The following is a 70,727-nucleotide window of genomic DNA, read 5'->3' as shown; positions in this document are numbered from 1 at the left end:
ATTTAAGAATAAAATACTTTAGTATACTATCAGTATAAATATTATTAATGTGACACGTGTCTCCTGTCTTCCGAAGGAAGATTTCCGCAGGCGTCGGCAATATCGAGCTTACCAAAATCGTCTTATTACCAAGTAAACAAGTCCATCCCTACAGGTCCTCTACCAGAAGCGAGAGCTTTAAGACTCCATAAGACAGAACCTCCGAAAGAAGATTATTTCCTCCATAAACTATCAAACTTTCAACGCCACTATTTCTCCTCCAAATATACTTCAGCAAACTTCATCCTTCTCTTTCCATTAAAGCAACTCGGAGGATCAAAATTTCTCATAGATTGCTTTCTATTCGAGAACTGCGATAGTTTCGAGATGGTTAAAGAAACGATACTTCGCGATAACGTCGCGCACTTGGTAAATGAAAAATTCGTAAACGAGACGCCTCATTGAATATTGCATCGCGAATTCTGGTCACTAAACAGGATAACATAAAGGGAAGGCGAGGGGGAGAAAAGGGGAAGTCTCAAGGGGGGCTTTCCTGAATTATTCTCAGCGTGTCCTGGTGGAAAGCGTCGTCGCCGTCGGCGGTGGTGGCATCGTCGTGGTTCCAATCTCATGGGCGAGGCGAGACGCGACACCGCGTTTTACCTCGCGAAGGTTTCATGGGTATCGCTTCTTCCGACGTTATTCGCCGATAGGACGCTTCTAGGTGCGGCCTATGCACTGCACGTTTCGGAACTATGCACCCTGTGGATTTTTAATGAACCCTACGCTACCTTTTTTCCGGACAGATACCGGGAAACAGCCAGGAAAAATAGCCGAACCCTGAGGTCCGAGCTGATTTACGAGACGGGGAGGATATGGAGACTGAACGTTGCACGTTTTCGTTGCACATGAAATGCGCTTTTTCTGGTCTGTTTTGCCTGCTCGTTCTATGATAAAACACGGGCCACTTCTGTTTGCTGAGTTTTAGGTACTGTTTCCTTTTTTAATACGTAGGATTATAGTAGTTGCTGTCAAGTGGCCTGTTTTCTTTCGTGTGATCGTTTATTCAGAGATAATTTTTATCTGAGTTTCGGTTTAAATGTTTGGTAAGAATAAATTCCCGAAAATTCGCTCGACAGATCTAGGACAGTGATATATAAATTGATGTTATATCTGGAAAGTAAAATTAGAATTAATCTTAAAAAGTAGGGTGAACTGTACTATATTTGCAGAAATTCAATCAAAAATCTAAGTCGATGAATATCTCATATAGAATTTACGAGTATCCGTTGAGAGTTTTACAGACGAGTAATTCGTTGCTTCTATTAAGAAAATTTTAACGTATAATCAAGAATACGATAGAACGATAGACTTAAGGAGCTAAAAAAAAAACCACTTATCCTAAAGAAGCGCTCTTTCGCGCAAGCTTCGCTCTTTACCTGACCGTGCGATCGAAAATTGGTCCAGGAGGAATGCTCGCCGCTGAAGACATCCAATTAAAACGAATTAAATCCCACCTAACCGCTCTTCAGCCACGCGATTTACGGGACGCCCCGCGGCCTGCTATTAAGTCGTGCCGGCCGAATCCTCGAGATTCTTTCGTAATCGGTCGACAGCGGTGGAACGCGGGGATTTCGGGGCCCCAGGGGGCCGATCGCAGCGACGGGAGACTGGAATGAGCGGTGAGCCACGAACTCTAGAGAAAGGTAGAGATATGACGATGCTGAAGAGCAAGAAAAAGAAGATATAAATTTTCCTTCTCTTTTCCTCTTTCTTTCTTTTTCTCTAGGCACGGTCATTAAGACTAATTTGCGTCAAATCGCATAGAAACTCGTCGACAAGTTTTTCGAGAGGGTCGAGACGCGTCGTGCCAGGGGCGGCGCCTGTAACGCGTGGCGCCCCGCGCACATGTGTGCTCTCGACATACGTGACGAGGGCAAATTATACCAATTTCTGTGGCATGCGCTCGATCGGTTTTTCGCATGGTAAACGCACACGTCTTCACGACGATTCGACGCCTCGGGTGCGAACGACGGTCGCGTCGATTCGCCGAAGAAAGTTTGATTGGTGCAAGGGCGAGGATTTTGAAGAAAAAAAACGAGTTCCAGGGGACTTTATTCTTACAAAAGTGAGTGGTTTATGTTTAACGTTATAGAGAATTCCATTTCGCCACTGCATTGTTTAGTTTATTAAAGAATTAGATTATGTGTCAGCTATATCACTGACCAGTTATATTTTTAAAACGTTCATTATTCTTAATGCTACAGTAACAGCGTAGAATAACAAGTATATTAAAAAATTCAATTTACGCGTTTCATTTAATTTCAACATCGATCATCTTCGTGCTATCGTCAACAAATAATACTGCTAGTCATAATAACCACCAACTTTACAGTTTCTTACCGTAAACCTGCTCCATATCTTCTTTATTCCATTACTTCTTTCAATTCGAAATCACAGTCATCTTATAATTACCGTGATGAAGAGGAAGTTTCACACCAGCTCTAACTACCTCTGCAATTTTTTAGTCACCATTTTTCACCTACGATAATATCAAACCTCAGATCAGATAAGTATAACGTATTTAGCCGTTAACGATTCATAAATCAATCGAGCGGAACTTGTTGGCACACTTTGGAAGCATCCTACACAAACAGTCTTAACATAGAACATAATAAGAATATACTCGCATTCTCGCTAATTCCACTACCACAAATGGCGTCAGCCGTTCAAAAAATCAATCCAATGATTCATCCAACGAATATACGTTCTTTTTCCATTAATCCCCGTTGATAATTTTCGGCGATGTTACACACGAAACGAATTTTAATTAACGGAGAAGTGGGGGGTTGACCGGGTTGCTGAGTCGGCAACGGATTTAATACCCGTGCGAATCGAGGAAATGCACACGGGCAAATGGAACGCAGACATTAGCGCGGGTATCACCATTAATTCTGTTCAATCGCGATAAGCCGAAGTCAACGTGTGCCGACAGTCCCGTGAGGCATTAGGGTCGCTTACGTATGAACTCGCCGCGGCGATATATCGCCGCGCATTCGAAACCGCTAAAGTCTCGACGTTAATCTACCGAATAAGGATATGTTGGCGCGTTAAGGTGTCCCTCGGTTATCCAACGTCGATTTATCATAAACCGACCAGCCAAATATTTTGTGTTTCGTGATTAATTGCCTCGAAACTCGTGCACGCCAGATCGCGCGATGCTTGACGCGTGCAGCGTGTTACGGATAATCTCTTCTTGTATTTTTAACGAATAGAATCGGTAAGAGGTTTCAGATCTGTACCATCTTCTTTGTGTTGACAATTTATCGAAGTTAAGCTAATCAACTTTATCCTTTTACACTAGGGATTTACAACGAGAAAGTCTGACAAAGAATTCTCTCATACTTTTCTCGGATACTGTGTCTTAGAATTTTTTCAGAATTTTCTCGCGACGAGTACATATTTACATAATATTTTCAGATTTAATACTTCCTTTGCTCTAAACCGAAGAATTATTTTTAAAACTTTCTTTAAACACCACCCAAAGGAAAAAAAAGAAAATAAAAACACAATCCCTACAAGATTCTAATACAAAATGTATATGAACAATATCATATCAGTGGATCCAAGCCAATATCTACAATGTTCAATCTCGCCAAATGTTCCAGCAACAGGTGTCTCAAAGGCGGCTCAAAAATCCACGCGAAACTGCAGCTGTATTTGGTCGAAAAGCAAGGAACAAGGACCATTCGAGGAGCAACTGGAATCCAGAGCAGCCCGAGGTTGCGTAAATTAATGAAGCAGCCGTGAAGCCTACAAACGACTCGGTAGCCCCGGCTGCAATTACGCTAATTCTTCGCGAGGAGGGGAGAGAATCGCGGAACGAAGTCGCACCACGTACACGGGCTGTTATTCGTTTACCCCAATTAAGTTAATCGTCGGTCGCCTCGGAAGCCTGTCCAAGGCGTCGTAACACAGGAAGCCAAGCGTATTGAAATTACGGTCGTTAATGGCGCGATCGGTGATTTTTCACCGTTATATGGCCAGGTAGCCGCGCTATGATTACCAATCTTCCCTTCTTCCTCTTTTATATTCTTTCTCCTTTGCTCTTTCATGATACGCGAAGCGAAGAGTGGTGTACATGTACGTAGAGAGGGATCGGGGAAATTGATATGCCGCGTGGACGGGGCTGGTAGTTATTGTCATCTATGGTCGTTATCTGTACGTGAGCTGGAAGCGGAGGCCGGCTCCGTGAAATGTCTTCATGGTCTGTCATCAGTATCTCGTGTAAATTGCCGATGGACCTCATAAAAATTCCCGTTGCACGTACGCGTTGCACGCCGGGACGCGCGTGGACGTCTCGTGATCCGCCGCCGCCGGTCTATCGTTTGACGGAAACACCATGAGATTTTATTATTGGACACGAATCTCTCTCGACAACCAAGACGGCACTTTGACGCGTGATCGAGGGTGCCGCGTTTCATGTGTAAGCCACTTCGGTTGCTTTGATGGAATGTTAGGAATTTATGCGAAGGATGTCGTAATCCTTTCTATTTCGAGTCTCTCAAAAAATTCGTCGTATTTCTTCCTGCCCTATTTTTGAATAATTTCACACAGATATTTAGGTTGTAGATTTCATGTACTAGGAACTTCAGTTTGTTCGAAGAAATCTGTGAAATTTATGCGAGGGATGTGGTAATCTTTTCTTTTTGAAGGCTTTAAACAAGTTTGTCGTAATACCTTTTTCTTTGGTTCTTTTCGAAGAAGTTTTGGATTGTTTCGCGAAGATATTTGGGTTATGGATGTTTACAGAGGAGAATTCCAGTTATACATTAATGAAACAAAAATTTTATTCCTTATCTTTTTCATAAATTTCATCGTTGAATTCTCTTTCAATAGGCCACTGTGCATCTAGATTCCACCTGGATCCTATAATTCTATAAATTTTGAGAATACATTATATCATCGTATTATAGCTGATTTTCATAAGCTACTATCTTAATACGTTTCTTCTACCTTGACAAAAGAGTAAGCGAGTTACTCTATCCATGTTTCTCAATAATATTACATTTACGCAATTTTTACGTATTATTTCATTAGTGGATTTTTAATGGCTTAATAGAATGTTAAATGGAAATAGTCAATTAAGGTGAACGTAGATTAATGATCGTGGAACACGGAAAAAATGTTGTTTAGAGACCAGTCGACAAGTGTTCCGGCGTTTAGTTTTCATTTATAACTGGCACAAATATCCTACCCAGTCGCATAGTTTCGTAGTATTTCACGTGGAGATCGTAAAATTATTGCGGCGTAGACATACTATCTGGCGACGGTTCGAGTAATTTCAAATTATTGGCTTCGCTGGTCATTAATGACGAGGTAGCCGCGTAATAGAGTCTGTCATTTGGCCGTTTCGAAAGCAAGAACACGGCTTAGTTTCGCGTATAGCTCGAAACCAAATCACGGGTTGCGAGTAATTTGAAATTATGCATCGTCTAAATCGGTTATTTTCAAAACCGAGAATTCACGTGCTGTTCGTAAACCGGTGACGCGCGCGGGGGACTATCTCGTCTCGAAATGTTGGGGACGTGCACGTATAAATTCCCGCCGTAATTGCGACGCGACAACCGTTCGTAAATAGAAAGACCAGAACGTGGACCTAGAAAATGGGCGTGGTGATTTTTTATTAAAAGCACGAAACGACCAGCAACGCACCGCGATATTTATTCGCTCGTTTAGCTTAACGAGCGGAACCCTATCCTGCTGACCGTTTGTACACAATTTGTACCGACGATATTCGACCAATCAATGAAAATCACGGCACACAATCATGCAGGATAAACATTTAACATTTCAAACCCGATTTGAAACCGAATTATTTCATATAGAATTTTTAACTTATACAAATGTGTAGAACAATCAAACTTCAGTTTGTTAATACTACACAGAACTATTAACTCTTTATATTAATCTATTTGAATGAACGTTATTGTACGAATTATTGATCTGTAACGTGTATATAGATATACAGAAATGTATGATTATAATTATAGCGATATCACGAAAAGAATTGGTATGCGTGTAATCGTATTTTTGCTTTAATAAAAATGCAATATTAATATTGGCAAAAAATTGTGTGGATTCTTAATCATTGTAAAACTAATAATATGCAATCGTTTCGATGGTTTTAGTATTCTGTATTTTACAATTTCGGTTTCTTCATTCATGTGAACTTTGAAGACTTTGAGCAATGTATTTCTTTCTCCCTAAAGTTATATATATATAATTACAAGTAATCGTATATCATTGAATAAATAACCAACGTTTCTACACAAATGGTATATTAAAAACATCCAACGTTAGTAATCACATTTGCAATTATATCTGTAGCGTATCCTTTGTTGGTAGTTTTATCAGTAACTTGAAATTAACAATATAAATGTCAATAATTATTTTTCATATTTCGATAAATCTTTCACTGAAGACTTTTCTAAAATAACCCAATTCTAGGCTAACTCTTATTTTATAGAAGACCAAATTTAAATTTTGATAAAAAATTTTTAATATTTAAACAACGTTTCTTTCGATCGACATATTTCACCTTAATTGGTTCTTCTCCGCTTCTCCGCTTCACGAAGACTCAAGAACCTGTCTCTACCTATTCCTAATCTCTGAACGCAATTAAGACCGCGACCAAGCGTGAGCAGCAAGCAACAAGACGACAAAGACAAAGTAATATCCGGCTGATTAGACGTTCCTCGAGGGTAGAAACAGGTGGTGTGACCGGCTATATGAAAGGCTTCCATCGGGCAAGACAGGAAGCGAGCAACGAAGCGTGGCGGATTTCACAATCAGCAGCGTCTGCTTTCTTATCGTCCGCTCGACGATCCATCCTTCCGTGGAATCCGTGATTACACTACGAGTTTTGCGCTGCCGATTACCGAGCGCGGCAATTTCCAAGGCTGGCCATTCGTGTGTATTAGCGACAACGCGATTCGTGATAATTTGCTAGCCCGTTTTACCAAGGGAAGAGGAAAGACGAGACAAATGAATAGAAGAAGAAAAAGAGAAAAGAAGAAGAGGTACGTAGGAACTTGGTAACGAAACCTCTTTCTATATGGATGCGTTGTTTGGTGATTAAAATCCAGACCCTAATTGCCTGTTCGATAATTAAACCGCGTAAACCAGACGCGAAAGAGAATAGTCTATTAAAGGATTAGCTCGAGAAGCGATTTCTTGCGGCGATGGCCTGGAAGGTTGGGTTCGACATGGAAAACATCGATTATCGAGGAAACTGTAACATGGTTTAGCTACTTTAAAAAAGTATTTTAAGAAAGGAAAATAGGATTTAATTATTTCTTGTAGCTACCTCAGATTTCTATCCCTATTTTCAAAATTATCATATTATTATTTTCTTAATTTTAAAGTTTAATGGGTTAATTAAATATTTGTGTCGCTGTGATGGCTAATCTTAATAAAAAAAAGAAGGAAAAAGAAATGGCCATTCGTTCCACGGGATATGAAATAGAGTGAACGGTAATGGAAAGATTGGAGAATATAATAAAATTTGTCACCCCAAAGATCGCTTTCAAAGAATGATAGCTGCATTTGTGATAAGTAATGGAATATTTCTTTTCTTATTCGTTAAATCAACTAAGATTCTAAATAAAGAACAGTAAATTCAAATTTGATATCATTTAAATAAAAACCATACAAAGCAAGTTTGCCAAAGAGTGCTTCAAAATTTATCACCAAATTATACAGATTATCTAAAATCACTTTCCACGCCATCCAAGCGAAACGAGAAAAAGAGACGAACACCACCAACCCTGGGAATTACAGAGAGTTTTACACGGAGACACGCAGGATTCACGGATGTTACATTGAAATAATTTCAGCGAAATTTACGACTCGGGAAAAATACAAACGACTCGGCTAATTTCATTCTATCCTCCGCCTGTAAATTATCCCCGGACACAATAACCGGCGACCGAACGCTTGCGTACCACTTCGCGTTCCAACGAACCTCCTCTCCTCTCTCGCAAAAATAATATATTATATCGCCACTCGGCGAAAGTAATATTCTAATGCGACGGGCTCGTGGTAGGGCTACGAGACGCGCCATTCAACCCTGCTGCGTCCTTCACATCATTTTCCAACGTTAGAGGATCCATTAAGTTTGAGAAAAACGACACAATTGTTATTGATATCCCTGATTTATTTTTACGATTTTATGTAGAGGCGTATGAGTTTTCTTCATCGAAACCACGTTGATATACCATATCATAAGGATATTTCAAATAATATTTTAATATCTTTGGTATTTTTAAGATTACGTATAGGGTAGGCAAGTACCTGCTTAACTTGAAAATCAAATAAAAAAACAATTTTGATATTATACGATTAATTGATAATTGGCGGAATTTATTGGAAAATCTGATTTATTGAGCTTTTCTTCTGTATTCTTGATATTAAAATAAAATTCGTATGGGGTAAAATTTTAGCCACAACAGTCTCTAAGGACTTACAATGTTTTCGTGTATTGAAATAATTGAACGAGGTTGAAACACAAGAATTTAAAGAGCAGGCTTAAATCGTCGTGATTTACGTGATTCTCTCGCGAGAAACTAGAAACGTATCGTCATGGTGACGAGATAGGAGATGAGCAAAAGAGGTGGTGCGTGTCCTCGACGGGGCTATTCCATTTCTTCTCGGCAATTTCCAATAAATCTTTTGTCCGCGAGACACGCGTTCGCTCGTATCTGGGGGATCGGTTGGAGGAAGAGAGAAGTGAAATCTGGGGAAGAGATTGCGTCTCCGACTACCCGCTGAGAAGGGAGATTTAAGGTCCCCTAACCCCGAAAATTCGCGACGGCCTACGCGACCAGCACGGCATTATATTTTCATTTGCGCGAGACTCGAGAACGGCTACGGACAATCGCCGCTTAATTTGCTAACGATTGCAGTTGCCTTGCTGTGTAGGTTAAGGCGCTGTGCTGCTGCAACTTCTAACTTCTGGGTTGGGTAGACTTGGAAATTAGAGTTACAGAATGATTAGGCGATAATAGGGGATGATCTTGGTGTGAAGAATGGATGCACGTTGAATTGAAACGTTGGTAGATTGAAACTTCAAGATTGCGAGACTGAGAAGTAAAACTAAAAGATCTACGTTGGAAAAGATAATGCTGGAAAAATAGGATTGAAGGTATAAAATTGTAAAAAGTATCGTTAAAAAGATAGAAATAAAAGATTTGATCAAAATGAGACCGAAAGAATGATATTATTATTTTGCCATATTCCCATTTCATGATCGATAATTTTAACGGACTGAAAAAACGATACCCAACTACTGATCTTCATAAAGTTGTTGTCAATAGGTTCTTCTACTTGAAAATTATTGCAATGGAATCATTTTGATACATTGTGTTAATTTTCAGCGCCACTCAATTACAATCCAGCGGTTTTTCCGCGCGCCTGTAACGCAATAGAATTGAGAATAACGCGGAAACCGAGCTGGTAGATTGATGAAATTGCCTCAGAAAGTGATTTTATTTCGATAATTCGCTATAAATACGTTTCAACGGGTACAGCGTGGCTCGACGCGACGGCTCGAAATTGAATTTAAGTTTCATTTAGGGGCCAAAAACTGTCGCCACGCGATTACTCGTTTCACTCTATCCATCGTTGGTCAACCCAGTTCCGTTTCACCTTTTAATCCGTCCAACCTGCGCTCATTTATATTCAAATGTATGTATAATTTATAACATGTCACTCCTATAAATTCCTTTCTTTCTATCGTTTCATTCCCATTAAATGGAATTCTCGATATATGCCTGTTTCAATTAATTAACGATAAATGAAACTTATGCATAGTGTATCTCTTCGTTCTTTTTCCTCAATTTTTAGGTTGACATAGTGTAATATAAATACTTATCTGGCATTCGTGATTTTTCTGATATCGTTAATAGAAGAGCACTCGCGAAAACATGATACGTTACCACATTTTTCGTGTTTTATGATAGACTATTTTTAAAAGTCCATACGCCGTCAATCAGTTCTGTCAATATTATCAGATCTCCCTTTTAACCTAGTTTCTACAGCTTGTTTTCTCCTTCATATTACAATATTCTCTGTTAAACACCAAACAGTATTAAAATCAGAAAATCAATAGGAGTGCATTTACTATGTTTATGCGTGGTCTACAACTATAATAATTACACTGTTCATCAATTTTCATAAATTTAAGGAATAGATGAATAAAACGACCCGATGTTTCCGCTCTCCACATATTATCACAAAGATGTTCCAACGTTCGGAAACCATCCAAAGACACACGATTCGAAAAGAAGCCCGAAGTCTTCAGGGAAATAAATACTAAACACGGTTTCCTCCTTGCTACACCCCTATTTCTCTTCATGCCACACCCTATAGTATCCTGAATATCCAATCGAGAAGAATTTCCCGTGCCAAGGACATCTATCTTCCCAGCTTCGTTTCACACACGCGGAAACGATAAAACGATAAAGACGTCCGCGAAGAAAATTCCTGTGGTCAGTCTGAGATTGTCCATTGAATCGTTTCACTCTCAGACGCAAGTTTCTTAGCTGCAATTTTCGCGTAAAGTCCAAGCAGGAAGCGAGCTAAGAGAGACGAGGAGATGAGAGAAAGGGACAGATAATCTGGGGGAAATGGGTTTATTATGCTCCGGGACATAAAGTCGTGGCCGCCTCGTCGAGGAGGACCGAGCGAACGAAGTTTGAACGTTAAGAAACTCATAATCAGAGTGGAAGCGACGGAAGCCGCGAGTGGTAGCGGCAAGACAAACACGGCCACGAATGAGATTTCGATTAAATTTAAGAGGGCCACCTTATATTGCGCGCCGCTGCGAATCGCCAACTTTCTTAATGCCGGACCGAGGATATATCGCGGCTACCGACGTTCATTTTGTATACAATGACTTTTGAAATTGCTCTGAGCCGCGTCTTCGACTGGTAGATACATTCAAAGCAACGATAAAGGGATCGAAACGAGACCGCGACGCTTTTAATTGAAACCTGGACAAAGTTTCTTGAAACGACCAGGTTCTTGTCCATGATTATTGAAATGCACTAAAGTTGAAAGGTATCCGTACACTCATTCTTATCAAGCTGTACGTCAACTATGATATAAGATTATAGAAAAGTCAAATTCCAATGATTTTATTCTTTAAAATCACTCCATAACCGCTTACGATAGTAAGCATATTACAGGCCTATTACATTGATTTTTTAAAATAGTTTTTAACTATTATTATTTACTATTATCATTTATTACTATTTCTTTAATTATTAATTTCTGACTATTTAAAAGTAATTATTTATTTATGTAATAATAAAAGCGATATTTTTAATTAGCACTATCGTTATAGAACCATTTTTTCACTTGACAAGCCTTTAGTACCACACAGAATTTTTCATCATTAATTATGAAAAAGATTATGAAGGGTCTCTTAAGACTTATGTATAGACTTGTCACTATTGTTATAGAACTATTTTATCATTTGACAAGCCTTTAGTACCATACAGAATTTTTCATCATTAATTATGAAAAAGATTATGAAGGGTCTCTTAAACTTATGTATAAACTTCTCGTGTAACTTTATTTTTAGAAAAACATCTTCTTAAAAATAAGCAAGTGTGCAGGTATATTTGAGCGATAGCATACTACACACAATAGCAGAAGTGGCTGTTCAAGGGGCGACGTTGTTAAACACAACAAGGGTGTAATGTTTCCGATATGAGAATTCTGGTTGGATACGCATGGGGAGAACACGAGGTTGATTGTTGCGTGAAACGCTTGCGATTTCGAGGTTCCCATTGACCCGCTCGTTTAGACACGATTATGAGGTTTCGAGTAATTATAGTTTAGACTATTGTGAGTATGTTTGTTAAAATAATTGAGGTTTGAATATACTTGTTGTAAAAAGGGATTGGCAATGCATGGTATAAAAAGTATTCCTACGTGAGCTTAAATGGAGCAGAAGTTCAAAACGTGTTTTCAAGTCTCGATAGTTTTCTATTGTGTTTAATTGCTATGTGAATTAAAGTGTACAGAACTGGATGAAACTTTACTGCCGGAAAAAACAATCCCGTTGGCCCGTATTAAACTTCCAATCAATCCACAAGCTGAATACACCGACATAACCAACTCACCCTCTTTCAACCAAATCGCCAAACGAACCGAATTCACGTGCAATTCGCGCGTGGTTTACATCCGTTCGAATCAGAGTTGATATTCGAGAAACGTGTGATAATTCTGTATAACTATCGTTCATCCTGGCGTATGAGGGACGTTGTAAAATCGGCTATGAATTAAAATTTCAAGGGTCGAAGTAGATAAAATATAGTAATATTTATTTGTTATACGCATTTATGCAATTTTGTATTTTTAGAAATAAAACAAAAAATTAAGTGCTAGGTAGAGATTTGCTTTACTTTATTAAAACTATTATTGTTGTGATAATTTTAATAAACGGATATATATTTGTTCACTATAGAGCAAAAATTCTTTATAACAATACTTGAACGAAAATTAAAATTAAAGATAATACAATAACGGAATGAAAACAGGAAAATTGTCCAACAAATAACGAGAGAGACGCATCTTAAAAGCCAGAGGCAACGACAGATTTCTTGAACATATTGACAAGACCCGAGGAAAAGTGAACGTTATCGGCAATATCATTAGCGCGATTACATGTTCTAGTAATGGAGTTGCAAAACTTCGGAACGTTTCTGAAGAAGTCAACACGAAAGCTCGGACGACTATATACAAAACGAGAACACGCGTTAAGATTAACTAGCTGCAGCAGGGGAAGATCATCAGTAACATTATTCAAAATTCTGAAAAGAAGAAGAAGATCTGCAACTCTTCTCCTATGTTCTTTCTCCTATTTTTATTTTAAGAAGAACGTGATTGTAATTGTGACGTAGCGTATGCGTTAGACATCCATACGAGATATTGATTGATACAGGGATTGCATATAACACTCGGATGTTTCAAATGTGGCAGTACCAATGCGTTGAAAATAGTGTTGAGAGCAAGCGGACTGTCATAAAGAACAGTTTGTAGTAGTAGATAATCCTCAAGTCACATACGCTATCTATTGTTTCACATAATAACTATTACCGTAAGAAGTATTATTATATGAAATATTATTATAAGAAGTATTATTATACTTCTGCCTAGCTTTTAGCTCTTTATTGTATTCATAGAAATGCAAATTTGCATAAATACGTTATGCATGAAAACCACGAGATTGAAACGTTTCTCTGGAGCCATTGGCACGACAGCGATCCTCGAGAAGTCAGCCATGCGGACGTTGTTCGTCACGTCGCTCGTAATTGCGACGATAATCGTTGTCGAAGGCTGTCGAGTCGTGGAAACTTCCTCTAATGGTTCGCTGCAATGGTTGACCGACAATGGGGGCCCGTTAAAACCGCCCTGGAGGGGCACACGTCTATCCTTGTCGCGAAGTGCACATCCTCGAGAGGTGGAAGGAGAAACAGCCACCAAGAACGGGTTGGAGGGAGAACGATTCGGAAACGCGATCGTAGCAGAAGCTTTTACCGACTGAAGAAGACACGAAAGGTGGGAGGAACCGGTCTTTCGTACGTAGCGGCATTATTCTTTCAAGGGGCTTGCAAACCGACGCGCTCCCATCGTCGAGCTTTTACAGGCCGGCACTCGACGAGTCGAATAGAAATACCACGCGTCTCGATTGCGCAAGATGAAAAGCGTACTCTGGTCTCTTCAGAAACGAATTGCTGTTGATGATCGCGAGGATCGAAGGTCTAACAGAAAGTGGGGTGATTTGAGATTCGAGGAGAAACGTGTCGAACAGCTTCACAAATTATATCGTGAGGTGGAGGTTTGAATTCTTGTTCTTTATTCGATATGTTAGGCAGTTCGGTATATCAGGCGGATGATTATAGCGTTTATGAGTCTGTTTACTCGTAAAGAACTGGTACGGTTATGTGTGTACAGCTTCGCTCATAAATATTCGGACACCTGGTGGTCTCGTATAAAACGTAATAAGTTGAGACAAATTATTAGAGAGATGACTAAAAATTGATTACAAGCTTGTATACATACGAGACAGTAATTTAAAACGTCTAATAAAAATTTGGAAAAGTAATTTTTTAAAAATCGTAGGCATACGATAAATTAATGGATTATAGGATTCCTCGAGAAGTTGTTTCCGAATGTTAATATAAAAATGAAAACCCATAAATTAATATTTCTCCGCATCCTAACCAGTAACCACGTAAACTCCATCTACATTAAAAAAAGAAATACCAAAACGAATGACCATAATTTCCCTCCTAACATCTGACATTTTACCTACATCGGTATCTTTTATTTAAAACAACGCTAACATCTCCCAACTCTTTCATCAATCAGTTGCCCATTTAACTTTCTATTCACGTACAGAAGACCATGAAAACATTCATTCTCACCCCGTGTAACGAGCTAGGTAATAGCTGTTATATGCTAATAGAATGGAAACGATAATAGATATTCTATTACGAGGATATCCAGCGCGCGTGACAAATAGCGTGTCCAAGGAGCGCAGCTCGTGCAATTACCGCGTCGGCGTTCTCTTTCGTTTCCCTGTCCAGCGAACTCGGGAGCCAGAGGTGTCCGTGGGAGGACACGCCGTGGGTCCAGGGGAAAAGCGACGGTTTTATTGAATGAGAAAGAACACTTTCTGCCGCTAAATCACGCCGCGGGTAGTCCCGGTTGTCCCGACCGGAAGGGGCCTCATAACTTCACGCAGCTAGCCACCCTTTCTCCGGCACCCCTTTTTACCTCGAAACCTGCGGCCTTGCCCTTCCCATTTTCTCAGCGCCGCCGGAACCGTCGAGCACATGAAATATTAACCTCCGTCGCTATTCCGGATGTCGAGCAACGAGAGAGAAAGAGAAAGGGGAGGAGGAAAAAAAATGGAGGTGGAGAAAGGTGGAGGTGAAAGAATGGCTGGTACTCGCTGGAATCAACAATTTTCATCGTCACCCAGCTGCAAATTGAAGCGTGGTTAATGGTGCATTTGCAGGCTGCGCTGGATCTAATGCAAAATTCAGAACCAATTCGCAGATCCATCGATAGAAACGCATTAACTATGGAAGGTTTTAGAATCGTTATTCTTGAATTTTATTAAAATTGAATATATGTATGATCGTAAAGGTTCTTGGAAATGGGGCTTTCAGGAAGGCTTTTAAATAGAAGTAGATATTTTATCCGTTTTCCTTGTAACTACATGTCATTTCTTTTCTTTATCTATTCTACTGAATATTACAGTAGTAAGTACGTTAACTAGGTAAATATGGGGTCCTTGTCTGACCACTTATCAAAGTGTTATATTTCTAGTAACATATGGATATCTGATATATTTGCTTATTTTCCAATTAAGGCTAAGTATTGATTAACACAGACGTTATTGTACTTGTATAAAATGTGTATCAATCAAAGTTTACTGCAATACTACAACTACCAGAGCGATCAAAATAACCAACCCGTGATGTTTTTACAGGAGTGTGTACAATGATTTATATAGATTCATAACGAGGCGGTTCTCATAATTTGCATGAATTTCTATGAAACATATGTATAAATACAAAGATGCTGCTTGATTTTCAATCTCTAATTCTAATTTCTTAATTATATAATGTTAATATCAGTTTCTCTTACTAATGTAAACCTTAATACGGACATTATTTGATTTATTTTTACAACAAGTGTGGTACTCTATTCATCGTTTATATTCGACAACTATCGTCAAGGTACTAAACCAACCTAAGCACACTGCACACAAAGTTCGAACCACTGCATAACTCTCTCAACATTGATACTCAAAACTTTCTTATTTCCGCAGCAATGGCCAGTCGAAACCTTTCGATTCGACCGGAGGCGTTTCGAAAGAGAGTAACGTCCAAGTTTCGAGCGGCAACGATAAAATTTCCGCGCGAGAAACCCACCCCTCCCTTGGTTGGACGGTTACTCGTGGTCCAGGGAGCTTCGATGCTCCCCGAAGTTGGCCGTAATGCGGCCATTCCGACGGCGAAATATGACGTCCGCCGGGGGACCTCGACTCGGCCTGAACGAACAGGGTTACACCAGCCGCGACCCCGCTGGGTAGTTCGCTCAAATTGCATTTAAATTTGCAAGCCTCGGCCCGGCGAGCGCAGAAGTCATTAGTTCCCTTTAGTAGCGACGAATATCGTTATCGTTCTGTTATTAGCCCCCGGATCGGAGCAAAACTCGATGCCTGAATTACTTTCGATATGCCTATCGCGATATTTCGCTGGTTTTAGGAAGGTCAGGCCGGCTGAAGATTTATTAGCGACACCGACATATGGTCGTTTTTATGGAGATATATTGTATTTTATAATAGATTTATAATGGTAATTAAAGGGAACGCCATTCGTTTCCTCTGCAAAATGAATGTCAAGTTGACAGCGTCAAGATATATTTGTGGTCGAAATCTGGCGTCTCTCAATTATTTGGAGAGAAGATTGACGAAATTAATTGGGCAACGGGTGATGGAAAATAGATCGTGACGTTTCAGACGCATTCATGGTGAGAGATGGTAAACTGTGTTATATTACAGCGAGAGGGGATGATCTATTCATTGGGAATAATTGTTATATTTTTGTAATTGACAGTCTATTTCGCCTAGTTACGAATGTGCATATCAAATACAATGTAATAGACTCCGGCTCTTAATTCCTTTGTTACTAAGAAGACACGTACGAAGTTTACGACTTTTCGAAAACTATATTACGAAATAATTAACTTCACTTTATCTTAATTTTTTAACTGCATTATTAGTGTTTAACTTCCTCCCTTCCCCCTAAAAAGCATGATTTACCTGAATAACAAAATGCCATAGAATAACTACAAATTCCAAGGAAATTTTTAAGATTTTACATATTTATAACATCGTTAGCATTCTCTATATACTTTCCAATATGGTTTCTAAACGATCCATTAATTTCACGAACAGAGCTTAAAACTTGAAAATAGAAAAACTTTGCTCCCATGATATGCGTAGATCATGAGAGTAACTCTAAATTTAATTACTTCTCACAGATGAGAGTTACACAAATGTTTTCCAACAATCAACAGCTCCTACCGTCCCAAACTCATCCTCACACTACGTTCACCATTATATCTTAGAAAAACTCATTTATTTCTATGGAAATTCTGTTCCTTCGTTTCGAATACCTGCATCCCATGGAAGCATCCGCGCATCTCCGAATTTCCTGACGGAAGTGGGTTCGTCTCGGAACGGAACACAGTTCGGTCTTTCATTTTCAAGCCGAAGGAAGCGACAACCAGCGAGAGAGTGAGAGAACGAGAGAGAAGCGAAGGGCACGGTTGGGTGGCTCGGTCAAGTTGCAATTAAATCGGCGGGCTTCCCTTCCGCGTGACGTGGGCGTTGGGGTGGGCGCGCAGCCAGGTAGCACCCTCGGGGCTTGCAAATAAGGTTAGTTAGCGGCAACGCGTGTATAATTGGGACGCCAACGCCGTCAAAACAACGAGGCCTCTCGCACGTCCTACGGCCAAGTTATAATGAACAGGGTGCGAACCGCGCGAGCTCGTCGTCTTGTCTCCCGCGCGCGGCTTTCGAGCCCCGAAGGAAACGACGAACGACGACCACGACGACGACGCGCACGCGTCCGTCGAGGAGATACGGAAACGGTGCGACGCGTGCAACGCGCTTAATCGACCAACTTTATCAAACTTCGCAGGCAAGTTCCGTTTCTACGAGCTAGCGACTATAATAGGCGCGGGAAGAAGCTGGGGCTGGGAAAAAGGAAAAAAGGATTCTGCGTACGCTCTATCGAATACTTCTCGAATAACTGACAAGACAGTTTTTCGTAGTTATAATGGAGATTTTATCAACAAGCAACATGATTGTAAGGTATGAACTAATTCCCATAGAGTCTCTTCCTATGGTCTCACGGAGATGATCAATTTGCATGCTTCTCGTGTCGTAAATTTGTATTATTTTTTCAGATTAGCAATCTTCCAAATGTAAACTTTCGTGGCTGATTGTACTATAGGTTTGTCTTCTAGGTTCACTCAACTCTAAGTTTACATAATTATGCATTCAGGGATGACACAGTATACAATCGTACATTTAAAATTCAAATTTATTATCGAAACTCTTCTTCTCTGAATTGCTATTCACACTATATTAATCCATGAACAATTATGGTTCGACAAGGAAGTATTTCCTTACTCACACGATTACTCCTCTGACAAAGTGTTGCCGCTTACTTCGGTAACAGCCTGTACACGTTTGCAGGAAGGAGAGAAGGTAGCGCCAGCAATTACGCAATAAAGCGGCGCGTATTGTAGACAGCGTCGAGTACGCGCGTGACCCGTGACTCGAATGACAATTCCAGCTACACGGCCTCCGCGCAATCCCGCGTTAAACGGCGGACTTCCGATTAGGTCGATTTTTATGCCGGTAAGACGTCGAGTACGTCCGGTGCCATTTGCACGAATCAACCACGGTTGACGACCGCTTCGAGTAATTTTCTTCTGGCCGATCATTGACATGAGAAAGAATGTTAATTAATTCAGCTTCGGTATTCTTATATACGGTGATACGAAAGTAAAGAAACTTTGAAAATAAACCGTGAAATTTCTCTCCAAAATTTCTTTTTTTCGAATTTTCATTTTTACTGAAGAAAGTTTAAAATATTTAATGTAACGAATGGTTGTACAATGTAGTAGAGACATCATTAAATATTCCAGGATTTTTTCCACCTTTTCGATTTTTTGGAAGCCGACAATTGTGGAAAAATAGGCTCGAATATAAACCACCTATTGTGCCTATGAGGTGTGAAAATATGTGTTTGCTTATGAATAATTAAAAACGAAATAAAAATTATAAAGAAGATCTCACACGTGAGTTGTATGAACTGCAATCAAGTAGTATTATTAATTATAGAATAATAAAATAATAGAACTACTTGCATTATACAATACCGTGTAACACAAACTCAAACTACGACAAATTGCTACAACTTGCATAGGCATATATACCCACTGAAGCTACCAATTTCCTTCCACCCTGTCAACCGCCTAATTCCACGCAACACAATCTACCTCTACTTAAAACTTCCTCCAAATTTCCGCTTCCATCAGGTACGAACCCTACGAAGTCGTCTGCTTCACGGTTCACCGTAGCACGAGAACATCAATTCCGCTCGCGATAAGCACGAATTAAGACGCCACCCGTAGTACTTTATTCGCCGATACAAAGTTCCAGGTCGGCTAAAGAACAAGAGAGCGAAAGGGGGAGGGGGTGAACATTGGAGACGTAGCCGTAGAGTTTTCGCTTTATTTCACGGCCGTCTTCTCGATCGCGACAGGGTGGAAGAGGGTGGTTCACCCCTTCGAGACTGGATTGACACTTTAATGAACGAGGGAGAAAGAGAGAGAGAAAAAGAGAGAAAGAGAGAGAAACACTATCAAGTCTGTATCGACTGTTGCGAAAGCGAAAGCAGCGAAGAATGTAGGGTGGCGTTTCGAAGAAGGGTGGACAAGGAGGTGGAGAAGCTGGGCAGGAAATCGAGCGACCCCCGAGAGGCGATAATGTCGAGTGCCATGCCGCGTAATTGCCTTCGTTTCGAGTCGACCTCCGTGAGCGCCACGGAAGAGCAAAGACCTGGGCTAAATGGAAGCCGGGATAACCTCGGGGAAACTAACTTATTACGTCGAGAAAGAAACGAATCGGCTCGACTCTAAGGTCTTCTCTTCTCGATCCTCTTGTTCGACGTCCGTGTGGGACCGAACCAGGAATACTCGAGATAACGAACCGTAGAACCGTTTCCCGCTGCTTGTTGGACGAATTCTAATTTAATCATTCGATGATAAATCGACGTCGCTGATTTGGATAGCTCGCGGAGTTTCTACTTTCGATTCATTAAAACTGTTCTTTAAATATCTTTTAACGACAGAAAAGATATTCAATTATGCAATTAGATTGCATGTTCCTTGCATATTCCAAATCTCACCGGTCTGATTATAAAAAATCCGAAAATTCTTGCCTAAGATAAAAATGCTAAAATACTTACGATGCAGGAGAGATCAAAAATTTTTAGATTTTATGAAAGCCCAGAATTTTCAAGAAATCGGTCTTGAATATAAATCGCCGAAAAACGAAAGAAATATTGCAAAAGAAGGTTCACGGGTTGCGTGAACTGTGATTGAGTTACTTCTACTATATCTTCTCTGTGTCGTGCCAGATCAAAATCCCTAAATTCTCGTCCAAACTGACGATCCCAAAATTCAATGCATCGACGCATCCTCATTTCCCGATACCAGGCTCGTATCCACGAAACTTCCGTTTCACTAGTAGAAACACAGACAATCCAAGCGAAACTACAAATCGCATCAGCGTTACTCGACTTCACGGGGTAGCTCCTCCGAATCCAACGCCACGTATATATACTGTTCACCAACCAGATCTGTCATACACGCGGCGTTGGTCGATTGTTTGTTTGGCTTACGGCTCAGCTCTTAAGCTTCCTTACGCGCGTGGTATTAAGAGCGTCGCGTGTTCGTCCGTGATCCTTTTTCGTAGATGCGTACTGGTGAAGCTCGACCGTCTCTCGAGAGGATTGCGGCTCTCCTGTTCCTGCTTCCTTCTCCTTTGTGTCTGTTGGCTCCTCTATCGCCACCTAGCGCTTCCTCACGTTCCACTCGAAACTCTCTAGACGATGCTGTCCGACCGAAAAATAGAGGAAAAGAAAAGAAACGGCCAAAAGAAACACAGGAGATCGCTTTGCCGACGAGTCACATGCATTCATCCCGTGTAGCCCGCGTGTTTACCAGCCTAGCAGCATCCTGGAAATCGTGTATCTTCCGATTCCAACTCTCTGTTCCTGTATTTCTCTGTGTTTCTATGTTGCTGGAGACTTGTCTGATGTACGATGTGTTTCCGTTAGCTCTTGGCTCGATAAGTATCTCGATCCGTGGCCGCGCGTATGCCTTCAAGAACGGTCAATAGCGAGAGCTGGTTACTTTGGTATTCAACGTAACCTCGCCGCGAGTAGAAACTACGCGTCGAAAAGCTGCAATGAAAAGAAGCCGCGGATGGGCGAACGGTGAATGGAAGACGCACGCCGGATCACGTAACCGAGAATTACGTACTGTGTTACTTATCTCGATTCCCCGGCACTCAGCGTACCGCGAACACGAACACCCGCCTCCTTGCTGCGCCTTTCAATGGGGATCTTTTTCTTTTCCCTGAACGAAGGCTGCGAAACACTACCCGCAGCTAGGCGTCTTGCACGAATAGCGCCCCCGTGTCTGCTAAAGGCAACGCCGACTGTTACAGAGATTGTAATCGAGATGAGTGGACCCTCGGATGATTCGGTGTCTGGAGGGACTTTCTATAAGAGGCGAGTGTTTTGAAATATTGAACTAATTTAATTTTTTGACGCAGAATGTGTGTATGTGTATATGCGCATGCAATACTGTTCTGTATGCAATACCGAGAGCTGGTATAGAATTTTTCAATTTAATATAAGAAGAACTATAATACGTACGTTTTATTTCATTTAATTTTCGTGCTTATAAATTCCAATACGAAATGAAGATCAAGCGAAAGCTGCTTTAATGCTTCCAGATTGGAAGTATCAAAATTGTGTGATTTTCATATCAGAGTTCTCTACAGACCTACAAAAATGAAAAAGAAAAATTGCAATCTCTGAAATACCAATGTTCACAATATGGCAAAGTATACATGAAAAATTTAACAAACACCATCGCGTTTGAGGTAAATCGATCCTCGAGTCCGCGACCCCTAAGACCTGCTTCTGACCGATTCAATATACCGATTTCCCGAGGCCCGGTGCTCCACAACAAAATCGAGGAGAGTACAAACAGCTGAAAGCGGAGGACAATGAGGCCGACGCCGCGAGGATCAATCGAAAAGAATCGAGGGCGCGCGGGAGGGTCGTCAAAGGAGGTCGTCGAAATAAGCCTAGCGAAGCAGTCGGGGGATCATTATATGCACAAAAGAGGCTGTGTTCGAGGCCGGAATTTTCCAAGAGTCGATTCGCAAAGAAGAAACGCTACGGTTGCAGAAAACCTCCCCTGTTTCCACTACTCTTACAGAAGAAGAATCTTCGGTTTCTCTTGGGTGGTGTAGGCTTCCGGGAAGAAATCAGAAGGACTATGACGAATCGATCGAGGGAAAGAGAGACGGAACCGGCACTCGTCCGTCCACCAGCTCTCGCGGATTTCAATCGGCTCCGCGAGCGGACCAGGAGACGTCGTCGAAACGATTTGTAAGCTGATTTTAATGTCGCGTTTACAGACCCCCGTAGGGAGTTTTCTCCACCTTCCACCCCCTTCGCCGCCCTCTAACAGTCGTCGTGCTAGTCGGCAGATTTTCGAGGGGCTGCAAATCCCCCGTTTCCTCCTCGAAACTTCGCGTCGTCACGTCTCGAAAAATTCTGTCGTTCCACCCCCATGTTTTTCGCCCCGTCACCCAACTTGCTGTTTCGCTTCTTTTTCTTCCTCTTTCACTTTTTTCTTTATAATAATAAATCACGTTTCAGGCTATTCTTGCTACACCTTCGTATAGCGTGCGGTCATTAAGGGAAGAGAAAGGGTCATTAAGCGAGGGGTAATGAATGCAGAACAGAAGGATTGATTCCTGGTGGCGGAAGGGCGACTAACGCGCCTTGGTCAGAAATTGTCCTCTCACTTCCGCCGCCACGGCTAGTTTGCTCGCGCCACGGGAAGGATCCACGTTAAGCCCGCGCCAGCTGGACGGTAATGACGACGACATTAGGGGATCACCGGGTTTATTAGACGCCGTGCCACAAGCCTGTACGAGTAAATTGAATAATTTTTGCCCCCGAGCTCTCTGCACGTGCGGATCTACGCTCTATGCCTTTAGAATTTTGATAAAGTGAATGGATACTATGTTTAATGAAATTATTTAAAATATTCCCTTCTGTTATTTATTATATAAACATTTCTTTTTTCAATTTGATTCTCAATTTGATGTTAATTTCATTCAAAATTTTTAATGACGAAATATTCAACGTTACTTTACTCAAAAATTAACATTAAATTTTTGTCGCGTTTCGCAGACCTTCGTTCCTTATACAAGATCGTTAATGAATAGTCCAACAATTTTCACATAAATTGTCGATACACCAGAACAAATTTCTATCAGGTTTTCATTACTTTAACTCTATTTATGAAAGTATGAGTTTGCATAAATATGCTGCAGTTTACTTGTCTGATCAAATCAAATATATTTACAATAAATGATGATATTACTTCTTCCTCTATTGTTATTGTATATTGAATTTCCACTCATAGGAAGAGAATTAATTGCCGATGTAATAACTATTTTCAATATATACATTCCCTTTTTGATATCAAATAGGTACAAAGTGTGGAACTCGAAATTAAATAGATGTGACAGGTTTCGTTCTTCAATATTCTTATTAAAACACTGTCGCGGCGCCATAAACGAATATCAAATTTTCGCGAAGCCATACGAAGGTTAATATTCGCACTTTCCTGTTCATTTTAATTAATCGTCGCGTAATTTAGCGTCGACGGTAGTCGACTGCAATTTCATCAAACAACATCGCGAGAGATCGTCAGAGCTTTTCAATTTGGCCTCTCAATGGAACAGTGAACACCCTCGCCGTCGCGAGAAAGGGCAATAAGCGATAATATAACGTGTATCAGCGTATAGATTGTCGCCGTGGAATGTCAACGATGCAAAGTGGCACCGATTCCGTCTCCAACCCTCGGTTCTGACTCAGTAAACCCACAGCTACCCTGTCAACGAGGACGTTCACGCGGTCGACTCGTATCTCGAACGATGATTCGTTGGTCTTTAAAGGTCGAGCAAGTCGTAAATTCTTATTGGTTTTCATGGAACGAACGACAGCAATGAAAGTAATGGCAAGGTGAAAGAAACGAAATCGATGAGGGTGTGACTTTTACAGAAAACCTTACATTGGTACCGTGACTCGTTAATTTATTTGAATATTTATTACGGAGAATCTTTATATATATATCGCGTGTGTTGTATAAATCAATTTGAAGATTAGATCTGTATGAGATACAACGTATCATATTGATATCGTATTAGTAAAATTTAATACCAATCTGAAGATGTAATAGAGATTACAAAATATGGTGTCTACAAGTGTCCATTTTCATCGTGTATGTCATCATTACAGACACTTGCTATAAATGTCTTGAAATTTTTCTATTTAGTTCACTAAGAACGCGAAGAATCATCAAGAAGAAAAATAAATAAAAGAATATTAAAGTTAGAATATCTACATTCTATTCCGGAAGAATTCTTCCACGATATTTATAAGATGGACACTTTCGAGGAATTAATCGTCTGCTGCTTTTCCACACAAATCATCCGACTTACTTGCGATTAATACTTGTCTTCGTGGCTGATTTTCAAATCAGGAACACACGAAGCCAAGCAGGTATTGATAAATTACGGTGGAACGAAGTTACTACCGGGCCTGAATCGGTTTTTCTCGAATATCGTTGATTTAAAGGGATGCTAGTTTAATTTGACAGTTATTCAATTACGGTTATCTGGGATCTGGTGTTTCGCGTGTCGCGAACGCGCTCACCTCTCCTTCCCTCGCGGCCTTGGCTTGAAAGAAGTTAAATTGGCTTCTCCACGCTCGTCAGTCACTCTCGCCCTTTCGCCGTTTCGCTTTCCTCCCTGTTTTTTTATTTTTTGTTGCCGACGCCTCAGATGCCGTGAAAAGATAGAAAATAATTTCGCCGCACGCGATTCACCGTCCCCGGAAAATCTCCAGCCGTGAAACCCACCCTGTTCGCAATCTTTTTATTTTTATTGTCGAAACAATTCGTGAATGGTTTCTGTAAATATGATTGAATATCTGGCCAAATTACATCAGGTTGGAAGAAGAAATCCAATATTCCTGAGTGGACTATTTAATTGGCAAAGTGTTGCTTCTGGATGAAACGAGGGAAATGGAGATTGCTCTTTTAAAGTGGATCGAAAGTTGTGCAATTTCTCTGTTAGATTTCTGTCGATTAATCTACCATAAATTTTCCGCAAACAATAACTAATCAGTGGAAATATATTTCACCACAAGGAAGGGAAATATTATGCAATCGTAACGAACAAGTTTTATCACAATACGTAAATTGCAATATACTGTCGATAATACCAAAATGTACAATAAAGTCCAATTTCTCAACTATAAATACAGTAAGTCTTAATACGTTGAATCGTACAAGTTCTAATTGTTCCATCAACCCCCAATTCCATCGACTTCCTAAAAAGCGAGCAATTCGTCGGTCAACCGCAACGGCATCGATCTCTCAGAACCTAGAAGGGAGGCGTAATTTCCTATCTTTCATCGAACAGACCATAGAATCTTACAGAAAAACGCGCCCTTAATGGATACTTTATTTCGTCGACTGCTCGACCGTGCAACTTCTGCGTGACAGCCCGTGTATCATCCCCATCGATCGCATCCCATTGCCATCAGTCACTTGTACGATTCCGCGAGTTGCCATGGAAGGGCACGTGGCCTCCGTGGATCGTACTTCCGGCACGGGCTGCTCCGTTTCCCCGAAACAAAGTCGATAGGGGGTCGAAGGAAAAAAAAAGGAAGGGGTGGCACATAGGTTTCCTCGAACGGGGGCGGCAGGTTCACTTCACCGCCACTTTGTGAGCCATCGTCGAGGCGTACTTCCTGACTGAGTCATAGATCAACTCATCCCACCCCCGACAACGATAGAAGGGATGAAACGAGCACCGAATACCTACCCTCTTGTGTCTCTGTGTGTTTTCTGCACGGTCTATGGAGTATTAGTGTAGAGTATTCTGTGTGTACGAGACTTCAATTTCAGCTTATTGAGAATTTCATGGTGTCGAATGACGAAGGTATTGATACATGTATTTTGCTGGGGAAAGTTTGTGAGGTTTGATGTAGAAGCAAATGGATATTCATCGTAAATTGAGGGAGTAGAATTATCGAGTTGGTATTAGGATGTTGCATTTAGAATGTTGAACTTCAGTGAAAATTCAGTCTGATAAGCTAATACCACTTAGATCTTCTTCTGTTGTTAATTGTCGACTGTATTAAAACACAGAGAACTGTTAAAGGTGATCAAAATAGAAACGTAACATTTAATTTATTCCACCCATTGGCTATTTTTTAATACATATATTATTCAAAGAAAAAATCTTATAAATCTGGAATAACGAAGTTATAATCGTTACTCATTGAAAAAGTGTATTGAATCGCGTGGAAATTAAATATTTAATATTTCATAGAAATTACAGGCTACTTAAGTTTCATGGGAGAAAGATATTTCATATCCATCAACATAATAAAATCAGCTAGCTGGCTCTCGAGTATAGGCGAATAAAAGTTCTGATAAAACTTCCCACGAGATTAAACGAAATGATTTGGTAGAAATGTAGAGGCTAGTTATTTCTAAACAAACATGTACAATTTAACGGTAAGTGAGTTATTCCCATTTGATAATTCTAATTGGCAGTATGAAACGATTCATGGTGGTAACTTCATAGACTGTAGTTACATATCTACGTTTTCCCAACGGAAGTCTACGTCGTCGTCGACGCCGTTGTCCCATCGTGCCTGCGGGAGAATATTGATTTCCTCGAAGGTCAGTTTCCCATGGCTGACTATATCTTCTGATTTACGCTGGGACGAGGCCGCACCTGACTTCGAAAGGCAGGTGCTGGTGGACAGACCGTTTCTAAAGTAGATGGGAGGAAGATAGCGTGCGTTCGGTGGAAATCGTTTTGATAAATCGCTATGATAATTGAATCTCGTCGATACTTCTTCTGGATTTTCATCTTGAGAAATATTTCGTACTCTTCTGGACCATGTTTCATACGAAAATTTATCAGAAAACGATTCGTAATTATACGTAAATATGAGCTGCTCAGAAGCCACGCTGATTAACTTTAGAATATCATAATGCACAGAAAAGTAACAATTACAAAAACGGTCTTTTATAAAATTTACCTGGAATTTCTGACTATTCACGCAGTCTCTATATAACACATAAATTTATGAAAATAAGATACTTCTCATTGAGAATTATGAATGAGAAATATGAATGTTTAATATTAATTACGTATCTGAATAATGTGAAATGCGTGAGTTCAATATTTTTCTCTTTCAGTGATTATTTTCATATTCGTTATGTAAAAAAATTATAATATATTGGCCATAGAATTTCATCTATTTTTATCTATCTTTATTTAATAAATAAAATATTCAGCCCCTGAATATTATAAACCGTACTGAAGCAAAACAGTAAATTACAATAATCAGTCTAACAATAATCTCTACAGACCGTTCCATCAACAATATATTCGACAGTCAGCAAGTGCCTCCATTATAAGCGTAATAAAATTATCCGATCTCCGGACAAGGAAATATAACATTTCATGTGAAATTAGACGCGTCGATGAAGCATGACATGATAAAATATCCAACGCATCGCTGTTCGACGTTCACGCGGCAAACATTCGATTATGTCGCGCCGCTGGACCGTCAATGCAGACAGCAATTACAGGATGGAGGCGTTTCTCGTTGGTGAAAAATCCGCTCGGCGCGGCGTGTGCCTGCCTCCCAATGACACGTCGCGGGCAAATATTTGGCAGAAAATCCATAGCCTGCCTGGCAAACATTTATCGCGGCCGAGCCTCTCACAATGAGCGAATTACCGAATAAAATTTCATCGTATAAGCGATTTTTAACATTCGCGGGACCACGCGCGCGTGATCGAAGGTAAATAAAGAACCTCGTACTCGACTCGGTGCAAATTGGAGAAATGTTATTGATTTCGCTCGTCAGCGTAGCCCGACACGTTGGAATTCAATCTGCTCGTATTAAAACAGAACAATTCCAAAGCCTCTACAAATGACGTTTCATGATTTTCACGGTTTCCGAGCGAAAGAGGAGTAAGCGTCCCGCCGCTCTGTTTATTTGCCAAATATGTATAAACCGCAAAGAAATAACTGCGAAATATTCACGCCTAGCTGTTTTATTACTTTTGCGGTATTTTTAAATATTTTTCACACATTATGTTTGGCACATACAGGCTCACGAAAGTATTATAGACATCTTTCGGGGATATATTATTCGTGTTATACGATACATTTTTTAAGTTCCATTAACATTTTTAATTATCATTATGCTTATATTACTGACAAAATTTCAGACAAATCTGATAAAACATATGGAAATTAGAAAATATTTAGTACTACTATCTATTTCATAGAGATCACAAAAGTATATGAACAGTGAATTTATTACGTGTATTCGGGAAATATAAATACGTAAAAGTGTCCAAAATGCATGTAATGTATAAAAATGTTGAGGAGAACAATTTCGGATCTCCGCTTAACCAAATTCTCAAGAATAATTGAAACCCATTGATCGCTTTAAGCTTAAGCTGCGGAAGCTCCTTACGATTATCTGAATCCTGAGAAATCGGAAGACACATATGGATAAGTTATAACATCTCTGACCCATGACCGAGAGTCTTCTTCCGCCACTGAAAGTGAAACATCGCCCGTTTTATAGCTCTCGAAGCCTGTGACACATGTGACCATAAACCACCGAGATTCTTGACCTCTCGAAAATAAAATATACTCTTCGCCACACATTTCCATCATACCATCCTCTATACACCCATTCGGAATACCGATCATCGTGTTGAAAAACCGTGATCAAAATCCAACTTCCCATTTAACACTCTACCAAATCGTTCCAGTAAAACATGTCAAGAGCAAGTTCAAGTGCCTACATCCTCCTCTTTCAGTCTGTCGCTGCACGAACATGCAAGGCCAGCCTTTCGTTCTCGAACGAGCAGGCAACAACGAATTCCCGGTATCTTCATCCGAACATCCACTCAAGGTGTCCAATTATTAGGCGTATACACGAGAAGAAGAGAGAACAGGCCTACATCGTTACTAAACCGGTCTGCTGGCCGTTTTATTGCGATGCGCCAGCCTAATTTTAGTCAGCTTTATTTTCGGCTGCATCCGACACACAAGTATCCACTCGTCGGTAGCCTCGAAAGTTTAACGGAGATACGAAGAGGAAGAGAGAGATGAAATACACAGGCGCAAGGCGCAACCATCGGAGTTGCGAACCTACACGTGTTCCATATTCGAGGCCGGCCTTTCTCCTCAGATCTCGACGCGGCGCGTTACGTTGTCAAACACATGGCGTTTAATGCTCGCGGTATTGCTCACGGGTCAGAGGAGCGGGTCCCTTTAATCTTCGGGAACCATGCTAACTGCGTTTTTCTGTTCCGGCCGAGTTAATCGTCGTCCTCCGCGAGTTGTCGCCGCGTGGCCTTCGATTCGTGGTATTCGATCGTTCTTGGAAAGGTGCACTGTGGATACTGTATAGTCTTGCAGAGGATGATGGTCATTCTTCATACTCGCTGCAAATGATTCTGGGGAATCTTTGCGAATGGTAGATCAAGGTATGCAGAGAATAAATCGACGAAGGAAGAGGTTAAAGGATAATGGACGGAAGTGATGACGATAAAAGCGATCGTTGAAAGTTTCAGGAAGAAGTTCTTTACTTTTTGGAGCAGTCGAAACGCGTGTTTTGCCTTCCAGATGTATTTTTTGTGTTTTGAATAAATGGGAATCTATAATTTCGTTTTTGAAGTAATTGAAATCTATACTTTACCGTTTAAGATATTTGACACGTACGTTTCGCATTCTGAAGTAATTGGAGCGTGTTCTTTATTTTTGGGAATATGTGGCATGTGTGCTATCCATTGTAAAGTAATTGGGACGTGCACTTTTCTTCTTTAAAGTAACTGGAACGTGCACTTCTCTTTTTTTAAGTAATTCGGACGTGTATTTTGTGTTTTGGAGAAATTGGGTCCTATATTTTCCTTGGTAGAATGTTTGGAATGTGTGTTTTATATTTTGGACTGCGTAAAACGAATACATTGTGTTTTGAAATAATTGAAACGTGTGTTATTTTTTATAAGTAGCACAGAATTTCTGAAAGCCAGATTCGAAACAATGCGACTCATCGCGGTAGTAGTTTTATAAAAATGGAATAGAAAAACATATGGTGCAAGCGAATGAAGCTTGTCACGTAAAAAAGTCTATCAGATAAATTTCAATTTGACTGATTCATACTCTTGATTGAACTTTAGTGATTAATTATCGACGAATATTAATCTATTTGCATCTTATATATGTACCAAAAAATTTCTTTACCTGTAGTATATAAGCTAGCAGCTTTTTTGATATGAAATGTACGAGACGCTTTTATAGATATAAGATATTATTAAATAGTCACGATATTTTATTATATAAGCGAAAGTTGTACGAGGTTTTTTTTCTCATCAGCCGTGGCGAATTGAAAATAAACGTGACAGCGATTGCTTCGACCCGTTCTGGTGCAATTTAGCATTACACAGCTTGCATTTTCTGCTTAGTCGTCGATTAAATATCATACACGACGCGATCAATCATCGTTAATCTGTTCGTTTCATCTAATGTATCTAATACAATACACCAGCAAAATAGGTATCATACAGTTGGATAATTTCACAACGAAAATATATATTCAACAGATCCATTGAATTGCTAGAACGTTCAGAAACTGATCAGACGTTAAAGGATATGCAAGAGACATTCTTCACAGTGAATAAAAATGTCAATGACTCGAACCAATAGTTCATTCATCAAGCAGCGAATACTTACGACATACACTGTATAGTATAGAAACTCAAGTAGCCTGATCCTAACCAGGAGCTTCACTTCGTCAACATTGAATCACTTTCTATTCACCGTCGTTACGCAATGAATGCAACGAAACTTGCGCAATATTCTCAACATTTCGTAACTGAGCATTTCGTCATCCCCCCCCCCCGAACTTCTTCGAGTTAAATCCTCCGACTAGTCCTTTTATCCAATTATTATATCATTACACGAAACGTTCGTCGCCCTGACGATGTCGCCTAATTAAAAACGCCAAGACCAAAACTGGTGGCGAGGTAGAAAGTTTCTACGAAGTGCGTCAGACAGTTTGATTCGAGGAATTCCACGCCGTGGGATTTCATGGTCCCGGAGGGAACCCGTAAACGAGCAACTTTATCCTGGAAAAGAGCCGCGATGCCACGCACGAAGGAAGCATTGTCGTCGGGCGAACACCGAGGCGACGATCAATTAAGCGCATCCCGCAAAGTGCTAAGACATTTATGGCCGACATCTTATTATACCTTAGCACACGGGGTTGGGTACGAGGAGTCGGGTCGTCGTTCTCTTCTTGCACGATCTTCGACAAGCAGCCGTCGAAGAAAGCGGAACCATGAAGCCCTATTGCGGCACCGACGTCTCCAGCCGGATGTCTTACAAGATTCGTTTAAGGTAGTTTCAACATGAGCCTCGATAACGCTAGCCCTGTCAAATTAATTGCTACGAGAGGCTATGGAACAAGAGTCTCTGTCCTTATAAATTAAATATTCGATAACTTTGAGATTGTGGCTAGTTTGGTTAAAACGTCGAATAGTAGCTTCAGCTAAGAAGCCTGTCAAATGTCGTCTGATACTACTGCGGTATATAGATACGTGTCTATTCATATTCTTATATTATTTCTTCTTTCGCCGTACTTCTAGAACATATAATTTTGTTAATGATCTTTACTAACTTTATAGGAATGATAGAATCTATGTGAAGCGAGTCAAGAGCAATAGATGTGCGAGTGAAAAGTACTTGGCCTGAAGTCTAAACTTTAGACTTTAAGTGCTCGTAGTTCGAACGAAGAGTGTTTAGACCGAGCACGTATATACTTGAGATTACGGTGTGAATGAGCGGTGCACAGTTACTTAGGTTTAAGGTGAACGTGACTGAATATCTTTTAACAATGGCTACAACAAATAAAGGAAGCAAAGAAATATAGAAAAAGAGAAATACGTGTACTGGATTTTAAGAGAATTAAGAATAGTTATAGTCTAATAAAGCTTTCGGCCAAATATTTTATTAGCGTTTGTACGTAGTCCAATATTCCTGGATTACTTGCTACTATATTTTCAAAGAATCTATTCGTACAAGACAATTTCCAAAAAACGTTCCTTCGGCTTTTACTCAAAGTATAAAAAGACAGATTTATACGGATCAAGATTATTACTTGACAAGAAGGAAAATCCTGAAACCTCGAAAATTTCCCCTTTATCACCAACATAATTTATATCCCCGTCCTACGAATTCATTCTTACCATTCCGCACGGCCGACGAAGAAACAAAAAGACTCTTAGTCCAATTCCGGACAGCTCAATTAGTCAGCGAAGGCTTCGTAGGACTAGCTCTTTCTGCGCAAACGAGCTCTCCGGAAACACGCTCGAAACGAGTCCAATTTGCATCTTCGCGTCTAGCAATAAACGCCGGACGGATCGTTAATCAAATGAGCTGGCACGCGAGGGTGGAGGAGGGAGGCCATGGTCGAGACAATGTGTATCACGTGGGAGAAGGAGAAACGAACTGGTTCATCGGGCAAGCCACTTATCCGACGACCGCCGTAAATCAGGCCCGGAATAAATGAAACGGGCCACGGTTTCTCGGAGGAACTCGCATCCAGGTAACATGCAGTCACGTTCCAACATTCTTGGGAAGTATATTAGAACCTGCCAAAATTTAAACCAGCTGGAATTGAAGCTCGACGACGAGTGACGGACTAACTAAATGGACTAACTAACTTTCTACCTCCGGGTAAAAGCTCCGAGCTTTACCCGTCCAGTTTATTTTCGCTTGGCACACAATGTTTTATGAATTTTTCGTGGGCGAAATAAAAATGTTGTCGTTCCACGAGTGACGAAAAATTATGGATATTTTGAAAATATATATTGTGACTCGATCGAAGGTATCTCAGTTACAGAGATGAATAACTATGTGTAATTATACATAAACTTGATATGGGCTCCTATAAGAAAATATCCTTAGGTCCAATAATTATATTTATATATAGAATATTTTATAATATCAATGAAGCAAGGAAACAAGCAAAAAGACCAAACCCAAACCTTACGACTATCTTTTAACAAAATTCACTACGACAATAAAATTCTTCATATTGTTCTCTAAAATAATAACACGTATGCAAATGCAACCGAGAAACTAATAAACGTGAAATATCTCGTACGTTTCAGAATCGACCCAGGCTCCGACATTCAAGGGTTAATCCAGTAGAAAGTGTCGCGTGGCCAACAGCGTTTACGCTTAATACAACGACGCGAAGAGCCACGCGAAACTGTTAATTAAAGTTAATGCATGCAACCCGCCACTATTATCGCGACCCGCGCCAGCTGGTCTGCGAACCTTGGACGCGTGCTTACTGCCTGGTACCGCTTCCATCGGCCAATTCAGCCCTTTTTTCTCTTCTTTTCTTCTCGACGCTGCGAGTTCTTGCGCGAATTTAGTCGAACGGGGGGCCGCGACTGGACTGCGTGCCCTCCGGATAGAAACTTAATCTTCTCCGGTGAATGTTCTTGCGTTCGAGAGCGGCTTCTAGGGCTGCTCCTAGGGTCTGTTTATTGTGTGAATCATACGCCTGTGTGCGTAGGTGTGAGTACGTAATGTGTGGTGGTCGATTTGATGAAGCGATATTTGGGAGATACTCCGGTGTAGATTGTTAGAAGGGGTGGTTTTGTTGGCGAGGGCTTGCAAATTGGAGTTTGATACCGCAATACTCGCGGAACAGCATGTGGAATCATAATTACGAAGCTACGGGATGAGTCATAGTAAGATTGTGGAAAAGTGTCTGACGAGAAAGGCTCTTGTTTTATGGAATCAAATATTCTGATGTAAGTAGATGTAATGTACGGTATAATGATAATCTAATGGAAGTAGATCTACTGTATAGTATAATAATAGGTCTAATGTAAATAAATATCCATGTAGAAATAAAGAGTAGAAACGTGAAAAATGTATCCTTAATAGATTGATCTTCTCTTGCATGGTCTTGATATATTTGGAGAAGATAGGAATTTGATCGAAAGAAGGCAGACAACGTGAACTTTATTGAGTCCATTCGAGAAGACGTATCTCTCACGACAGTTCCCATCTCCTTTCCATTAACCGCATCTCTAGTAACACATCACTCGTACGATTTCCTTCGAGGACTCCCCTCAAAGGTCAGCCAATAATTCATTGCCAGGATTCGATCTTTCACCACCTATTGACTCGTACCATCCGCAATTCCCAAAAATATTTTTTCAATGATGATATAATCGTTTATAATGCTATGCGACTTTAAAAGTTTCATTTATATTGTTATTCATTTTATCTTATCACTGTATCATTGTTTTACTATCGAACAATCTATTTATATCAGTGATTGTTTTTCATTTTCTTAAATTCCTAAGAAACTTCAACATTTATTTCTTTTTCTCGTGAGCAAAGAAAAACGCAGCTGTGCAGGGTTAAAGGTACGTTCACCTCGACTTGTGGAGGTTCTTTGTTATAGTTTAAAGCGTAAATCACAGAGAAACGGAAGAGTCTGGCGACACTCGCCGCGAACAACAGCCGCTGTTCACAACACGTTGTAAGGATCGAGCAAACGTTGCCGAGGCGATAGTCAAGGATGTACCTTCCGCGAGTCTGCTTCTCGTCCCGTACGATACGATCTATTTCTCGAGTATAATAACGCCATTATCCCGACGGCGCGTGTTTCCTCGTCGCTTGGCCGCGGCAACGCTTTCACCGAAACGCGGCCGATTAACGAGCAGCGCTCGGTTATCCGCCGGAAACCTGGGATAACGGCCGCTGTATTTCGCGGACTATGTGTTTGGAAGCGTGCACGGAATTCGGAAATTGTTTCCGTCCTGTTCGCCTTCGCCTGAAAGATGACTCACATATTATGTGCACAGAGAGTCTTTGATTTGACGAAAATCTCTTTTTAAGTGTCTCTCTCTCTCTCTCTCTCTCTCTCTCTCTCTCTCTCTCTCTCTCTCTAAGAATTCTACTCTACAATCTTAATTCGTGTTATAATAATATCATGGAATAAAATAAATATTTTTGTATAAATAATCATCTGCGTCAAATTAGAATAATCGCTTCCGAATAAATACGTCAAATTAAGAATCCAGCTTGAAATACAATTTGAAACTACCAAACAAGATCAATTCTTGACCCGATTATCGTCAGAGAGGCGGTAGGATTTCGTCCCGGGTTGTACAAAGGAATCTACGTAGCCGTTGGTTAGGGCAACATTAAGCCGCACGATAAACGTATTACGAGCAAGAGAGTATGGTAACCAATCGAATTAACTTCCCGGTCATCCGTCGCGTAACTTGAGTTCTGGCGACAGCGGATACGCGAAACTCGCAGTCGTTCCGCTCTAGCACGAATTGAATTAAAAGTTTCGTGGCGGGCCGGCTGGTCGCCATGTTAAAGGCGAATGCACCGGCTCAGTCAGCATTTTAATAGGCTATTTCAGTCAGCGTTTTAACGGCACGTGTGTGGAAAACTCGCGATAGCCGCCGGAACAGCTCGTTCGATGGATGGACAGCATGATATTTCCTTCGTCATCATCGTGGAAAGTTACTCTGTGACAATTTCGCTCGTGATAGGTACATTCGAAATGCAATTTTATTAACGTAAAGGAACGATGTGCCTTTTTCCTATTCTAATCTATCCATAGAATATAAGAAATATGCTATTTTGTATATTTGATTAACTGTGAGTTAGTTTCTTGAGTAGTTTCTGCTATGAGACACCAAATCCTATCAGAAGATTGAAACTAATGTCGCCTTATGACATAGACACAGAATAAAGAAACTAAACAAACTAATTTCTTGATTTACTTATCTACGTTTCTAGTTTATTTGCTTATGTTCCCCATTTGTTTATTTACGCTGTGTATTTATTTGTTTACATTTTCTGTTTACATTCGACAGTGTTCATCAACATCCTCAGTTGCCAATCCATCATTTACCTACATTGTTCCTACTTTCTACGCACATCTAGAAAACCAGCAATAACAAGAATGCAACCCTTAATCCATGCAAAGCAGCACTCTGTAATCCAAACACCATAAAAATTCCTTCGCATCATTTCCTAAAAATACCATCATACGAAACACACGTTACAGTTCATAAAGAAAACCGAAGCTTCCACCCCGTCCCACGTTCTCCACTTCAGCCGGAGCATCCATCCCACGCTAATCTCCGCTTGAAAAATAACAAAGTGCAGGCTTCCTCTCGGTTCACTCGAGAGCGCGTCTCGTCCCGGTTTATCGTTCTCTTGGTCGGCGTCTGGAGCACGCACAGCCACGTACCTGGCGCGTTATCGTCGCGATATCCCGGCCAAGTGGACGAAAGAAGAGCTGCAGGAACGCGCGTGTTCCCTTCGAAGAAGCCGGTTCCCTCTCGTCGTCCACAGAGCTCACCGATAACCGCTTATCGATTTGCGGTTGCCTCGAATGCGGTCGAGCAATCTGACGAGCGCGAGGCATGCGCCGGCTACCAGCAGATACGATAGCATCCGCTACGAGCGGCGAGAGTTCCATAGCCCGATGGAACGTCCGCTTCTGCCCGCCTCCGGAAGCGCGAGCGAACGAGCGTACCACGCGTGTACGTGGATCACCGCGGATTCTCGCTGCTGTGCCGCCGCCAACCGGACGCATTCGTTGGATTCTGTCGACCGGTCATCGAGTTCCCGAGTCGTTTCGTTCGAAGCAGCTGAACCCGGTTACGATCGGTTTTAGATTAGGGAGAAGCTTAGAATTTCCAAAGCAATTTCAAGGTTTGGAATGCTTTCGCATTGGGATAGGGAAACTTGGGACTGATGACAATTCGGATTCGAGGGCGGAATAGAGGGAGAAGATTAAAGGATACGGTAAGTCGGTATCAATATTTTAATCTTGGAATACTATGAAATATCTAACATTTTTTTGCTTTATTTAATAACGGATCTGAACTTGTATGAAATGCTTGATGTATTAATAAAGTTAGATTTATCGTTCAGAGATAGAATTCCAGTGTAGTTTGCGAGAAGACGTAGATTAGAGGCAAGCAGGGTTTATAAGATATAATCTGTAATTTTTAAGTGATGCTGTTAACAGAATTAAATGAATATACAAAACCACGTGGATTCGTAAGATACAATTTGTAACTTGCGAATGATACTGTTTATAAAATGGTATGGATATACGTACAAACAGGATCTAGAACGTTTAAATAGTAGAGTCATAATAAACCAAGAGACCTGGTTTCAGAGAATTTAGAACAAGGACATTTTATTAATATAAAGATAGGGCAAGTTTTAAAGTGGTTTCAGTGATTGGAGTTGCGGTATGCAATGTTAGTGACACAAAGTAGGATATCCACGTTGCGAGGCGAGTACGTTCCGACATTCTTACCGCTTCGCTCGCTACCGCGAGGCGATTAGCGGAAATATATTATCCTTCTCACGAACCATTAAGTAAGAGGGCCAATAAAGATACCTCCGCGAAAGTGCTGTAATGCCCGCAGATACGTTATCATAACTTCGGACGCGTACGTACAGCAACGAGGACATAGACAAACAGTTACAGCTTCATAAAATGCGAACGATCATCCTGCACCGAAAGGCTCTCGCGCGTTCGGATAAAGATTGTCCTTTGTCCGACCTTCTTTAACAATTGAACATTAAATTCATTCATGATTCTTCACGGAAAGAATATTTTTCTAATAGAAGCAGAAAATTAATTGTAAGAATAATTCAGAAGCGAAAGGCTTAATATGAGATTAGCTGATTCCAAAGTACGACATCTACAGATAATTCCCTCCAAATTTGGTACCCAATCTCACATTCCCTAATATTATATTCCAAAGATGTTGAATATTGATTATCAATTAGAAACCTCTCATTATAATTAATCTGTTTATGTATAATCTATAAAATCAAACCAAGATCATCTATCTCCCTATCTCTCTGTCTTCCAACGTTTTCGAAAACCAACATTTCAAAAAATCAATCCAAACCAAACTTAGAGAAATCATCTTGTACGTACAGCAGGGCTCAGTCGTCGAAACAAGTGAGCGCGGCACGGCCAGTCATTACAGTTAATAAGCCTCCAAGCCTTAAATAACGCCAGACCATTGCCGCGGATGACAGTTATGACAGGCACGACCCATTGTTCTCTGAGTACCAGTAATTATTGGACTCGGTGGCCGCGTTACGCGAGTCACAGAACTTCGAGAGAAATACGAAGAAAGTGCGACAGAGAAAGCACACCTATCTATAGTATTTCAACTCACACAGAGTCTCGGATAAGGACAGACAGAGAAGAGGAGGGCACTTCATGCGCCATTTAGAAGGGTAATGAAAAGACCGGCGTCGGATATGACGAGGGAGAGTAATTGCCAGTACACGCGAGGACGTTCTCTCGTCCTTCTTGGCACCGACGTCTTTCTGACGACGTTCGTACTATCCATCCACGTCTATTCGCTTATCTCTCGACCGACTCATTGACATGGGCCTCCGGACGACAACGTCGTCCGCTCTAATTTCATCGTTGGACCGTTTGGCATCCATGGACGGATAGCGTGAACCGACCACGCGCCCCGTTTGATCCCTCGTTCGCGTTACCCAGACGCCTAGGAATTCCTGGACGCGACGTAGCCGGTGCATTTAACGTTCACGATCGACGATGGCACGTCACAGACGTTTACTGATACGACGCGGACTCCTGAGATGGATGCTGGAATTTTGACTCATCCCCTCTTATGACTCCGGTCTAAATTGGATTCTATGATAATTTTGGCATACGTAGAGCTAAATGCTGCAACACTAGAACTCGACGAAATGACAAGATCAACTTTTCCCTTTTGCAGTTAATAGAAGGATGCAAGTGCTTTTTACAAAATTAATTGATAAACTGAGTTGAGATTAATATTGAGATGAAAAAAGGATTATGTATGCATATTTGTTTTCGTCATATCAGTTCAATTATAACAATTCCGTGGACAAGAAAATGAAGATTAATAATTTGTATACGTAAATGTATGTATAATTATGTTTGATATAATAAATATAGTATCTGTGGAAAGAAAGAAGCTTTTTCGACGAACGAAATGTTCCTGTTTTGTTTCTAACATAGCTTGCAACTTCTATCATCCCTCAAGGGAAACAATTACGAATTCCCACCACCCTTTCGGTCCCTTTATTCTCCCATTCCTCGTGGAACGACGATATTCCGTATCCCGTGAAGACAGTTTCCGCCGTGGTGGCCGGTAAACCGTCGCGGTCGGTCCTTATACTTTCAGATCAGGCGGATCCCTGGGTTGCGTGGAAGCGAAATCCTCCTTCCGCAATTTCACCCCCTTGCGACAAGCGATTCGGTGGTCAGTCAACGGCCGCCTATATTTTCGAAGCTTCCTTTCACCACGCAACTTCCATGGTGCTTTGAACGTGGAAAAAGAGAGCGACAGGAAAAAAAATTTCGTCGACGCGGTACGGAAGAGAAACGGCGATGGCGAAAGGAAAGGAAAGGATGAGAGGAACTGTGGAAGAAGAAAGAGGATCGAACAGAGTCGGAGGGAGTCTGGTCAATGCTCGCGAAAATTGGCTTCTAAATCTTGCCGCCGGAATGAGTAGCGCACCCCCCGTTGCCTGGCTCACCCCTTTCCCCTCCCACAGCCGCTGTCTACTCACGATCCTTTCCCTCGGGTCCGGCGAAAGGTGGAGGGAATGAGAAACTGCTGCGGTCTCTGGGTAGGGAACCAGAGCCGAGGTGGAAGGCCATTGTCGACGACGTGCGGGCTTACGGTCCCCACGAAAATCCGCGAGGCAACTTCGTGGAAGGGACTTCCATAAGTTGCGTTCAATGGGACATTGGTATAAAGAGAGTAGTAAGAGGAAGAGGGATGTACTTCTACCTCTTTTGACTACGGCTTTGTCTTCCTGGTTTGTTGATGTTGCGGTTCTTTTAATTATCTCTTGGGCCATTTATAGAGATTTGTTAATAGAAGAATATAAGGAAATCCGACGAAATGAAAGGTTCTAGAGTTTTATTTCTGCAATGATCATTAGTAGTTGAGATATACGAAATGAATGATTAGATTGTACCAATTTTTTAAATATTCTCCTTCTCGACGGGTATTTTCATGTTCTTGTAAATATTTTATACGTCGTTTTACAGCTGAGAATTGCGTCGAGAGTTGCAAGTTGATATTGCAAACTTTTTCATTTATTCGTGTTTCATTTATTAAGAAGAAAGCTAGCTATTAAGCAGAAAATTCATCAAACTGTCAGATATCGACAGCCATTACCCAAAAAACTATCCGAATCACACCACTCCTCCGGTAAATTATACCAAAGACACGTGACACGACTAGCTCCATTCGACTACCATCCACGTCCAGCTATTCGAAAGAAAGTAGTTTCAAAGTTAATGAATCACAGCGTCACGTCAACCAACCACTACCATCTGTATTTCCAAAAAAAAAAAAAAAATTCGATACCCTGGTATTGCCAGAAAAAACCCGACACGCTAAACAATTCCAAGAAAAGCAGCCTCTGTTGAATACAAATACGTGCTTCCATAGAATCACTATAACAGGTATCACTTGACGTGGTTCAAGGAAAAGTGGAAAAATCTCTGTGTCAAGCATTCCGCGTCCATCTATTGGCTATCTGCGACGGTTATCGCGCCAGGAAGCGTCGTGTTCGTGGCAAACACGCACGTGCGTGGCCCACGTGCACTTAGGGGTTGGCTAACGTACGCTGCAAACACGAAGAGGCTGCCGGGTGTGGTCTCGAACAGGGAAACGTGATCCCCGTGGTAAACCGCTGTTTACCAAGAACGAGAAGTATCCCCGAGAGAGACACCGGCTCTCAGCAGTTTGATCGATGTCCGCGTTAATCTGTCCTTAAGACGCGTGCACGCTGTCCTTCCTTCCGGCTATCTGCACCTAGAAGGCCGCGATTTCCGGCTTCGAGTCCCGCGTCTCTTCCTGCAAACATTCCAACGACGAGGTGCGATAATGAGCGACGTTTCCCGTTTGGAAATCGGGATTCTGTATTGCTTGGGGATATAGAAAGATTTTTGAGGGTAGATAAGCCTGGCGAGGTGTGTGGGAATTTTTCAAAGTGGAGATTAGTCATCTTGGGGTTTCGTAGGGGACGTACTATGTTTTTTGAATGTTGATGTTGGGGAAGTTTGAGGTGGGCTTTATGGGTCTGAATATCTTCCGATTTTTTGGTCTTTATCTTTTGTGGGGTATATTTTAGAATGCTTTATATTTAATCGTTTTTAGTAGTAATTATTAATTGTTTACTGTGCAGTGGAATTTTACTGTATCTTCTTCTTTACTTTCTTTATACTAGTTTTTCCACGAAGGTATACATTATCGTATATGATTCTATGGATTTTATTAGTTCTTGTTTATTTTTTTATTAAACTTCGTTCAGTGTATTTTTAGATACTTATTTATACATTTAGGGGAAAAAAGACATAAAAGCGGGCTGTAACGTTTGGTAGAAAAATTTCGCCACCATAGCGGATCGAGTGGGCTCTCGAACGGGAGAGCGGCCGCTTTTCACGACAGGAAGCTGTCTGTTTGTTGTCTTAGGTCGAGTCCGAATGAAACTCGAGCGACCCGATACCGACGTCGTTTGGAATACCACTGTTCGATCCTAAAGAAACATACGAGGCGCCAGCAGTTACGAACGGGTTATGGGAAAACAATGGTTTCCGGGTGGCGTACGAGCACCTGCGACTTCCAGCAAATGCCCTCGCCTTCCCTTCGCCAACGACGATTTATTTCCTTCCACTAATTAACCAAAGAACTACAATGTCGCAGCTATACGATTCTTCTTTTGTTAATTTTGTATTTCAGTCATTGTCAAGTTAATTGCATCGTTTTTGTAAAGGAAAGTGAATAGACTGGAGTACACTGTGATTAAAGAAAATGGAGATGAAACATTAAGCTACATGGGTCAGAAATTTAAGAGAATAATAAATTCATTGAAAACATTATGTTTGGTCATTCTGATAAATTAGCGAAATTAAAGTGTGATTCTTCTAATTTTTAAATGAATAATTGAATTCTCGAGTCATTTCCCACAAATAAAAAATATCTAACGAGTGTGTAAAAATTCACTGGTAATTGAAGTATGTGATGAAAAAGGCGAGTTAAATGCAGAAAACGATACGTCTTTAACATGTCCATCTATCTGCAAAATTTTATTATTTAATTTCCAAGTCTTATCAGCAGTACTGGTAATAATGTGGTTCAGCATTTAAAAGTATACAAATTTCTTCTACAATAAAGTTTAGCTTTAATTTCTTCGAATTAAGGATGTTGTTACTTGTCAGTTATCGAACTCCTCGATTCATAAATTACATACTATATCTGAAACCTTGATCAAACATTTCTAATAAAACCGAAACGGAACTTGGAGATCTCGGAAATCCTTAAACCTTCATCAATTCAATTAATTACAAGCTCGATATTACTCGAGTAACTCATCGATCGCCGACACGGGAAATTCCTGCAGCGCGCAAACTTGCACGGTCCGCGAGCAATCGATTACCCAATATCGTCTTTCACAACTGGAGGTCTGGCCCCTCGACGGGACGTTGACACAACACGACTACTACACAGTCGTACAACTCGGGGAGATAATATTACGTATCGGGGATGCTATGGAGGTCATCTTTACATACGGAGCCCTGACAGCTGCGTAATCGATGCGACCGCGACTACCATGGAAACCATAGTTTTCCAGTCCACGACACAACTTTCTCCTTCGTTCACCATTACAGTGAATTACTCGTGAAAGTATTCCAACACTTGCCATGCAATATTTCCATAGATATACCATTCTATCTATCTTGTTATGGCGCTAACGAAATTTCAATATCTTTTGCATAATACATACAATAAATGTTTCTATGAATATTCATATAATTTCGTAAGCCGTTATATGTATGTATGTATGTGTACACTGTGCACACGTTCATCATTGAATCATTTTATCTTGTAGACCTAGAGGGGAGGTAGATCCCGGCGGAGAAAAACTCGAAACGAGAATTCGCCTGGGGACGAACTTTTCGCCAATCTAACGAAGCCACTCGGTTAAGCGGATTATTTTCGTCGGCTGACTAGACCAGGGAAACACATCCGTTACATGCCGCGCGATAAACTTCTCCTCCAGGCGAGGACTCAATAAATCAATTAATTGACCGTGCTCGAATAATCGAATAAGAGTACGTATATGTGGTATGAAGGTACGAACGTTAACTCGAGGAACTTCGTTTCCCTGTTTGTTTGTTATGTTTGTTTTATTGTAAATCCAAAGTTTTTGTTGTAGAGATTGTAGAGTCGACAAATATGAGGATTGTAAATTATGGCATAAGTGAGAAGTTTGTATTTCATCACGGTTAGATTTGAGTTAGATTTCGAGTTATACGGCTTTAGGCTATTTCGTGTAATACATACCATCGATGATCTTTATGATATAGGATATAGAATTAAAATAAATTACTCTACAATTAAGAAATTTAATCCAAATTACTGTGTATCACGCTTAACTCAATAATATCAATTGAAACTAAAAGACAGGTTATTTTCGCTATTAGAACGATCGGGAAATACATCCACATAATAAAATTTATCCACCGAAATGTCGTACAGTCATCGTTTATAATATTAATGCGAGAAAGGTAGGGAAACAGCTTTTTCACATTAATATTAGAAATAAAAATGAAAAGCGTGCATGCACAGGAGAAGAGCAAAAAGAAACGCTGTGCATGCATTTAGTACAGAAAAACGTAAATCTACGTGACCCATACTTAAATGAATAGCACGCGAAACTGTAGATGTACGTGACCGACTTCCAAATATTAAGCTGCATCCAGACTGCTACATTTAACAAAATTCCAAAATTAAAAAGTTACCAAGTAACACGATTGCCACGCTGATTACAGAGCTCATTACCATTTCCACGTCAAAACTACACACATTTTAACCATTTATTTAAACGAAACTGAAATTGCTATCCTTACAAATTCCACGTTAAAGAATTTACAAGAACGATTTCTGAGAATTCCATTTCAGGCAAGTAGAAGAACGTAGAAAACAATGATCGTCTGCAATGATCGGGGTGGGAAGCCAATCTCCGCTCGACGGAGCAAGAGAAGATCTCCTGGAGCTGGAAAATCCCTTATTACTCGGACTGTCGAAAGTGGAACTACGACGAAAAAGGCCAAGCAATCGGAGCAGCGAGTTTACGTGGCGCAACGGTCTCCATCTCGAATTACAACACTCGTTACTCGAACCACCAGCGTCTCAAGTTCCGGGGTGCACTTTTAATGAGTTTTCCGGCCACGGTCAATTAGTCTCGTACTCCGAGGCTCGTGGATTTCCAACGCGTGGATCGTTCAACGATCCACCAGGAATATATATACCAGGAATGTATATATTACCATTCATAAGTGCAATAGACTGTGCTAACGAACGATTCTACGATAAGCGAACGCTATAATAATAAACAGTTCTTACGATTAACGTCAGTAATGAATTACTTATAATTGTAAGTGGGGCAGCTGTTAGATTGCTAGTCACCATCTCTTTTCATTTGTAGAAATAATTTTGTTTAATTATCAGATTACTGGTTCTTTAACGCTCCGACGACCGTACATTTTGGCGTACTATTACTACCAACCGCCTGCAGTTTTTACTTAGTCTAGTATCGTATAATTATGATAGGTAAATTTTATGAGAAAATCCATCATCATTATTGGATCTTCATCCAATTATCCTAATTTATTTTGTACATTTATGCATTATATGAATTTATTTATTTAACTCACGATTGTCCCATACAGTTACAGAAATCGGAATTATAATCATTTTCTGACCATTCACTTTCGCTGGATCATTAGAGTTAGAAACAGTCCAGTATTTTTCCAGTCTTTTCAGTTCACTTGTAAATTGTTTCACTTTAATAAAACACTATCAAATACAGGAATCATTTGTCTCGCACGTAAGTTGCAATTAGAAAAAAACTGAAGTCACGTGAACATGACGGTGGTCGACAACAGATAGCAGAGCGACGGTGATCGTCAAAGTGTTAATAATCCCATAATATAATATAAAATTATTCTTCTTAGTTATAATATTTCACCATGTAATATCAACAAATCACAGTCTTTCATCCTACAGTAATAATGAAGTTCCAAAGTGTTTCATATAACCAAAGTTTTCTATGATAAATGCTATGATATCGAAACGAAATTCTCTCATGAAAACGCGGTTGCCATCCACGAACACTTTCCACGTTTATGACGCCCTCGAAGATAACGCGCAGCGCGGCGTTTATACGTCACTTTTGGAAATTGCCGCGAGTCTCAGAGGAACGTTTTAGTTTCGCGAAGTTGGAGATTTTTATTGCGGCTGTACGCACGTCGACGAGCCCTCGACGGCGTTAAGTGGGACTTCAGAAGCGAGCTATAACGTAAACGCTCGCCAACCCCGAACCGTGTTACCCCCTTTTATTTAGGGCGCGAGGAGATTCATGGCAAATGTTTTCGGACTGTCGCTTCTACGACACGCTTTATGTTATTGTTCTATGTATTTCCTGGTGTGTCATCCTGTGATTCACTGGGGTGAATCTGCTCTGTGTCGAGTGGTTCGTCGATTGATGATTTTTGTATTCTTAAAGGTAGTTTCGATCATCTGTACATAAAGAACGAATTTGAAGCTTTTTAATGCTGTATTTTGGTATTATTTAATGTAATTCTGATTATTTTTATTGATATTGCGAATAAAGGAAACTTCCATTAAAGGTATGTACGATTCTCATATATAATATTTTGTGTGCATGAAACAACTAATACTACAATTAATGCTACCCATCCATTCCACTACGAGCCCTCAAAACAACCACATAAACCTCACTCTCCAACCATCCAAAACTCAAAACACCCAAGGTCGTGGTACACTGCAGAATTCCTCTACATAACAGGCGATTACGCATAAAGTTCCGTTTATTCACGCATTTGATTGTGGGATTCGCGGTGGCCCACAGTGGACATACGGAAAAACGTTGGCCAGACCACAGAATAGACGTCGAGAATGTTTCCATTCGATTGGCCGGCTAATTGCAAGTACGATCGATGCTCGCTCTAATCGTCGATTGTAAATTCCTCTTAATATACTTTTTTTTAATCCTAATAGCAATCTTCTATTATTTTATTAAAACCTAACAAGACAAGAGCTTATGGATAATTATAACTGTTAATAATATCTTTTATGTATCTATTGCTATGATCTTTCTAGTGTTAATTCTTTAACTAAAATATCTAAAACACAGATAATAACGATAGTATTAATTCTAATAAAAAAAAAGATACATCAAGATTTAAAATAAAAAGATACTAATAAAGAATAAGAATAAAATAATTCAGTACATAGAGCGGACAGTCCAATACAGACGATCCATCTTCAATCACAACTAAACAATTCTTAGACCGAAAAAAATCAATTAATATATGCCCCAAAACACGAATCAACTGATTTCACCGGAAGACCGACTAGTTTCCTATCCCAGCTCTGTCAGCGGAAACTTTTCCATTTCCGTATTAGCCGCAGCGTCGTTTTGTTTAAACACGAGTTAAGCCGGCATCCCGGCGGCTGGTCGCCGCGGCAACTGTCTGCTTTCCAGGGAAAACGCCGCGTGAAACTTTTCTACCCCCGGTTGGTCGAACGGACGAACGAACGGCCTCCTGGTCGAGGGTGAAAAGGTCGAAGCCTCGCCTCCTCCCTCGACGTTCTCATCTCTGTCGTTCCTCACCCTGGATCCAGGGTTAGATGGAGCCGAGTAATGAGCTTCCCAGACCCGGTTGTAACGAGCAAAAACTTATCGTCACTCTCCCTCCTCTGATTTACTCGACCTGCCACGTCGTTAGTTGTACTGCCTCCCTTCGACGATCGTCTCTGCCAGTAGCTACGTTGACGTCCTAAAAAGCCTGCAGCATTTTGGACCATCAAGTCCGTCAACTCGTCCTCGCTCTCTTTCCACGTGTTTTTACCCGTTGCTTCTTTGGAAATACGCCTTCCAACGCTGAGTAAGAAAGGAGCATCGATGATCTCGGTTTTTGGATGGTCATGTGTGTGATAACGGATGGTGATCGATGCTCGGACCATTTTCTTTGGGAACTTTATAAACTTTCACGATACCTTTAACTATTCGTTGAATGTTTTTATTTTATAAAAATTATTTCGTCCATCTATGTGTAACCATCTGATGTCTGTGCATGAGATTTAATTATATTTCTCTATTCGTAAGTGAATGTTATTTTACGCAAAAGATAATAAATAAAGAAAAATAAAAAAGGTGACCAACTTTAGTTTTTAATAGATTTGACAAATTGTTAAATTTGAAGGCTGTCTAAATCTGAAGGTCTTTACTGCTGACCATATGGATCATTTCATTTGGAAATCTCAAGAAAAAGAGTATAACGTTTCGAGGAAAGTTCACGTTGCATCGAGACGTTTCTTCGGAAATGTCAGCACAAGAATCTGACCCTGTTTCTTCCGCACAAGTAGACACCGATAACCCTATTACGATATTGCCGCAGCAACGCGATAGTTTCGACGGATGGTAGGCTATTTATTGGACTGGCAACGGAATACTGATCATAAATAACCAACAGATAAGTTCTCTGTACTAATTGGTGACGGATGCGACGCTGTGCAACTGCTTGTCTTACCAGGCCATTTACGATGCTTTTATTACCGATAAACTTCTCCCTTTTTCGTGGAAATCTTCCATCGTAACCATCGTCGAGATTCATCTGTGTTTACTGATAAATAACAAGGAGAAAGAAAAAGAATAGTATCTCAATCACAGATATGTATAGTGTGACGAACATAAGTAAATTGATAAAATAATAAGTATAAAAAGACAACGTCATTCTACCAATTGAAGTTATATATATATATATATATATATATATATATATATATATATATATATATATATTGTATATTATACAATGTTTAATAGGAGCAACGGGTAATTATCGATATCTCACCGATTCCCATAATTTTCGAATATGTTGCAGAAATTAGCATTTTGAACAGTTTTCCTGACGGTACTACTACAGTGAATTCTGCCTACAATTGTGCGTCCGTGAGAGTATATGCGTGAGTACTGGCTGTCAACCGCGTAACCCAAACCTAATTTTTATCTCTCGTTTATAGTTTATTGCAAATATTTCGGGAACTAAGGCCGAGTGTCTGCCGAAAAAATTGCTCAGAATCATGCCCCCTACAACATATTCAAAAATCATCGAGATCGGCGAGGAGGATAATAATGAAGATATCGATAATTACCAAGCAATGAATAAATATTGTAGCACAGAATAGATCATCGTTATCAATGTGGTATTATATTTTTAATACAAAAGTTACTGAAATTCATAGTGTATCAATTTTAAACTTCCTTTCAACCATCGCTGTACATTCTTAGAACGAAGATTGACGAGTCGAGATAGCCTGGAAAGATTACTGATGAGAGTCAATAGGCGCATAGAGGAAGAAGTAGATACAGAAGAGATCGGAGAACGTTGGGGATTTGGGGTTTGAATCACAGGAACTTCTCAATGCTTCCCTTTCTCATAGAGGGGAACAATGCTCATTAATAAAAAAGTCGAAACATGGGGTGGTACTATTGAGTTTACGTCGTCGCGCCTCTTCTTTCCGGAACATCATTCATTCCCTGTCAGAGAACAATCCTGAAGAATATCATCAGTTCTACTATGTAGTTTGCACTTCGAAAGACAAATTTACGAACTTTGAAATAAGATACGCACAACACACACACATCCTAAAGCCTCGTTGTTCAGCTCGTCAAGTTGGTAGATTCCAAGTAACTTGGTTTCAAGTTTTGTATTCACACAAGCCGAACTATGTGGTCGTTTGAATTTGACATCGTCTGCATATTTAATGAACGATGGGTAACTATCGAACGAGATGGTAAAAGCAAGCATGGAAATATAAATAACATTACGTTACCTAATTATTTATCGTTTCTTCGAAACGATGGAATAATTGAAAAAAACGCTAACTACACTTGCGAGAATATTTCAAGTCGAATAAGAAACTAATTAGCTTCACAGTAACAAAGCGGTCTTAGGTTATAATATTTAAATGCAAATGAATTGAAGTGGCTTGACCAATTTTAAACGTAGAGACTTAAAACAATACTTCAAGACAACTAAATAATAGGACCACGGTGATAAAATTACTAACGAGATACAAAAATCTACTTAGAGTTTCCAAATGAAACATTTTAGACGATCGACGAACAGAGTTCCACGCTAGGATTAACGAACTGTGAGTTTTACGAGAAATGAAGATCGATAGGGTGTTGAGACAGGCGTCACCTTATTCCCCGGGATACTGGAAAAATTAGTGTGCCCCTCTTTCATTTCTTTCTCTGGTTTCCTTGTTTTTGGAACGGTCGCGCGACTGTCACGAGGCGTACACCCGTGATCCGTGAGTTATTTAACTCGTTTGTCTTAATGAGAGTTATTTGATCCCTCGTGTCGAGTTGGCGCTGCAGGAGCCTCGTAACGCAATAAAGCAAAAAGCTAATGGTGCTCGTTACCGCATTGTTAGGTGATAAAGATCTACACAATGCCTGGCTTCACGGCCGGCCTCGTCCGAATGCGTTTCTGCAGTCGACACGTGTTCCACTCTTCGTTACCCTAATTGCGTAAATTGAGCGCAATCTGTCAGGATGCATCGGGCGTCGCCCTCAAATCGTTTCTTGATAGTTTTGCCACGCTTCGCCATGCCATAGTTCATACAACCTTCCCTTTTTATTGGGGCATTCCATTGCCAATCGGACAAACTCGTCTTTGACAGATTTTGTTCCAACAACCGTCTTGCGAATTTGATCTTTGGAGAATCCTTGAAAAATTGTTGCCACTCAGACTCTTTGTGACATCACTATAAAGCTGAAATAAGTAGCTACTACTGTAAAAATTTCGCTCATGATACGCCTTCAATATTTGTCAATATTAGAAATTCGAATCTTCGCTTTTCATGGAATCCAGAATCCACAAACTAAAATCCAGAATTCTTAGTTTAGAAACCAGAATGCAGGATCCAGGATCCACGAACCAGGATCTATAGTCCAGAATCCAAAGTCCAGAATCCAAAGTCCAGAATCCAAAGTCCAGAATCCATAGTCGTGAATTTAAAATCCAGAATCCACGAACAAGAATCCATGATACAGAATTCCAAACTCACAAACGAAAATCTGTAATCCGGAGTTCAGAAGTCGATGAAGCGAAAGCGGAATTCATAGTCCAGAACTCAGAAACCAGAAATGTACAATTCAGAGTTGAGAATCCACAGAGCGAAATCTATAATTAAAAATTTCGAATGCAGAAGCCGGATTCAGACTCAGAAACCACGAAACGATGGTATTTAGTTAGCAGCACGGAACGATCGTGCGTTCCACGAGCAGAGGGACTGCGAAATAAATTTAGCACCGACATACAGGCCACTTTTCGTTGGAGCGTGGCGTCGCGGACACGCGAGCGTGCACGTCGTTCTAAAAGCCACCCGGAGTCGCGTCCAATTATGCTTGAAACCAGTTTACCGAGGGTTGCTACGGTTGCCCATTGGTAGCTGGCTGAAACGAGCGGAAAGAGGCCGGTACCAAAAGCTTTTCAAGATCATCGAACGGACATCCCGCGGCGAATAGCTACTTCTCTAATGATTACATTAGCTTAGCGTAAATTATACGCGTCGCTGGACCGAAGAAGGGAAGGAGGAGGAGCGAGGTACGATTAGGAATGGCCGAGATAACAGGTACTCGTTTTATCTGGTCGACCGATCCTGTCATGCTTCACTGCGCTGGACGTTGCTAGACGTTCCTCGATCCCGATGGAAGGAAACGATTTCATACTGTGGAGTTGCGAGCCGACTGAGTGATAATGACATTGCTCGATGTTATAACTTTTTACAGGCCAACCATGGTTCTTTGATTTATACTCTCGCTGCGGATTATTGGCTGTCCTTCGTTCGAAATTAGTCGCGCGTTCGAGATCATTTGTCGAGGAATGTAGAGACGATGCGTTGCTGGCAAGTTTTAGAATTTCTTTGACTATATTCGGATGCATTCGATGTGGAAAATAGAGTACAAGAAGGAGATAGAATGGTAAAAACAGATAACGAATCCAGAAGTCGCTACATTATAGTTGCTGTAGCTATTATTTCTTTTTGGTGATGTGTTTTATGCAATTGAACTACAATGGAACTGCGTACAGATGAACTTGGAAGACAAATAGTTTATATGTATAATTAGAGTTCGTATACTAGAAGACCATTGATTTTTTCTACTTTCTCTGAGTCTTTCATATGAAGACCACAAAAAAAAAAACGACATAATAAATTACATTTTTCATTTTTTATATAAAAGCAATATCATTATATTAAATTTGGTTGGAGTTTTCCTTGCAAAATTTTGATTTCAAAAGTATTTATTGTTCATCATATTTTAGGTATTAGGCATGTATTTAGTTTTTGCATGATATTTCATGGATATGTCATATTTTTCATTTTTTATATAAAAGCAATATCATTATATTAAATTTGGTTGGAGTTTTCCTTGCACAATTTTGATTTCAAAAGTATTTATTGTTCATCATATTTTAGGTATTAGGCATGTATTTAGTTTTTGCATGATATTTCATGGATATGTCATATTTTTCATTTTTTATATAAAAGCAATATCGTTATACTAAAACTAAATTTATATTAAATTTGGCTGGAGTTTTCCTTGCAAAATTTTGATTTCAAAAGTATTTATTGTTCATCATATTTTAGATATTAGGCATGTATTTAGTTTTTGCATGATATTTCATGGATATGTCATATTTTTCATTTTTTATATAAAAGCAATATCGTTATACTAAAACTAAATTTATATTAAATTTGGATGGAGTTTTCCTTGCAAAATTTTGATTTCAAAAGTATTTATTTTTCATCATATTTTAGATATTAGGCATGTATTTAGTTTTTGCATGATATTTCATGGATATGTCATATTTTTCATTTTTTATATAAAAGCAATATCGTTATACTAAAACAACATTTATATTAAATTTGGTTGGAGTTTCCCTTGCAAAATTTTGATTTCAAAAGTATTTATTGTTCATCATATTTTAGGTGTTAAGAATGTATTTAGTTTTTGCATGATATTTCATGGATATGTCATCAAATTACATTCGTGGCTTCTTCGATAAGCGACAATGGTCTAAAATAAATAATTGATACTAAATTTGATCAACAGTGATCTTTATGTGATCGTATCTACGTCTGCATTTTGTGATTTCTTAATCGGGGGATCGTTGAGTGTATAACCGTGACGAATGGCAATTACACAGGCGCCGGGTATTGTACGAGCATATGTAAACCTAGGAGTTTTCGTAGAAAAATGGCACGACAAGAATAAAACGGTCATGAGGAACGAGGCGAGGTAAAAACGCGTAGTAGAGAATAAACTGGAGCAGTTAAGTAGCGGAGGAAGCGGAGCAGTAAAGGAATGAAAAATGAGGTTGAGCGAAACAGGAACAGAGAATAAAGTATAAGAGCGGTAAAGAACGGTGTACTGTACGAAGGAAAATAAGAGGAAGGGGAAGAAAAAAATAAAGTAGAATAGAAAAACAGCGGAAGATAAAGTGGCGTAATAAAGCAACGGGAAACGAAGTATCTTATAGTCTATAAAGTTCTACTATCCGTCCTTAACAATAATCGCTTTGATTGCTTTCTCGATCCGCTACGATTTTCCATCATTGTTAGTCGAAGCGTTTTTACCGTCAAATTCGTCCGAATTTCATATAATACAAATGGTATAAATAGTCTAATAAATATCTAATATCTCTAATAAAAATATCTATCTCTAATAAAAATAAAATTTCAAAAATTCTTTATCCAAAGACCTTATAATTTTTAAACCCAAGTATATCAAATAAATTCACCGACTGTTTGCTCCAATTTCCAGGATTCCAAGTCTCCTAACTCCTCGTTGCCAAGATTAAGAACCATCCGTGAAAGCGTCGAGAACAATGGATTTCCATTACCGTAAAGATTAAATAATGCGATTGTAGCTTTGATTGCGAGACATTAATCCGCTTCGCGAGCAACCGTCGAGTCGTTGCCAAAATCTTTTACCAGGATAAGACGGTTAATAATTAGTGGTTTCTCTATCTGAATTCATGCTCGTGCAACGACGACGCTGGGCAGAATGCCAAACGCATCTCTCCGCTCGTTTCTCTCTCGTTGGATTTATAATTCACTTGGTTAGGATGATTTCTCGCGTCGCGATCCACAAACTCGCGATAGAAATGGGATCGATTAAAATACATGACTGTGATGAAAATGGGAACGAACGATCGTTGGCGGAAGCCACGCTAATGGAAACATTTCCGATGAGATCTCGTTCCTTGTCTACCATCGAGGTGAGATTTGTAATTCACTTTCGGGCTAATTATTCGTTTCCACCGACATATGTTGAATCACATTGGAATTTGCAACGATCTCACCGATGTAGCATTGTCAGGTTAAATGGAAAGTCAAACCTCTAATTGAATTCATGATTGAAATGTTCCTGTTTGTTTCTTTCTATGACTGGCGTTTCTATTAACGTCGCGCTTGATTTCTATAATGATGTTCTACAGCGTAATGAAATTACAAGTTATCAGGTAGATCCGTGAATAATATTCAATTTCGGAAGCAAAACTTTGCTATCTCATATGCAGCGGTTTGGTAATTAAGATATGAATTGATTAGCGTAGACTTCGATCAATTTTCAGACCGCTCTCTAAAGTTCTTCTTTATTATCACAGCTCGTTACATCCTTAATCCTACTTCAAATTTAAACGAAGGTTTATTTTATCCCATTTACGATATCATTACACTTTTCTGCTCTTCGATTTATGCAGCTGTTCAACGTGTTTTCTGCACGACTCGTATCTAACTTGAATATAATATATAATTCCATACAGTTTTGCCTATCAGAAGGATAAATTATCGTAGCGCAAGGAAACGATTTTTCGTACTATTTCTGCCGCAATATCGCGACAGGTTAGAGAGTAAAAATTTCCGCAACAAAGAAACGCGTGACCATCTGCTGCTTAAAAGAGCCACAACATCAATTTCCTACATGCAGTCGCGACACAAAGTCTCGCGAAAGCAGCTAGCGTCGATTGACATGGCCATCCACCGTCTCTAATCTCCTATGCACCCTAGAGTCCGATAATGGCGGGAGCGTGCACCTGTCGGTGGCGAGGAGACTCGACAGACGCGTGTCGCAACTCTCGATAGGCAACCTCGTTCTCCCATAGCCAACTCTCGGACAAGTGCTTACCAATTTATAGCATCGGCCCGTCTCCGTGTACCTGGCCGTGTCTACACGCGTCTAACACGCGTAACTCATTAATCGAAAAGCCTATCGTAACGCTTCATGGCCTTTCCCCAAACCTGACGTCGATTCGTTTCTGTTTCGACCCGGTTGGTCGGCCAAACGAGACGATGCGTTTCGACTCCTTTAACGTCGTCTTGCGAGTCGTCGTGGTAACGTAAACCGAGCATACGCGTTTTCCCTGGCTCGTCGTTGAACGCTGGCCGCGGAATGGAAAGCTCCAGGGAACGGAAACGTGCTGAGGAAACATTCGTCTGCGTTTGAACGAGGCGGCTTTTGACGGTACAAGCCACGTTGTCCTCTCAGACGTAGCGCAAATACGCACCTGACCGGCACGACGTCTACGTGCCCGCTTTCCCATCAGACGAAAGTGCCACTGTTCACCGGTTACGAGACTGTGTGTGATCGTCTGGCACACTTGAGAGCCGCTCGCTGTTTCCATTTCTATTCTGCCAGCGGAAGCTTACCGACAGAATAGTATTGTCCACGCTGTTATTGAGAAGTTTGTTGGAATTGCGGAGAGATGTTAATTAGCGTGATATTTTATTGCAACCAGTTAGTGTACAATTTTGTTGCATACCTCGTATTTTCATTGTTGAGTAACGTATGTGTAATGATATGTAATGAAGTTATGAAACTTGTTGGAGAATGAGGAAGAAAATTGTTACGATATGTAGCATTACGTTAAATGACGTTTCTCGCGTTATATAGAAAATTATACGATATTCGTTAGGCGTTGATGGAAACTGATGAAACTTTGGTAATGTATCAATTTCATTATTGATGTATTTATTGAGTACTGATTTTATCATTCGATATTGTTTTCTAGAATTATGAAATGAAATGGAGAGAGACCAACAGATTGCACGTTTAATTTAATTACTCCGAAAGAAATGAGTCCTATAAACGTTAAAAACAAGAATGGGAAATACGACATATAAATATGTAAATTGAATATCGATAACGAAATTAATTATTAATAACGAAATGTGAAATGTTTTACGACTTGTTGCAGTCTTGTAAAGGGTATAATATCGTAATAAGTTCTAAAAATATAACGTACAAGACCTATAATTTCTATACAGCAATTTCTTTCGTAACATTGTTGTGACACGTGCAATATAGAATTCAAATTTACTTATAACAAAATGTTATTCAACCATCGCGAAACAATTTTATTCACGTATCGAAGATATCTATACTACATCCAATAAGCGAATTACGTCAAAGTTCGGCGAGAGTCGAAGTCGCCAACCAAGTTTCTCTCTCGGAAGTACATTAAAGCAGCCCATCGATTGTAGCAGTGAGTTACCAGCCATCTGAATATTATTAAACCCTTCTCCGAACGGATTGGTTCGCGGAAGTTTCGTGTAGAGTCGTACGATTTCTCGTATGAAATTCGCAAGGACGACGACGACGGGACGTCGCGGCGTTTAACAACTCCGGTGCACGGTCGCCACTTTAAAACTTTAATGTTTCCTTTGCTCGTGGCTCTTTGAATCGTTTTACAGTTTCATTCCCCGGTAGCGAGCGGGTTCAAAGCTTTGTAAGAGAAGGGATTCGTATTCAACACATTCTCGTGTCCGCGACCATCGTTTCGCATTAAACTATTTAACTTCGTAACCGACCGAGACAAGTCTAGTTCCCCTTACTCTTTGCTGCAACAAATATTTGCCGCGTGTAGTTTGCGTTGGGCTTAGAAACCGGCGTGAATTCCATTAAAAGCGTCGTCGATGAGTTCATTCATTGGCAAGTTTGCGGATCCACTTGAGACACGTTCTAAACGAGCTACAAGGATGCTCGGGATATTCGTTTGGATGGAGAAACACTGTTTTACATTTTTTTCTTTTTCTTAGAATAATTGGTTAAATTGCGTAGAAAAAGACTGTAGGCTTCTCTACGAGATAAAGTATGCATTTTAAGTTATGGCACTTGACGGTTGCACGGTTTACAGAGATTAAAAAATTACCATAAGTAAAAGATATATCTCTGTGTATCGTTCAAATCTTTTTTAATTTCTTCATCTTTTTAATATCGTAAAAAAATATTGACTATTTAATAAAGTAAGGATTTCACGAGGAGTATTCTTCACACGAGTATAGGAATTTTAGTGGCTACAAGAACTGCATAGAACACAGCATTGATATTCTTTATACATATGCGTCAAACAGCCCACCCCTCTCTACAATATTCTTTGAATCTATTCTTCCGCTCAGATTGTCTCATAAACCACCAAACGTCTATGGAAACATAATTTGGTATTCATTCAGCTGATTGGTAACGATCGATCCGCCATAAATCATCGAGGACATCGACGAGGTGGGATGAGACAGATTAGTGGGTAGATCGTTTTCGGGGGTGGTGAAAAAATTATCGGGGATGTTTTAAGGCTGACAACGAACGTGTAGGTTGTCACAAGCAGCAAAAGGTGTAGGTAGACCGATGAAAGAGCAGCGAGAGAATAATTGATCGAAATTACGGCAACTCGATGCAGATTGGACCGAGCAGGATGCTGATGAACAACACGTAGGCGAACCGATTAGCTTTTTTTTTTATGGAAATTCTCTTCTGAATTATTATTCGGTGGAAAGTTTCGCCCTAGCAATCCTAGTTTTCTAAGGTAAGTACTCGCCCTTTATTACCCTAACATTGCTTAGTACACTTCAGCTTAAAAAATCTCTATGAAATCGAATCTCTGGCTGGATAAAGAAATTCGAAGATACATTTATCATTTATAGAAATCTTGCCAGCAGTCATAAACCAGCTTTGTCCCATAATTAGCACAGTCAACAGTCATTCAGTTGAACTCGGTCGAAGTTTGTTACCTTCAACTAAGAAATCCAGTAGAGTGGCAATATCTTGTGTTCGTTACAGTCTCAGAAAGTCGATACAGGAAACGGACAAATCGAAAACGATACTCCAGGCAATTTACCGGTGGGACCAACGCTGCTTCCGTTCCTTTTTCGACGAACCCCCGAAACAATTAGACCCTTTATGAGACTGGTAGAGCATTAAGAAGCCGCAAAGAAGATGCGTTTCTCTCGCGTCACGGCCGAGGGGCGACGAGGAAGTTGTTTAAAGTGACGCCAGCCACGTGTTCCTTCTAGCTCCAAGTACCGTGGGTAACAGTGTAGCAGTGACAAGAGTTCAAGAAAGATAGTATACTATTTAGGACTAAAAGAAGAAGAAGAGAGAGACACACCGTTAACCGACTCGTATCTCTCGTAGATTCCTGTCCGACGTTGCTTTTTTCTTCCTTTTCTTTTTTTTTTTTTTTTTTTTTTTTGAAAAATCCATTAGAAACAACGAAGACGCTTGGCGTGGATCGTTATTAATACCGACGGGAAGTCCATTATTCTGGCAAGATTTAAGCGCACTTTTAACCTCACCAGCCATGCGTATTTATGATTTGTTATTCTCTGTCGGCCACTGGCCCATTACCGCTTCCCTTTGGCTTAGCCGATCCACGACCTACGCGTTCCGATGGGATAGAAGATTTGTTGTGCGTAAATCACGTGTGTGAGTCTCGTCTTCAGCCTCACTCTTATTCATTCGTGATTATTTATTTGTCTTTTCGTTGCTGCTTGCAACGTTGGGATTAATCGCGATCGACGTGGATATGAATATGGCAGAGAACCAGCCGCGTTGCGATTCGTGGGAAATTTGTCGAGTACCTCACGATTACAGCACTGAAGCGGAAACGAACGAAATTGTGATGAACAATACACCTCTATAATACACTTGTGTGTTAAGTGTAATACATACGTAGATCAATTGTTTGTTTACGAAAATGACATTAGAACAATCAAACCATAAGGTGTATTTAAATAATTATAATTATAACAGTATAGTGGAAATATCGTTATACTAATTTTGTCTCAAACGCCTACGTGTCTTTAAAGACACAAAAGAAGAAACCTCAACTCTGTCGTTTTAACATACCGAAATTCAAATTTCGAATGACTACCTAACATCTAAATTTTCATCAAGACAGTGAACTATGAGTATTATGCAAATCAAAGGAACTTGGTCGTGCATCGCCGGCGCCACCAGTCGCGACAAAATACGTGTAAACATTATTTGGTGTGCGTGGTCGTCGCATCCCGACGAGTGCGCTCCCATAGCCTAGTCGTCCTACTCCGGAACCCGGACACCGGTGACGAGGTGTGGGATGAATGGGCGCGTTACGCTTCGCAGCCTTCGCACGTCAGGGACGTACATACGCTTACAGACGAATCCTGCAACGATTTTATGGGGCACGAGTGACGCGATGACTTCGAGGCTGAATGCGATGACAGGCAGCACGTCGGTGACGGATTGTAATCCAGAAAGACTTTCCGTTCGTCTGGTAGCAAATCACTTTGCAGGAATGAGTTAGCGTATGTAAAATGATTGGAAGGGTAAGAGGAAGCCGAGGATCATAGGGGATTTGCGATTCGTTTAAGCGTTCGCCCTTAGGGCACGTTCAAGTATTGTTCCGATGGAACAATGCTGTTTACCCTCCGAATTAGAATACAGAATATATTTTTGAATATTCAAATTAGAAAATTAACGATAGTACTATGGATCTTACCGAGTCGGACAAAATTCAGAAATTTTCAAAAAGTGGAATTAACCAGAATTTAATTCGCCCTTGCCTCAATTATATACTATGTTCCAGAAACTACGTGTTGTAAAGAAAATATTGTTATTTTGCATATTATTAGCCACACGCTTTTTAAGTAATAATAATTTACAATCACATAATCGCCAGCTTCGATGCAGACACGCTCTATTGTCTCACCACTATATGAACATAAATATATAATTACCATTCTCATAATACAATAATTCCACCAAGCACCCACAGATTGCCAACTATCTATTACCAACATCGATAATCTGGACATCATCCAGCGGACAAGATCATCGACGTATGTGGGGCCCCAGCGAAACCCTAGATCCGTGGTTGTCGCAACGTGTGGTCAGAAACCGCAAGCTCCAGGCGGATAAACGCCGACAACGAGACACTTCTTTTCCTCGGGTGCCGGCACGGCGCGGCGTGGTGCAAGAGGAGAAGGAGAAGAAACAGAATGGATGAAAGAAGGAGCAAGCCCACGAAACGACCACTGGATATGAGTCACCCGTCGTCCCGGCTCATAATTACGCTCCAATTGTTGCCTCTCTGCCACGAAAGAGGAAGGCAGCTTCTCTCCTCGCGCGCGTTTTAATGCGTCTGACCGCCCCCGCGGCCTGTCGCTCTTGTTCCCTGGTCGGTTCGTCATTCTTGCTCGACCCCTAGCCCTCTTATACGCGGAGATACGTGTATGAAATACGAGTATACGAATAGAACACAGGAAGTGTAATCAACGAAAATCTGTCTTTTAAATCGTCAATATTCTCCTGTCTTTCCCTTATGCTTTTTGAATCGCCAATAATTGACCAGAATCTATCTTTCAAATTGCGAAGATTTATATAAATTCTCTTCGAGTCAAAAAGTTGGCTTTACTTTTTTGAATTCTAATTTAATTTGCATTGTTCGTTTAAACCGATTTAATCTGAATCAATTGCTTTTACGATGTATAGGCTGTTATCGAAGACAATTACATATATTGTATGGCAAATGAAATTTCACTACAATATATATTTCTTATTTTAGATATCAATAAAATCAAATTAAAAAACAATTGAATGTTTCATTGTTATTCGACATTACGTGAAAAATAAAACAATTATTATTTAAGATGGTTACAAATATAGGTGACAAAATATCAAAGCAAGAGTTACATAGGGTGATATTTCATTTGATAACCTTTAACAGAGCCTCTAATTGAAAATCTTCGAACAATTTTCGTATTTCCCGTGTGAAAACGCTTATAAGTTTCGCTCGGTGAATGAGTGGGTGAGTAAAAATATAGCGAAGACTAGATGCTAATAAGTTAGTAAAAGTTCGTTTCCGCGAGACTGATCCCTCGTGGTACAACGAAGAGAAAGAGGGAAAGAGGGAAAGAGAGAAAGGGAAAGCCGGTAACGAGAAGAATTTCAAGCGGATAGTTCTCAGTAAACATCGCGAGTCGATCCATCCTTCAACTGTCGGAATGATTGATCAAGTGAATCTAGTCCGGCACGGTTCTTGCCACGGGTATATAAGACTTAACCCGTTCCCCGCTTCAGGCCAAATCGATCCACCCTTTATCTCGTTGATGGATCGCTGATGGAATCTCGGTGCACCGTCGAAAACCGCTCCTCGTTGTCTGTGCTCGTTTCTCCCTGTTCTCGTCTACTTTACCATGTATATTTGCACGTGGTGGGTCGATAATAATATATGGGAGCTCTTACAAGTGAATGGTGCACCGGGATTTTTTGTGTATCTTTGGGGAATTAATGTTTTGGTGCTAAATATGTAGATATCTACTTATTAATAGATTTGGAAATTAAGGATTGAAATTAAGGAATCTTCTTAATGGATGTTGTAAGAGACACCTTTTCTACAGAAAAGATATTCTCGAAAAATGGAGAAACAATCACATCCCATAATAATAAAATTAGTAATTTCGACACAGAGGATCTCCATCTTCTTTTAGAATTAATTCTGGATATTAATCACGACGATATTTATCAAGGGTTGAAGAATCTCTTTTCATCCTTTTTTTTTTTTTTTTTCTTCAAACGGTTGAAGAATCTATTTCCATTATTTTCATAAAAACATAAACCCTCAAGAGATCATATAAAAAACACGCCCCACGATAATTCAGTTTCCATATAAGAGAAACTATATTGTGCATTCTGAAGTATGAAAATCAACGGATGAATTGCACTTTCTCTACAAAATTCACAAATCAAGGAAATGTTCGTAAATTCTCGAGAATTACCGAACAAGCAAACACAGTTCACAGCAATAAAACTAGCATTTTCAAATCCTAAGTACTTGGAATCCACCCCTGGTTGCCAGGCTTTTAAGAAAAACGATAGCAACGGAATGGAGATCCCATTTCCACGAAAACCGCTCGTGTCCATTATCTACGGCATTGTTCTCGTTGTCCGTTCATCGGATGGACGATAAATCGCCACGTTCGGCAAAGATACACCTTCCTAGGGTGGCCCACCACCACGTAGGAGGATTCCTTCGCGGTCGCGGAGCCAGTAAATAAAATCGGCAAGTGCCACGACGATTTACTGAGACGGAGGCAGTAAAGGTTTCCGCTCGATCGGCCGTAAGCGCGGGTGCTCGATGTACCGATACACGATAACAGCGCTTCCACGTCGTAGCATGGCTCTCCCGCCGTGAACACGCGCGCGTGCACGCCACACTCTTTCAACGAGGCTTTATCGCCCTGTCGATGTCCCTCCCAGCGGCCACATTTACGAGCTCCAAGCTATTGTTCCTCGTAGAGCTTCTCTGGCGATTTATTAAATATCCATCGAGTATTTTAGATCCAGGTTCTGACGAGACGCCTCACGTGGAAGAAATAGGTCGTCCCTTTTGCGAAAGATTGCGAGAACGCGGCTCGATTAAGACGTTTAGATGTAGGAAGATGTGATGGCCAAATTTTACCATTTTAGCTTATCACAACCAATGTTTCAGCAGAATCGTCCTTATCTTCCCAAACTTTCTCTGAATTATCCTCTTTGCGTTAACTACGAGCTCTCAGTCGCAGTTTTAAGTTATATATAGTGGGCTAAAATAGATCCCGAGTTTAGTTTTTATCAAGTTACACGTTTGAGGTAAATGTCTATCCTGAGTGGCCGAGTTTCAAAGATGATAACGAGGGACTGAGTATTTGAAATTAGGCTGTGAAAGGTGATCATCGAAGGTTTTTGATGTAATCGAATGTATTCTGCAAATGTCTTCTTAGCATTTGAAGATGCATGCACGGTGTAGTTGTTGGTGGAATAAGTCGAGACTGGAAGCTTTGTTGAATTTCTATTGTGTATGTTATATCAAGTCGTATATTTCAATATTACCAATTTATCCTCTCATTCGTACAAGAAATTAAAATCACCCCAACTGTCTATCACGTCGAAGATATTTCAAACAAGTATGTATTTAAAAACTATCAAAAAACGTTAAAGAAACTATTGCAGAATTATATATACAGAAGATCTAGAATTTAGATCCGCTAGGTCTAAAATCTATAAATCCTTCGATGCAAACAAGACCTGTTTCACTCCATTCTACCCACAATCTGTTCGTAATTGTACGTTTCTTTCTTAGAAAAATGTTTCTTCGTTACATCAACGGAGTCATCTTTCCGTCCATCATCACCAGACGATTCCTCACGAAAGAAGGAACGTCCATCCTCTCATTACCACGTTCTCGAGGCTGTCCTCGCGGAACGATCGGCGCGTCCAAGACTGGCCAGTCGACGGTGTTGCGTTTCTGGCTGGCAGAGTGGGCGAGAATTACAGGCATTGTGCACGCTGGTCGTTGCGGTAATGCGGTTCGCTGATTTATCGCGGAGTCGAGCCACAAGGAGGTGTAGCTAATTGTTCTTGCATGCAGATCCTCGACAAGGCGCGCCCCGGCTCGTTCCCTCGTCGCGACGCTTCGAAATTAATTGTACAGCTCGCGTCCCTCGCGTCTACACTCCCCTTTTCTCTCTTGGTCCACAATTTTTTTTCCATCTTTCTTCCATCGTCTTGACGTGGTGCGCGTGGCTTTCCTCGAGCGAAGCCGCGTCCGTTCTCTCGTTTCATCCTCGTCGAGGTTGCTGATTCTACCTGACCTCTTCCTCTGATAATAAACTTAACATTCTCTGTCGTTAGACACGCGAACGAAGACGTCCGTTTCGCGTATTGTACGCGATTGTCGATTAGTCGAGCGTTTCACGCTGAGATCCACGCCGAGATTCACGAGATACGCATAATCCTTGCCCACATAGATAAATAAGTACCGTCCTCGACGTGGCTCTTCTTCCTCGTGGAATCCTAGATTCCACGTAGAAACGCAGCTGTTCCTCGGACAACCGCGGACCGCGAAGAAGCCACGATTTACGATGCTTAGGAACGAGTTAGAAATAGAATCGCCGCGGAATCTCGACGTACGACCGTCTCTATTCGACGATGTTAATGTTAGCCCGGAGATGAAAATGTTACATACCGGGTTAATGAAGTTTCGCAAACATACTTTCTGTCCACTGACTCGGCTTAACAAGTAATTGTATATTATAGGGTCTGGAAATATCAGAAATGCTATTTTCGTAATTCTTAGAAAATGAATAAAGCGAAATTCCAAGAAAAATCGAGGTTGAAGGCCTTTGTACCTCCCTGTGAATCATCGCGACAGGCTCTTCGAACAGGATTTGTTAAATGTTCTTTGACATTCCTGCCAGCCTTGAACTACTAAACAGCTGTCATTCGTCATTAACAGTGACTCATAATTAGACTGCAACCGTTTATGCAAATTTATATTTCTATGAACGCAAATGGAAACTCGAAGATAATAAATATAACTTTACTCGCTGAATATCTTAATGTACGCTATACGTCAGTTTATTCAGTGGGTGGTATCTGTTGGCCAAATTCAAACTTCACAGGAATGACATTTCGTACTCACAAACCTAATACATACGTACCCACCATGAAGGCGATGGTTCCGTGTATTTTTCCACGACATTCGCGAAGTCGTCGAGTACGACCGATGCAATTATCGCGAGGGCGAGGCGAAACCACCACGAGGAAGAACGAGCAATTTGTTTCGGCGACAAAGCGCGGCGAAACTGCTTGGATTCGATCCAGCAGATCTCTGTTCCCCCTCAGCGGAAGGCGAAATATTCCGCATCTTTCCTTCCTCGTCCGCTTGTTTCGTTCGAAAGCCGTGCGGCGCGAGAACGATGGCCCCTGTTTGTCAAGAGGCATCAGGGAGCAGGCAGCCGTTTGTCAAGGGGATTACATCCAGCCCTGTTTCCAGCCCGCCAAGGAATATTAAAATTCCGACGTATCTCCGTCGTGCGTGGCGTCGTGCACCGCGACGACGCCCCGCTTTTCTCGCGTGTTTCGCGTGTACGTTCTTCTCTCTTCGTTCTACCCTCTCTCGTTTTTCCTTCATCATTCGAGTTCTCCATCCTTTTTACCCTTACGGTCCTGTTCGTGGAACGCAATAACGAATTCGAATATCCCTCACCTTCCATGGCTTTTTCCGACCTTGTTCAGCTAGACGCGTTTTAGCTCGTCGTTGAATACAAGAGCCGCTTTTGTTGAATGGAACGCAACGGTACAATGGGACTCGTGTCGATTACGAGATTCATTCGCCGTTCCTGCCTAGGGTTAATCGTTTAATTGCGTGAGCTGTATTTTTCGTGTTGGCTATTCTGCGTGTTGATGGATCGTTGATGAATATCCAAAGGATTTTAGTTATGAATACACTGGCTCCGATATGCTAGTGCAAGTTTCATTAAGTGAACACGGCTATTCTTTCGTGTATTGTATGCACAAGTTTACATCTGTGTTCTTCTGTAATTACTTGGATGGAATTTTTAGGCGGATTCGAATCGTGACGTTTGAATAACGATGGCGAGTAGTAAGCGGGTAATAAGAGATTTATCTGTGCAGTTATCCGATTACACGGAGTCGTTCGTTGAATGAATTTGTATATAAAAACTTGTATTCACGTGGTTACATTTTGGTGTTTAGTCAGAGAAATACATACGATTATTAGTATCTTTTTTAATTATATCATTGCGTACGTGTATGAAGATCTCTTCATTCTTCATGATCAATAACGGCGATGGTTCATAATAGAAACAGTTATAATCCTGTTAAATGATCATTTTTACTTTAGCCTAAGATACATTAGCATGACATCAACTCCATGTTTAATAATTCTTCAATTTCATACTTAATTGCACTCACAGTTCTCTGATTCACATCAAAGCTGGCGCGTTTGGTTTTGTTAAAAATACATTTCGTTATATTATAAATTAATTTGAAAAGGCCAGGCTGAAAAACAAAGAAAATGATAGAGCTTCGAGTTTCGAAACGTAGATTTTATACGTATTAAAAAATGCAAAAATTAAATACACATAACATAAAAAGATACAGACAACATTCAAAGTGATCTTGTTTCTAATATTCAACAGATGAAATAAACTTTATTTGATCCATCATTCTTTTATTTGATATTTACGTGTTATAATATTTAACAAATGAAATAAATTTTTATGCAAGTCTCATTTCCTTAGCTATATTAATGAAAATATGAAATTGCATAAAAATGCACAGTTTAATTATCACAGTCTCCCTCATTGTAACCAAGCAGGAAGAATCTTCATCACGCGAAGCTCGTTGTCCCTATTACGTATTCCTCCCACAATCGCGCGTATCTCGCGCGGAATCCGCGGGAGCGGTCGCGCTATAGCTCCCGGTGCCCGTCGTTTTTCCCGGGGACGAGTTAATTGACTGGACGTAGCCGCGGTCCTCGTCCATGGTAAATAAAAGCAGGACGTCCAGTTTCTGTCGCGCATGCCTCGCCGAGAGGAAAAACACCACGAAGTCGAAGCACGCGCGCTGTAACGCGACTTGGAATCAACTGGAAGCCAGCCCATCCGGGAAAAGAAAGAAAAAAGAAAAAGAAAAACGAAAATAGAAGAAACGAAGAGGAAACGGAATATCGTTGACGGGATTCCAAGTTGCGCCCTGAAATGCCGATTACAAGGAGACCATTACAATTTATCGAGCCGAGTCTTCGTGGAATAGACGCGTGGAATCGAAACGATTGAATAAATGCAAAATTGGAACGGATCCGCGATTTGTCCGTGAGATTCTTTCGAGTTTTCTCGAGGACTCGCGTTACGCAACCGGCGAGTATCGCACGTGCGATACCTCGAAATCGAACGTGCACGGAATATCGGTTGCTTTTCTCTCTTTCCGCTTTTATCAACGAGGGCAACCGGTTTCGCAATATTCCATAGCCGATACGAAATCACATGCTACGCTAAACTTGTGTTTCCCATCGTGAGCCTGGACCTACGTGCACGTGGAAAAATTCTTTATCGCGTGTTTCCAGTTTCCTAGCTACGCCTCGAGACGTAAGTAGCCGTGCGACGATAATTTGCCGGATTTTGCACGCCATTCCGCCGCTCCTTCGCGCCACCTTCCAACCTTCCAGTCGCGATACGGAAACGTGGAACTGCTCCAGATGCGCGAAAGGGCAAAGGTTATCCGTCCTGAGTCACTGTAATATCGGAATATAGTGGAATTAACAACTGTCTTTTTATTGTTGTGAATTTTCTAGGTGGAGTAATAATTGTAAACTTGTCAAGTTCAAGGTCGAAATTACAACAGTTGAAATACTATTGCTGCATGGCAAAGTGATATTTGTCTGGCCTGAACAAGTTACAAATCTAAAGTTCTGAAAATCATGTACGTTGTAAAATAAATTCACGTTGTAAATAAATAAATAAAGTATTTATATTGAAGAAAAAGTGTAAAATATGTTTCTTTGTACATTTTGATAGTCGCGGAAATTTGACGTGTTCAGTTAGTACAAAAGGACGATAAATTCTGTATTGAAATTCTTACTGTCTCTCTCTAGAATTGAATGAATTAGATTTCGCACAATCCATTGAAGCAACATTTAAACTGAGATTCGATATGGTCAATGTTGACTTATTTAGAAATTATCAGGTTTCACGAACTATCGTTACTGTGCGGATGCTGTCCATATAGTCGATGCAATAAGACGTGTATTTTTAGATCATCAATAACCTATTTTCGCTCCAGTTCTAAAGTCGACGGAGGGCCACTTCAATTAGGTCGGTCTTCAAGATTAAAGGTTATCTACAAGTGACTCACCGATCAGGAAATCTTCCAGTATCGTTGATTCATTCTATTCGTTCATATTCCATCTAAAATACGAGAAGACGATTCTCGGAAGAAAGATCGCTCGAGCGAATCGACTCAGCAAGGTTATACGCGAAATGGCTGTTATTATTCTCTAGAAACTGCCAGTTTAGTTCAAGAAGAAAAAATATCTGTACTCCATCCTCGTTTCCAGCTGAAACTCCGAAAGTTTGAATGGCTACTACGGTTGTTTGCTGATGAATCAGTATTAAAGGTGTCTTAGCTGAACGACGAACAAAATTCAAGGAAATTTAATTTATTTTGTTGGAATATCTCCCTTTTGTCAGAGCTTCGCGGGCTTTCCTTATACCGTTAGGTAATGCGAAAAGCTTACCAAGTTCCGAGTCTGGAGATCCCGGATCAGTTGCTAATAGATCGTTGGTTAGAAATCTCCCTTTTGATTTATGAAGTTCCAAGACATTTGCATAATACTACTATAAGTGGCGAATATTAATTCCGTTACTCCTTTCAAACGAAACAATCTCCATTTTTCATCCACAATCACGCTTTTCTACCATTAAACAATTTCTTAAGTTTCATCTGCCGTTTAAACACTACGCTGAAGTTTTTCTTAAAAATGTTAAAAGTTTTTTCTTGTTTAAAAGAAAGGTGAAATTGGAACGTAAAAATTCGTGCATTATCTAACAAAAAAAAAAAGAAAAAAATAAAAAGTCCTAATTATCTATGAACAAATCTTTTTATCTTTAAAAACTTTCGAAATTGCATTTTTCCTGTTAATTTTATATTAAAATTTTCCTAATAACGTTGATGGTATTTCTGTTTCATGAAACAACAACGAGATAGAATGAACATAAGCAGTCGTGTTAAAAATAGAAAAATTAGATCATCCATAGATTGAATCATTAATTTTCACTTTTCTCTTATCGACGAAACTAAACCTCATAAAAATTCTGAAGCCTCTCCGTGTTATCAATTTTCAGAGTATTTCTCCAAAGCTTCCTATCTACTTTCTATCACGGCACTTCCTGTATACGTTTGCAGACCAAGTGATTTGTAGCAGGAACTTGTAGTATCTCGACTTCATCGCAGAACAAACGTGCTTAAGTGTAACTTCGCGGGCGTACTACATAAACGTCGTGATACGGCCGCGGAATCGTTTCGTTTCTGCACGTGCGAGCGGTCGGTGCTATCGAGACCCAATAACATGGTTGAAACACCTCTGTGGAAGCATTTATCGAAGGTGGAGCGCACGCTTCTTGGATAGGAAGGAGTCGATTGTTGCCATCGGGGACAATAAGATTGGCAACTTCGTAAAATTACTCTGGGAAAAAAGTTGAGAATCTTTTTGATTGAAAGTATGTAGCTATGATCTGAAACTTTATTTTCTCGCGAGAAAAGAATAACTCCTTGGTCGGTCCTCTTCATCGTGAAATGTTCTTATTTCTTTATGCGAGATACTTGAAAAAGTTCTATCGAGATGGGACATTTAAATCGACGTCGCGGCCCCCGCAAGTTTCGCGATTTAAGAGGATTTTAAATATATCGAATAGAATATTTTATGCCTTGCCGTGTGGTCAGGATTGAAGATTTCGTTTCGAGAACTTCGAATCTGGGTTATTAAAGGAGTTCTTATATCTTCCAGAGTGGTAGACGCGGAAAAGATTCGGATTTAATAAGTAATCGAAGTTTCCGTGAAGATTAAAGAAGACTTTGAAATCCCAGCCACTCCTAAAATGTTAATAATGTACATTAAAGTTGATAAGCACGTGAAAAGGTGATTGAAATGCGAGGAGAGTGAAATTCCTCGATAGTGGTAACGGATACCTGAATTTGTATTAAATTACCTTCAAATTAAATTTGTTTATTAGAATCGTATTTATTTGTTGAATATTACAAATAATATCGCCATTGATTCCTAAAACACTATTTTATTATACGTAGAATTTGTACGAAAAATCTCATATCAATTAATTTTTAAAATACTTATAGGACAGTCTATCCATTTTCAATCTCTAACCTGAAAAATCGTACGTTTCACTGGACCACACTGCATCCTCAATATCTAGAATTTTGCAGAAGTCGATAATTTATCAAAAAATTGAACACACTAATTACCATTCAATGTTCAATAAAAAATAAAAAAGAGCATTTCAAACAGCCAATTTCCTTTACCAGGATGAAACTGATGCAAGAGTGTCTGTGGTTAATTGCCTCTCGATAGAAGCACGATGTACCTATGAACGTCTGTATCTTTGTCTCTGTTCGTCCGTAAAGAAGAGTATCTCCTTGGACGTCGAGTGGCGGTCTCTCGAAAAGAGGAAAAGGAGACCAGTGCAATCGCGACTTTCGCCCTTTCGCGACTCCACGGAAACTTTAAAGCTCTCCCCTTTGGCTCATTCACCGGATGGAAAGTTCAAAAAGTCAATTAACCGCTCGTGCTACCTTTTGCCGTCGATCGAACAGTAATAAGCGGGAACGAGTGAAGTTATAGAGCTCGAAATAAGTATAAAGCCAGGCCAGCCACATCGGTCTCAACGACGTCTGATTTGGATTAATGAAGTCGTTCCATCACCCGACGCAAACGTCACTGTACAGCATTCAAACGACGGTTTCTCTATTGAAAATGTCTCTCTGTTCATCGACAAGGCACCGTTTCTCTTCTTCTCTGTGCCCTGATTGCTTGGGACAATTGTGTTTTCCAGAGTGATCCGTGCCACTTTTATAAAACGGATGCTTCGGAACTATTAGTTAGACAAAGAATGCCTGGATGAATATTGTTACTATGTGGGAAAATTCATTGGAACGCTAGATTTTGTTAATGCGACAAATGTTATTTGATTAGTGGAACGAGACTACTGCACAATCATTTGAAACAAAATTGAACTTATGTAAGAGGATCCAAGATCGACGAAGATCATGTAAGAGACACCAAAAGCTGATTGAAATTGGAATCATGACATAGCTATCTCTCAAAGAAATTTGAAGATCATTTGGGGTTATTCGAGAATCGTTCAAGGTAGTGTTAAAGCTACGCGTACTTGTCAAGGGTCACGTGAGGGTGCTTAAGGTTAGGTCAAGGTGTGCGAAGGTTCAATGAACATCACGTAAAGATCTTTCAAGGCTGTTTCGTATCGTGTCAAGGTTATTCCAAAACGGTATGAAAGTTATAAAAGATCATTACAAAATTACTTGAAGGTCTTTTACAATTGATTTATTTATTAAAGTTAATACACGAATCCTTTTTAAAATCCTGTTTAAAATTATATCAATTCTAGAGACACTGATACGACATCACGTAACGCATATTGCCGAGGTTGGCGAAACCAAAATTCTGTCCAAATAAACGTAACAGAGAGATACATCGCGGATTCGCATGAATTATCAGTGTGGATCACGGCATGAATTTTTCATTAATCCCCAT

The 70,727-nt window shown here is 40.3% G+C and overlaps 1 long non-coding RNA gene across 1 annotated transcript; it reads left to right on the top strand.

The window, feature by feature from the left end:
* The first annotated feature begins 36,619 nt into the window (after positions 1-36,619).
* On the top strand, positions 36,620-44,690 carry LOC139986565 (uncharacterized). The gene is made up of 2 exons (XR_011799679.1): positions 36,620-36,934; positions 44,143-44,690. It is a non-coding gene; the product is annotated as an uncharacterized lncRNA (long non-coding RNA).
* Positions 44,691-70,727: the final 26,037 nt, after the last annotated feature.

The sequence above is a fragment of the Bombus fervidus genome, chromosome 4, assembly GCF_041682495.2.
Source record: "Bombus fervidus isolate BK054 chromosome 4, iyBomFerv1, whole genome shotgun sequence".
NCBI classification, from domain to species: Eukaryota; Metazoa; Arthropoda; class Insecta; order Hymenoptera; family Apidae; genus Bombus; species Bombus fervidus.
The sequence above is the reverse complement of the archived record's forward strand: the minus strand, read 5'-3'. Positions and strand labels throughout refer to the sequence as shown.